The sequence below is a fragment of the Humulus lupulus genome, chromosome 8 (genome assembly GCF_963169125.1).
Source record: "Humulus lupulus chromosome 8, drHumLupu1.1, whole genome shotgun sequence".
NCBI classification, from domain to species: domain Eukaryota; kingdom Viridiplantae; phylum Streptophyta; class Magnoliopsida; order Rosales; family Cannabaceae; genus Humulus; species Humulus lupulus.
The window spans coordinates 69449936-69522024 of NC_084800.1; the positions used below are offsets into that span (position 1 = coordinate 69449936).

Here is a 72089-nt window from a genome sequence, read left to right on the forward strand (position 1 = left end):
CTAAGTCCTTGGATTGATCACTCCCACTAATCAAGGCATTTTCAAGAAATTTTGCATTCCTTGATTCCACAATCCTAGTGCTATGAGATGGACAATAAAACTTGTAACCTTTAGACCTTTCAGTGTAACCAATAAAGTATCCACTTATGGTCCTTGGGTCCAGTTTCTTTTCTTGTGGATTGTATACCCTAACTTCAGATGGGCATCCCCAAATGCGTACATGTTGCAAACTCGGTTTCCAACCTTTCCATAATTCAAAAGGAGTTTTGGAGACTGCCTTGGTTGGAACTCGATTTAATATGTACACGGATGTCTTTAGAGCTTCAGTCCACAAGGATTTAGGAAGTTTAGGGTTGCTGCTAAGCATACTTCGCACCATGTCCATCAATGTTCGGTTTCTCCTTTCTGCAACACCATTTTGCTCGGGTGTACCGGGCATGGTATATTGGGCAACAATCCCATTTTCTTGAAGAAACTTTGCAAAAGGACCAGGTGCTTGTCCATCTTCAGTGTATCTACCATAATATTCTCCACCTCTATCTGATCTCACTATCTTAATTTGCTTGTTGCATTGTTTCTCTACTTCAGCTTTAAATATCTTAAAGACATCTAACGCTTCGCTTTTGTTATGAAGTAAGTAGATATACATGTAGCGTGAGTAATCATCTATGAAAGAGATGAAGTATTTCTGACCATATGAGTCCACGTCTGGACTACATATATCAGTATGTATGATTTCTAATAGGTCAGAACTCCTATGGACACCACTTTTCTTAGACTTGGATGTATGCTTTCCCTTAATGCAATCCACACAAGTATCAAAATCAGTAAAATCTAAGGTATTGAGTACCCCATCATTTACTAACCTTCTAATTCTATCAATAGAGATATGTCCCAATCTCCGGTGCCATAATGTAGAGGAATTCTCATTCATAACACATCTTTTATTGCCAGCGTGAACGTGCATAGTATTATAAGCGGTATTGTTTTGTAAATTAAGGCAGTAAAGACCATCAGACAAAATACCATTTCCAACACATTCAGATTTATTATATAAATTAAAAGATTTGTCTGAAAATGTAAAGGAAAAACCAAAAGGTACAAGTCTTGAAACGGAAATCAAGTTTCTAGAGAAACTTGGTACATAAAATGTCTTTTCTAACTTTAAAACAAAACCGCTACTTAAAACTAAATGGCACGTTCCTATAGCCTCCACATGTGAGCCCATCTTGTTTCCAGATAAGATGCTTTGCTCACTTCCCACTGGCTTCCTTAGGTTTTGTAAACCCTGCAAGGAATTTGAAATGTGAATTGTCGATCCAGAATCAATCCACCATGTGTTAATATTAACATTAGCCATATTAGATTCATAACATACGAATGAAATTGGATTACCTTTGTCGTCCATCCATTTCTTGAACTTGGCGCATTCCTTTTTCGCATGTCCCTTCTTTTTGCAGAAAAAACATTTGATGGAATCCTTCTTTATATCGCCTTGGGGAGGCACTTTATTTTTCCCCTTGTCCTTCTTGGATGGTTTGCGTTTCTTGCCTTGGGTGGCCATGTGAGCACTTTCACCTTGTTCCTGCAGGAGCCTTGCTTCTTCTTGAGCACACATGGTTATCAGTTCATTGATACTCCATTTGTCCTTATGTGTGTTGTAGGAAATTTTGAAAGGCCCATATTGAGGTGGAAGATGGTTAAGGATGTAGTGGACCAGGAAGGTTTCAGGAATGACTACATCAAGTTTCTTCAGTTGAGCAGAAATGTCCCTCATCTTTGAAATATGTTCTCTAACTCCTTCGACACCGGTGAGTTTTGTGGATGAGAACTGGTGGATGAGGTTGTTGTAAAGTGGTTTGTCCGAAGTGTCGAACTGCTCATCGATCAGTTTGATCAAGTCTTTGACTTTCTCAGGTTGCTCCACCGATCCACGCATTCCCAGAGGGATCTTGGACATGATGAACATGATGCTGAGGCGATTGGACCGCTCCCATTTCTCATATAGTGCGATCTGAGCAGCAGTGCTAGTCGCAGTGATTGCAGCAGGTTCGTCCTTCCTTATTGCGTAGTCCATGTCGGCGCAGCCTAAATGAAGAAGAACTCGTTCCTTCCAGATTTTGAAATTATCACCCCTAAGCTCAGGAATTTCGGTAAGGATTTCAGCAAAACTAGAGGATGATGAAGAAGCTGCATGAATAGGATTACAAACTTAGATTTAGAAGATTGAGGCTTAATGAAGTCATGTTTTACCAATGTATAACATGCTGAAGATTGAAATTTTATTAAACAAAAGTTGCCTGTGGGCTAAATTTTTAATTTAATAAAATTGGATGTAAAGGATGATAGATTATTCAAACGAATTATTTGGGATAAAGTAAGGTTTGATACTTCTATCTTTATTAAACTTTATGATAAAACTATTAAATTAATTATCATAACTCCTGTGGGTAAATTAAGAAAATTAATTTAATATATTATCCTAATTGATTATATAAATATAATAAAATCCCTGTGGGGTAAAATTGTTATATTTATATAATCAATCACAATTTTGTCCATTATGTGATCCTTTCAAATTAATATATAATTTTATATAATTAAAGATGCTGTGGCTACTCCCTAATTATGTAAAATTATATGGTTCACTAGACATTACGTTTTAGGCTCTAGGAAGACCTAAGAACAATTTCGTTATAACATAATAGGCAATCACAGAGAGTAGTGCTCCTAGTGTGGTCGTCCGAAGATCATTAAAAACAGTTCTAGATTTGAGCATTTGTCTCAGTTTCATGCGTTCTTATGTCAACCACAAAATTGTTTATGAATTATTCATAATTTTATTCACCCTAAATGTTTTATGAATATTTTATGAATAAATTATGAAGATTAATGTGCTAAATATTATTCAACCTATCTTAATGTTTTGAATATAATCTAAATATATCTAGCACAATAATGGAATATATACATAATGTATTTAAAATTATAAAGGCATACATATAAAATTAAAGATAATTATACTAAAAATAAATTTTGCATGAATAAGAACAAAATAATCATGCAAATTAGTATAATTAATTATATGTACGAAAATACAATAATTCCATATATATATATATATATATACTTAATGGCAGAGAAATTCATGCTAAATAAAACAATAAAATCATTTATTAATCCGGTGAATTAATAAAACAATTGCACAAACTTAATTGTAAAAATTAATTACATTCTTAAAATAGCACAATTATTTAATATTTCATGAATAAAAGAAATATACCATACACCAAAATCAAGTAATTGCACATTTTAATTAATTTCCAAATATATAATTTACCAAAATTATATGTTTTAATTAAATTGGCAAAATAAAATTTATTGTCCAAATAAGCATTAAAATGAATAAAATAACAAAATTCCAAAATAAATCAAAAAATTAATTTTCTTCGTTTTTAAAAAAATAAAATAAAATAATAATCTTAAGATGTCCTAATACTCAAATAGATCGAAAATACATATTTGAATTAAAAATAAATAAATAAATAAAAAATTTCAACTTAAGGCCATGAACGTGTATGTATATGGTCATTGTTTTGTTTTTTAAACTAGTTTCTCAAATAACAAATTATTAGAAACACTTACCAAAGATTTCTAATGCAACTAAATTGAGAAACAAATTTGAATTAACAATTCCAATTTTCAACAATATATGAAACTATATACACGAATATATAATATATGTGAATAGATGAAGACATAGGCACATCTATAAATCATGAAAAAAAATATATGTGTATATATGCATACAAAAATAACAAGGCAGAGATTAACCTAGCGACTGATACCAAATGTTAGAATTAATATGAAAGTAGACATATGAACAATTCTATATACATGTAGGCGGAATTAATATATAGAATGAACATATACAAAAAAAGGATCGAATATTGTATACCTCCAGCCATTGCTATTGATAACCTCGATCTAGCTTTAGATCTACAAAAGAAAAAGAACAGAAGTTAGAACGAGTACACGGGCTTCCAAGCTCTCACTAACTCTTTTAGATGGAGTTACTGAAAGTCAGAATGAGCAGCGAACTTGGGGACCGGTACTCTATATTTATAGAGTGAGACCTACCATCAGAGTCTCTGCCACAGATTGAGATATTTCCTCAATCAGTTGGGATATGAAAATCGGGTAACAACAAAATCAGGTAACAAACAATATTGACCATTAATTAGAATATTTTGTCAATAAATTAAATATTGACTTTAATATATTAAATCAATTAGTTGATTTTATATACCAAATAAATAATATTCTAACAGTATGGATATGTTTATAATGTCTTTGATTTAAATTATATAAATATTTTTTTTTCATAGAACGACTTTTACTGAAACTATTTATGTTGTAGAGTTTAAATTTCACAACTTTGTTACACTTTCACTTGCATAGTTATACTTGAATCTGTTGCTCCTTATGCCTATTTCATTGAAATTTTATTAGCAAACAATTACAGTAGGAAACCTCTGCATCTGCATTTAGTATACTATTTTACTTTTATGTTCTACAACAGCTATTAAAGAGCATTTTTTCTGTTAATGAAATGATAGGAGTGCAAGACATTTAGACATAAAAAATGATAAATTTAATGCATGTTTCCTTAGAGATTTCTATCCCCAATTTTTCTAATAAGTATTACCAATCATCATGTACTTTGCTGTTGTGATACCTAATACGTTATTTTGTACAATTTTCTCTTGGGGAGGGGGTTCTCTAGGTAATAATAATAATGACTTCTATGAAACTTCCTGAGCAATATTCTTTGCAAGAGCTCCTGCTTTTTCAAAGTAACTGTTTTATAACTCTACCAAACATATTCCATGGCTCTAGCAGAACAATTGTTCACACAGAGGGCCTCCTAAAACCAGCAATCTTACCAAATAGAGTTGATAGGCTGAGGAAGTGGTAAAGTTCATGAAAAGTTAATACAAAATAATATGTACCTTTAATCTTAATTTATAGGAATGCTGATCTAGACTAAACCCAACTTTGGGTCTTTCTTTTTCTTTTTTTTTTAAGGGGAACCCAACTTTGGGTCTGCTTTACACTAAACACGTATAGAAAGCGTCCACTGAACAATTTAAACAGTAAGAAAAATAGTAAGAAAAATAGAAAGCCCAATATTTCAATGCAATATCACTCTTGTAAAGTTTAAACCCATCCACTGAACAGTTAATCCTTATTCTGATTGGTCATATTCCAACTTTTATTTTTGGTTGTTTGAGCTTGCTTGCCATGTTGTTTAGTTTGTTAGTTTATCATACATGCTTGTTTAATATCTATTGACAAATTTTAATTTTGTATTAATCTTTTAAGTATTGATTATATTCTTTAGGTTGGGGATCGAATTGGCAAGGAGCATTGCAAAGGTAATTTGCAAGAGGTACGGAATTTGTTCTTTTAACTCTTATTATTAATATATTTAAAATATTAGAGGAGTTTGAATATCTTAAATATTCATCCATAGAGAAGTAGGTTCTGAGATTAAAATTGTGTGCTGCGGTGATAACGGAAGGTTGAAAACTTGTGTGTATTAGAGAAGTAGGTTCTGGAAAATTTGTTTGTGTGCTGCGGTGATATAAGGAAGAAAACTTATTGTGTGTTGTTTGAATTTTTTGACTTTGTATTGATAGATGGTTAGGTAAGCTTTTATATGTATAGATTAGATTTTTCATTATATGTATAGATTAAATTTTTCATTTAGTCATATTGTTTTCATTATTTCCATATGTATAGATTAGATTTAATTGCCACAACCCAAGCTAAAATCTTGTCTTTGATCCAAACCCAATTAGTTAGTGGCTACCATTTTAGAATCTGATTATTAAATTAAAAACAACACTAGAATCTCTTGAAAGCTTAATGAAACTAAAGTACTAGAAATTAGTAATAGATTTAGACCAATAAATCTTTAGTGGGACTAAGAATCATGGTACTAGAAAATCAAGTAACTGCTATAACATACAATTAAAAATCTCAGCACTAGAACAATCAAAACCATTTGAGCAATAAGGAATACAGAGTTTATGGATCACAACAAAAGCTTTTGCAAGCGAAATTTGGTCGCTTATCTGCCTCGCCACTGAGTTAGGGTTCAACATTTCTTCAGTAACATTAAGACCTTCCACGATTCTGTCATGCCTGAAAGATCTCTGCATAAGAATACAAGCATACACTGTATTATATTCCAAAGAAAACAAATTTTAGAACAGCCAACTCCTGTTTATTTCCCAAAAAAAAATATAGAAAGAAAGAGAATATATGACGTCCTGCCAAAACAGCAGTGCCTTACCAACCATAACAAATATGCAAATAATTATGGTGTTCATTATCAAAAATCATATAAACTGTAATAACTAATAATCGCAGTACAGTCAATCAAACACACACCAGCCAATGTATTCTCAAACAAGTTTAAAGAGAATATTTAATTAAATAATTATTTTATCACTTTAGTTCATTAATTACAAATTTTGTAGTTGATTTAGCGTGGGGAGCTAGGGGGTGGAATAGAGCTTGTATTTTTTGTTAGGATTTTTGTATAAATCGCAATCAAAATTAAAATAAATCAGCACAAAAATATAATTAGGATAGGGGTATTACATCAATCCTTATTATGACTTTCCCTTTGTTTTTTAAAAAAAATGTTTTTAGCTATGTTTAATAATGTTATGTTAAATTAGGAATACAATAATAATAATAAAAAAAAAATTCTAAATATTGAAGGCTCCCCACAATTGACTGGTTGAAAGTTAAGAAATAGGAATAGCTAAAATTTAAGGGAATGTTTATTAATGGGTTTAAATTTGGTGGGAATGAAAATTTTAAAATTAAATGTAAGATAAATTTATTTTTAATAATTTGAGATTTGTGTTTCCAAATAAGTTTTATTTTTAATTTAACTTTATATAATCTTAATTCTTATAAATATTTGAGTTTAACATTCTCTTAATCTAAATTTTTGACTACCATAATACACAACTCCTATACCAAACACCTCTTTTAACTATTTTTGAACACTTGCACTTATGGCAAAGGAGTTGCCATCAGCTCGTTGGATTGGTTATTACGATAGCTCATATGGTCACAGCACAGGTCACTACTCTACTCAGTACAGTAGCATACAAATTAAGTTGCTTTATTCGAAAGATGTTATTTTAGGAGAGCTTGATGTGATGGGAACACATGCACTATGAATTGACTACATTCATAGCAGTAGCAGTTGCCCTCAGTGTCATCTCAAATTTTGAGACTTTATAAAATCTATTTGGTTTATTAATCTGGTCCAAAAATTTTTAGGACCATAATAGGCTGTGTAAAAAACACTCACACCAAAAATAAAATCATTTTAGGCATTTTTACTTGGTAAAACGGATACTCAAAGTTGGCTATCCAGAAACTATGGTAAATTCTCATAAATTTTTATCAAATTTTGAAAATTCATAACTCACAGCTCTTTTAAAATTCTCCTATTGTTTGATATCAATTTGAGCCTATCATACTTGTTGCTAAAATTAAAATCAGTCTCCAGAAAAATTGAACACATCTATTGAATATGAATCTAATAATTTGGATACAAGCTAGAGTAGAATGAAATGAAGCCTAGTCTAAAAATGCTTAGGACAGTACCAAACAATAGTTTTTTTCCTGTGTAATCATACACACATCAAAGATCTATTTCTTTTTCCAGTAGTAAAGCAAACCTAGTCAAGTGCATCAAATTTGAAGTTGTCCACTTCACATGCACCCTAGATAAGAATTAGATAACAAATATTCACTTGAAACCATCAAATTAATGGAAAAAAATTCAGTGTTTTTATCTGTACCCAAAAAGAAATAAATTATAAGTTAATCATTTTGGTTCCAATATCCTCCAACCTCCTAACAGAAACTTTGGAGAGCTAAGTAAACATTAGTGAAAAAAATATTTCTCATCACATTTTTGTTAAAAAAAAATTAGTAATTAGCAGAGCTTACCTGAGAAAAGTCAAAACGACTAGACCTGCTGGGCTTTGTTAAAATAGTATCCAGTCTTCTTGACATTGTTTTTGACACTAGTAAGAAATGAATGAATTGCTGAATTCTTCCTCTCTTGATTCTCTTTAAATGTTCACCTTCTCTGTTATTATTCTATTTCTCTCTAAAGTTCTATTTTATTTTTTGTCTTAATTCTCTCTCTAAATCTAAAATAACCCTATTCTTCTAGAAATGTTTACCACTTATTCTGAACACAACTCACCATACACGGTTATATAATCAAACTGAGAACTAATAATGATCTATAAACCACAAATCTGGAATCAATTATAATATGAAGCTCAAAATGACTGAAATGATGAATCTACTTAAAGAACACTTGGTGGTATTTCTATCTTGCACTTATAAATCTTAGTTTTCTTTTCTTCCAATAAAACTTATCTTGGTTTTATATTTAGGTTGGTGGTAAAGTGACACCAAGCGAAGGACAGTCTCGCAATGTACCACAGTCAAACAATGTTCAGTCCCCTAAGGTAAATTATAAAAGTTGTTATTGTTTTAAATTTTCATTTTAGAAGAACAATTACAGAAACTAATATATTGTCTTTAAAATAAATTTGGTAGAGTGTTGCACTAGAAAAAAGAAATAACTTTACAGAAGGGAAAAATGCTTGCTACTTGCTTGACTGGGCAGATGCAATTGTTGCTGAAGGTCGTTGGGATTCTAGTGATCCAAATATAACTGTACATGGAAAGCCTCTTGGACCAGACTTTATGCGAGTATGGGTTGATGTTGCTATTGTACCAGAGTCTTACTTATTTCGTCCTAATCATGCAATGCTTACAATATAAGAAGCAGTTGGTTCCACAGTTGCATGGCCTTCTAAAAAAGTTGTTCCAAGAGGTACATTTTTATACTCAAAAAATAACTAATGTCTTATAATTTAGTGTTTGGTTTCTTTGTTTGCTTTGGTGTAGTTTTGAATCTATTATTTTGTATGTGGTGTCCTTTCTTGGATATAATTTCCATAGCATTTTTCTAGAAGTAATTTGTGATGCTAGATAATAACAATAAAATATTTCTTTGTTTATTTTGCAGATATGACAAGCGAAGTATAAAAGGATACTTAAGACTCCTTGAAAGTAGTAACTTTTAGACTCTTTGAATACTTAAAGAATATTTTGTTGTTAATGACAGTGTTGTATGTTTTAAACTAAATTGTGGATTGTTAATTCAATGTAGAATGTTCTTACTTTTTGTTATTTGAAAGTCAAGTTCATTTGATGATGCTAGTATATATTAGAAAGTTAATTTTAATTATATAAAAAAATTAAAATATAATAGAATAAATTAGTGTAATATAAATAAAATATATAATGAGAATTTAAATATATCTAAATATAACAATAATACGAAAATTAAGTTATAATATATATTACAATAACACTTTTTATGCAAAGAATTATGTTATGGAAACTTCATTATATAACACAAATAATGTGTTATACTAAAGTGTAGTATAACACAAAAAAAGTGTTATAGTAAAGTGTAGTATAACACAAAAAAAGTGTTCTAGTAAAGTGTAGTATAACACAAAAAAAATGTTATACTAAAGTGTAGTATAACACAAAAAAAGTGTTATAGTATCGACTATAAATAACATAATTCAACACTTATCTATATATTAAAATAACACAGAAATTGTGTTATCGTTGACAGTACAATAACACCTGTATAACACTGATAAAGTGTTATGGTAAGTACCCTGACCTACGATAACACAGTCTGTCTTAACACATCAGAAAGTGTTATCGTAGGTTTTGATAACACATTTTTGGTGTTATTAAAAGCATTTTTTCTTGTAGTGACTCGAAACTGGTGTGGAACTCTCAGTATCAGTTGTCTGTGTCTGCTGTGTGTCGCGATATGCACGCAATTCCTCCTATGATACAATGTATAATGTAATTATGTTTTGTAAACAAACAATTAAAATTTTGAAAAATGTTTAAAAAAACTTAACGTACCCAAGTATTTTTGGCTGTCTCTGTCACCCACCCTGTGCCTGATTTATGGTGAGTATCCATCCAGCTATCCGAGATGGGCTCAAGTTGCCCAGTCTCTAAATTGACTGGAACTTGTGTAGAACTAATTTACTCTCAATGAAAGCACAAAACTATTGACGCGATTTTTCGCCAACGAGATTGTTGACGCGGTTCTTCGCCAACAGGTAATTAAGAGAAGAAGAGAAAGGGATTAGTGCTGAATATAGAACCGTCGCAGATATAGAATCTTAGAGAATGAACTAGGTGACTCAAGACACGTTTTTAAGTGGTTCAAAGGTTCAAATCTTTCTACTCCACTAGTCAATATTATTGATATATTGTGGGTATTTGGTTACAAAGCATATATCTATTCAGAGACTATTTTTTCCAACCCCTATCAACTCCCAGGTTCTCCATATTTATAGGAGAAGGCACCTGGAAGTTGGTAAGGAGGTCATCCCGTGACCTTATTATTTGTCATATCAACTCTGTGACATTCATGATTAATTCCTAAACCTGACACATAAGTATGGTCAAATCGATAGGTAAGGAGATAATGGGCCGCACGGCCCAACCCAGCCGTGGATATCTGAACACGCACGTTCCTGCTGCGTGTCCGAGAAGTCAGGGAGATATCGGACACGTGATGTCAGGTATATGCACGTTTATCTTGCGTGTGTTGACTTTACAGAGGGTCAGAGCTCCATACATAGCTCGTGCCACGAGCTGCTCCCCTGACCCGACCTGAGGCCTTCGGATTCCTTCCCCCAGTCCTAGGCAACCTTGGCGAGTCCTCAGGGATTACTCGAGCTAAGAAGGTACGACCTCGAAACGGGAGCTCTGGTCTTAGGGATGTTAATGGGCTAATCGTGATTAGTTCGTAGCTCGGCCTTCTAATCAGCCCGTGGGAAAACCAGGGCATACAGAGATATTAAGAAATAAAATGGGTAGATTAATGCTTCATAGTAAACCGAAATAACAAGAACTCACTCAAAAACACAGAAATTTTACGTGGTTCGGTGATTAAAATTCACCTAGTCCATGAGTCAATATTATTACTATTTCTCTCTATTTTGGCAAAGTTTCGGTAATACATAATAATGGTCCCCTTTCTTGTCCAATATTCCCAGTATTTATAGGGGAATTCCATGGACAGGTTTGGGTAACCGTGTAAACAAACCGTGTAATTACACATATGGTATATAATTAATACATATTATTCTCATTTATGTTGGAATATGATTTGATAACATAATAAATACGCTCCTGCTATCTCGCGTAATAAATTACATAAATACGATACAACCTGGTCATTAATGAGCGTATAAAGAATCCCCGACTCTTGAGATCTTTTAGTATGCGTTATGTCTAATTCATCACGAGCTGCATATCTCACCTGAGCTCGTGCTTTGACAGCTATCTAACTCCGAGCTCGTGTTTGACAACTATTTTACTCTTAGCTCAGAATGAACTCTGGACGCCTAATATTAGGTCTGGCCATTATGAATCTCGAGCTGCTCACATGGTTAATAATCAGCTATTCTACTTGGTTATCTTTCCACGTATTTACCTACCAGCTGTACCCGAGCTGAGTGAGTGAACTTGTGCTAAAATTAGGATACAACAGTAATAAAGTCGTAATTTTTTTACCCAAATATTTGTTTTTAATGATCTATACATGGTCAAAGGTAATTCAAAGTTCTACAATTTTGTGCTCAAGTCCTACAAAGGTATACAATTTACTCTCTCTATTTTATTTTATTTTCTATTTTTTATTTAATTTTAATAATAATAGTAATTAATTCTACTTTATTTTATTTTCTTTTATTTTCTATCTATAGATATATATATTCTATATATATATAAATCTACCTCCCAGGAGTTCATGTGGCATATCAAAATTTCTACAATTTACTCTCTATATGATCTTTTTTTTCCTATTTTTTTATTCATTTTTCTAATAATAGTAGTAATTAATTTAATTTAATTAAATTTTTTATAATAATAATAATAATAATAATAATAATAATAATAATAATAATAATAATAAGGTCAATAGATGGAGTAATTCAATTATATTTTAGTTTCTACATCAATAGTAATTAATTTTATTAAATTTTAGTTTTTATGTTAATAATAATTATTATTGACATTTATATTCTAACATCTTTATTTAATTTTTCTATCATATTTTAGAAGTTATCGAATGTTTGTGTGGTTGATATATAGATTGGTTGAGGTGGTTGGAAAAAAAGACATCAAAATCTAATAAATTAGTAAGTATAAGATAATCAATAAAAGTAATGCTATATATATACATAATGGAGGCACTCTTAATGATTACTACCCATGGATGGTTACTTAATATTAACTATTGGATTAAGATCAATGATCCATATTTATAATTGTTAAATAATATTTCTAAAAATAAATTTTGATTTTTTCAAACTTTTGGAAGGGATACCTAATGACATGACGGTCACATATTTATTAAATAAAGAATAAAAAAAATCTTATTTAATATGTGTTCTTCATTCCATCTTCATTCTTGATTCATTCATTTTATCCATTCCATAAGAAAAAAAAACATTTTGGAATTGATGGGAATAATTAATGTGACTTTTATCTTTCTAACTAATGTTTATTGCCTAATTAATCTAAAAAATTTGAAATTGTTGATTTTATATATTTTATTTATTTATTTTCATCATCATTATAATCATTCATCATCAAAAAATTGTTTAGTGATTTATGGTAACTATACATGAGTAATAACGATTGAGAAGTCTTCCATACATAAATATGTTTGTTATCGTAGCTAAGTTTTTGTGATTATATCATATTTTATTTTATTTTTATCTTTATTATTACATTATTAACTTTTTTTTTAAGTTTTATGTATAGTTGGTCACATCAACAATTACTTTGTTGAGAAAGTTGGAGGATGTTCGATCCAAATTTGTACAAGAAAGATTATGACCCCTTTATTGTGATGGTAACTTCTACAACTATTAAATAATTCTAAAATATTAATTTTATCTTAATCCCACCATTTAATATTTGAAAATGTAAATATGTGAATTTAACTTATTTGCCACAAGTACAAATAGGTGAATTTACATTTACTCTTTGGGAAATTTGCGGCATTAATCCCTATGTAGTTCATTTTGTTTCACTTAAATCCTTATGTAAATGTTTTGGCGGCAAAAACCCCTACCATTACACATTTGGTGCGGACGTTGGTCTCTCAGCCGTTAAATGTGTCAGGAGGTATACAACACCCGATTGGAGGTAAAATTCGCTTTTGAGAAATTTGTGGCATTAATATCTATGTAGCTCATTTTGTTGCACTTTAATGCCTAAGTAAATTTTTTGTTGCAAAAAATTAAATAAAATAATTTATTCACCTCAAAAAATTACTAAAATCTAATTAACAAATTATTTATCTTAAGAAACATTTAAATTCATCTTAAAAATTGATTAAATTCTTAGTTTTGAAGATGATATTTTTATTATTTTTTTTAACTAACATTTCAATAAGTTGTTAATTAAAATATAACAATTAAAAAATTACTAAAATCTAATTTTCAAATTATTGAAATGTTAATTAAAACAAAAACAATAAAAAATTCATCTTAAAAATGTATTAAATTCTTAGTTTTGTTTAGATCAATTGTTTATTGTTTTTGTTTTAATTAACATTTCAATAATCTGTTAACTATATTTAAATAATTGTTTGAGCAGAATAAATTTTTTTATTTAATTTTTGGCAACAAAAAATTTACATAAGCATTAAAGTGCAACAAAATGAGTTACATAGTATTTATGCAGCAAATTTCTCTAAAGCTAATTTTGTCGCCAATCGGGTGTTGCCACGTGTACTACTTGACATACTTAACGATTGAAGGACCAACTGTAATGCCCCAAATTCTCCGATGTGTTTAACGGCGTGAATAGTAGGCCGGGAGGGCCATACTTGCTTAATTATGTTATTAATTGATAAAATGCATGTATATGTTGATTATATTATAATATGATGTGAAATTGCATGCATGTGAGTCCATATTTTTAACTACAGGGGTGTGATGGTAATTTGGCCCGTTGAGGGTAAATTGTTTATTTGGATGCATGTTGGTGATATATTTTGAGACCACATTATAATGTGGGTTTGTTCGAGCCATTCGGCATGAGACGATCATGGTATGTTAATTATCGGTTTGGTCATAACAGGTTTAAGCTCAAGGCTCGGGGTGAGTCTCGGGGTGTTTTAATGATTGGAGTGTTACTGGGTTTTAAAGGGTAACGAGATGTGAATTATTGGTGTTTGAGAATAACAAGATTAGCGGGAATTGGGAAGCGTTAATTATAATTAACGGGATAGGTGGAAAGTACCAACTTTGCCCTTGGGAAGGCTTTAGAAACTTTTAAAGACCTGGGGTTATTTTAGTCATTTGAGTTTGGATTTATATGGCTTTGGATGGCTGTAGAAACAGAACAAAAACAGAGCAAGAACTTCCTTTCCCATACATCCATTTCTCTCTTTTCTTCTTTGGAGTTGTTGAGAACAAAGTGTGGAATCAAGCTAGGAAATCAAGGGGCTAAGGTTGTAGACTTGGTTCAGCCATTGAAGAGGGTTTGATTTTGAATTTGAGGTGAGTTTCAGCCATAACTTTCTGGTTTATCTCTGTTTTAGCTTTGAGTTTTCAGCTTGTAATCACTAGGTGGATAGTTGGAATCAAAGGGAGTTAGTTTGAAGTTTAGCTTGGGTTTTGATGAGGGAGAGTTATGGGTGATGTTTAGAGGTTAAATTGGGTGTTAGGTTGGTGTTTTGGGTTGGTTTGAAGGGCTGGTTCCAAGGGAAAACGTAGGAGGAGGTTTGCTGGTGCGTGCTGAATTCTGGGCTATTTTGCATATTGAGCCGCGGCATGGCATAGGTGAGTCGCGGCCCAAGGTACCTGTCAGGGTTAGGCCGCCTCTGTTTGGAGGCGCGCCGCGGCGCAGCAGGGGAGGGTCGCGACCCTTAGTGGCTTTTTGGCCAGAAAAGTGTTTTTAGCTTGGGGATTCACGCCTAAGGCCTCGGGGTTGAACCTACTACCTGGTTGAGTAGTGTTTGAGGTCCCGGAGGTTAGGTTTTGGTTTGGGAATGTTGTATTATTCATTTTATTGATGGAATCCCATAATTGGTTATGACCAGGTAACCGCTAAAAGACCAAAACGTTGATCGTTCTCAAGGGTCGTTCTTTATTCATTCTAGCTCGAACCAGAGGTAAGAAAACTGCACCCCAAGTGTGACATGCATGGATATTCATGAGGCATGCTGGTTGTGTAAATATGGACTTGGATTGAATATAGAATGTTTAGCATATGTTGCTCACTTGTGCATGGTACTGACTTATTAGTCAGATTTGGCAAAGGTGCTAATATCAACTGTGAAGCTGTGACTTATTAGTCAGGTTCGGCAGTGGTACTGGGCACTGGTCACATTGAGCTGACTCATTAGTCAGGATGGCCTTAGTGTGTTAACGCAAGCCAATAATGATTAGATCTAATCGACTATCAGCGTTGAATGACTCAAAGAGCATTAATGCCAGACCGACCTCGAGGGTCGATGAATGAAATAAACGCTTGGAGGCTAGTGGCTTACCTAGCAGCCACTCTCCCACTTAAAACAGTGACATGCTTGTCAGTCATTCAGTATGGTTTACCAGAACCTGTTGAAGGCTAGTGGCTTACCTAGCAGCCACTCTTCCTTTTGAATTAGTGACTTGCTTGTCAGTCACTCAGTATGGTTTATCAGGACCTCATGTGATGTTCACTCATTTGTTTGAAAGCTTTATGCTCAGTGTGATTATAATGATAATCATTTGATAATGTTTATGAATAGTGTTATGTTTTCTTGCCAGGCTTTGGCTCATGGGTGCTATGTGGTGCAGGTAAAGGAAAAGAAAAGCTCACCTAGCCTTGAGTGGAGAGCTTAGGTGGTGATGTGTACATATGCGGCCGCTTGACCACCACGGCCAAGGAGTTCTCAGAAAAACTAGGGGGTTTACCCTATTTTTGCCGCTTAGGTCGGCGGGATTGTAAATTTTAAACAGTAGTGACCATTTTGTACTGAGAACAACTTGTAAATGTTTTGATTAGCTCTGCAGAGCTGTTTGTAATGAAAACATCCATTTTCCTTTTTATTGGTTTTATACCTTAACCTGTTGATTACACTTAGAGCACGTTTTTGACCAAATGACTCGGGTAGCGAGTCAAATTTCCGATCCATCGTTCACCATAACTATTCTGGGGTAACCAGGGTGTTACACCAACGTCCTTACCAAGTGCGTAACGAGAAGAATTTTTCCCCAAAAAAAATTTACATTACGATTTAACTACATAATAATTAATACTGCAAATTTCTCAACCTCTAAATAGGCGAATTTAGCTTATTTGCCACAAGTACAAATAAATTTTACATAAAAATCTTTAAACAAATTAGGTAGCATCATTAGTTAAAAACTTTTCACCATCTCCAAGTGCGAAAGTTATTGAAAGTTCTAAGGTGCATGTTAGGAATAAATGCTAATTTGTATTACATAATTTTTTAGAATTTTTTAAAGTATATTTTAATAATAATTCAAGAAAAGTATACTTTCAATTATTATGAAAACCGCTAGTATATTTTCTAGAATAAAATATTCACAATTTTATAAACTACATTTTTTTTTGCGACAAAACAAAATTTCAAATCAAGATAAATAGCAAAATTAAATACACAGAAAAAAAAAATTAATTATATAAATAACTTTAGGAGTTCACAAAATGAAAACATTTTTTTTGAAAAGCTAGCCAATGAGTTTCCCTCTCCATTCTCGTTCGACAACAATGCAACCTCGACCTCTCCGTAGACAACGAACACTCATGTTTCAAAGTCACCAATCCCACTTGTAGAGTCGAGCATTAGCTGGGATGGGACTTAGTGGGTGATCGTTTTTCGATATTGGGGGTGTGGGTGTTGGAAGATGTATTGCTGGTGTGGGTGCGTACTCCGTCCGAGATGTTTTTATTCTTGATTTATTTTCCTTTTTTATTTTAATTTACGTTTGGGTGTGGGTGTGGGTCTGGGTATGGGTGTGGGTGTGGGAGTAGTGGGTTTGGGTGTGGGTTTGGGTATGGGTATGGTTGTGGGTGTGGGTGTAGTGGGTTTGGGTGTGGGTGTGGGTGTGGGTCTGGGTGTGGGTGTGGGTGTTGTGGGTGTGGTTGTGGGTGTGGGTCTGGGTATGGGTGTGGGTGTGGGTGTGGGTGTGGGTGTAGTGGGTGTGGGTGTGGGGGGTGTGGGTCTGAGTGTGGGTGTGGGTCTGGGTATGGGTGTGGGTGTAGTGGGTTTGGGTGTGGGTTTGGGTGTGGGTGTGGGTGTGGGTGTAGTGGGTTTGGGTGTGGGTGTGGGTATGGGTGTGGGTATGGTTGTGGGTGTGGGTGTAGTGGGTTTGGGTGTGGGTGTTGTGGGTATGGTTGTGGGTGTGGGTCTGGGTATGGGTGTGGGTGTGGGTGTAGTGGGTTTGGGTGTGGGTGTGGGTGTGGGTGTGGTGGGTTTGGGTGTGTGTGTTGTGGGTTTGGGTGTGGGTGTGGGTGTGGGTGTGGGTGTGGTGGGTTTGGATGTGGGTTTGGGTGATCCCTGAAGCAGTTGATCATCTTTCGGTTGCTGTTTCGTTGATGATGTAGATTTCGGGGCACTCTGAGTGTGAGTGTGGGGGTCGGAGTGGCTGACCTCTGAAGCTGCAGACAGTTGAACCTGAGATTTACATGGACGACATTTTATTTTATTTTATTTTTTAAAATGCAATGCATAAAAATTCAATTTAAAAAAATTAATTGATACACAAAATCATTTTAAATACTTTACGTGATATACCTTCAAATTCTGCCAGGAGCTTTTCATTTCACCAATCACCCTCTCCGCATGTTGTTTCTTGAGCACGGAAAGCTTCCCATAATCCTCTTCAGTACTGACCAATGCCTGTTTTAAGGCATTCACTCGAACAGCCATAACCTCAAGCCTCTTTGCAAGTCGTTCCTTATTCGCCTTCCTTTCGGCCAATTGTCTCTCCAGCTTGGCTATTTCATTATCATCAGCCTCAGCTCGTTTCCTCAACTGCAAGAAATCAGAACACCGTTGCCTCATAGAAGTTTTAAGATCTTCTATCGACTTTTCCTTCTCTTGGACCTCTCTCAACTCTTGTTTTGCAACTTCATACTCTTCACAACTTTGGTCAAAATTAGCCATAAACTCGGTTACCTCGTCTACCTTGTCCTCCTTGCCTAAGCTCTTGCTACTCAGCAAGATTGAAAACGATTTCTTGAGCTCGAAATCTCTCCCCATTCGGATGACATTATCAAGACCAAGATCAAGGCATTGTTTCCAGCTACTTTTTGCATTTGCAATCTCTTCAACGCTCCAAGAAGGAGGATGTAAGCTGCTTATGAAGTTGTCTGAATCAAAAGTCTCTCCTTCTAATAGATTTTGAATGCTAATAAACAAAGTGTCATATTCAGAAAATGAAGATGAAGTAGTTTTTTCTGTTTTTTTCGTGTGTTGGCTTCTGAAACAATTTAATAGAGAAATGAATTAGATGACTAAAATAATATAACTAATAATTAAGCATTAGGCATATATATAACCTGATCAGCCTCCTCATATTTCTTTTTGTCTTGTTCTTCAATATTGAACCTCACCTGCAATTTATGCGATATATCCAAAAGACCAGAATAAAAATACTTAATTTCTTGACAAAAAATGTACTTAATATAACCAACTTTTCAATAATCAATAAAATATACCTCTGCTTCGACCGTGCAAACGTCTCTCCCAAGATAACCATTGCAAGGATCATTTAGTTTAGTGAAAGGAATAAAGGTAGGGAAACCCCGAACCTTGTTATCAGCATAAAACACATTCTTTGCTTCTGCAAATAGTATATATATATAACAAAATTCAACACCTCCTTATCTAGTTTTCTTAGGCTATGAATTAATTAAAATGAAACTTCTACATCAGTAATACCTTTTTTAACTGTTAATTGAGGATTTTCATTGATAACTGATAAGCTATAATAAAAGTGGAGATTTTTACTCCATCCAGGACGAAATGTTTCGGAATCAGCCAATTACATAAATTCAACTTTGTCCCCTTTTGGGAAAATTAGTATCTTCCTGCATATTGTGATTGAATATAAGACCTTTTCATATCACGTAGCAAAATAACCAAAAGTAACCCACTTCAATGTTTTTCATTTTTTTCCTTTCTTAATTAATCAAATATTTAAAATAAAATAAAATTTTATTGTACATATAACATTATATATACTGAGAGATAATTCACACAGGATTATTGTAATAAGGAAACAATATACATTATAATAATAACAAGAAAGCAGTAAAGTCCAACGGATATCTTTCAACAACTTTAAAAATTAATCTATATATGAATCGGTATCCATAATTATAGTGTTACAGACACTCATCGACTTATTATTATTTTTGTAGTGTTCTTTAAGCACCAAACACTCAACTTTTTTCTCCAATAAAGACTCAAAGAATAACAAACTCATCAAATAAAATCCAATTTTACAAATCTTTAACAAGCAACTTAGAATCCTGTCTATCAAACGACTCACAAACAGATATATTTTAAAAAATGACGACACATAATTCATAAAACATAAGCAAATTATAGATAAAAATATAGAGGCAGTTAGTTACCTTCCATGAGGCAGTCAATCAAGAAAAAACCTCTGGCCAATATTAGTTTTGTTTCCAAAATCTTTTGTTTATGTGTGTGTGTATATATTTGTTTCTGGGACTTGTTGGGCGAGAACTGAGAAGGCACAGGTTTCCATTACCCATAATAAGCACCATTTTCGAAATCTGAATCGACAGATTTAAATTACCCATAATACTAAATTTCCATTATGTAATTAAAGAGTTCCGAGGCAAAATTAATCAAACGGATAGAGTTGAATCTTTGAATTCCAACTTAAAATGAATTATCTGCCTCACCTAGAAAATAATCCATCTTCATATCAACTTAATGGAAAATCGCAAGAGTAATTATTAGAGTGAATAATTTATTGTGGGAAATGGAAACGATTATAATATTGTACCATCATACAACGAATTCCATATATTTTAAGAGACTATTTATGACATTTTTTTATTAACAAGTACTTCATTCTCCTAAATGTTTGTGATATATTTGACACAAAATGTGAGTAGAAATAACATATTTGACACAACTTTTATAATATTGCCCTAATGCGCAATTATAAAATTTAATGCAAAAATTAATCAACCATTAGTATTCATTTAATATTTATTTAAAATATGAAGAAAAAAAATTTCTATTTTGTTTTATTATTATCTCACTAAAAAAATAAAAGTAAAAAGTCTACATTTATATTGTATGCTAACACTAAAAAAAATAATAAAAATAGTATAAATGTAAATAAAATAATAATTAATTAATGTTCATCCAAATATGCATCATTTGCCAAATTTAGTATAGCTTTTGGAACACTATTGGAGTAATTTATTTTAAACGTACTATATATTCATTGTATTACTTATTTGACACACCCACTATATATATAAATATATATTTTTTCTTTTTATTGATTTTATTTAAGGATGGTATCCTGTTATACCATATATATTTTAGTATTATATTATATACTATATTGTATATTATATTTTTATATAGTATTATATTTGATATTAACTTTCATAAAAATGTTGTATATTTATATGTAAATATAAGTCAATACTCTATTATACGAAGCATCAAAAAGGTATCCTAAGGGATTTTCAAAATGATTGATTTGAAAATTAAAAAAATATTATTTATCCACACTAAATTCTCGAACAAATCATAATTAAACATCCCAACAACATGTAACTTCTCAAACATAATATAAAAATTAATTAATTAATAATAATTAGAATTTCTCTAAAACTGAAGGAATGTATGTTATAATTATTATATACATCGTCATTTTAAAAAAAATGAGTTATAATTTTTCCACGTGCCAAAAGCAAATTTGCCCTAACCAATAGGGGAAAAAGTGATACTCCTATCTAAGAATTTTCATATATATGCATGTATATAAATTGAGTTTTTTAGGTAATGACATTATTTTTGCCCTTACCGTTAAGTATATTGTACTGATACTAAACATTTGTGTTTATTTTTTCGAAACATTTTAACAAACATGACTACTGTTTACATTTACTACAATATTTCATTTATTAAAAAGAAAAATATATATTAAAGGCATAGTTTTTGACAACCAAAATGGGTAACTAAAATTTTGTTAATTTTGCATATGTCTAACAAATATTTCTTATCTTGTAAATCAATCAATAAATTTTCATTAATGAAGATTTGCAATTTTATTTTATTAATTATATCAATTATATCAATTTAATTAATTATTAAATCAATTTAAATGTATATTAATTATTGATAAATGAGTTTTAGACTCATTTATCTATGTGTTTTTCAGGTAAAGTATCAGGTGTTGGTTTTGTTTTGTTCTATTTTACGCTGGTTTTTGTATGTTTTCAGGTGTCGAAGGGCTTAGGTGACTTAGGTGTGGAAACATGGTGGAAAAATCGACAAAATGACAAAAATTGGTGGAAAACAGTGTTTCGGAGCACTTCCTGCGATTGCAGGAAGTGTGTCTTGTGGCCGCAACTCCAGAGAAATTTTTGCATTTCTAGAGCATTCCTGCAACCACAGGAATGACATCCTGCACCGCAGGATATGTCTACAAATGAAAAAAAACGCAGATTTTTAATTAAGGGTGTTTTGGTCCTTTCATGTTTAAAAAATCGCTAATTAGGTTTAAATTACGATTAAGGAGAGAAAATGAGGCACTTTTTGCAGACTTAGACTGGGAGAGGAGGCTGAGGAGTGGATCTATCATTTAGAGTTTTTTTTCTTCTTCTCTTCTTATTTTTTAGTTTATGTTAATTTCAAGTTTATGGATTTCTTAGTGATGTTTATGAATTAAATTTTGTTTAGGTTTTCTAATTGACTTTCTTGAAACTCTGTTATGATTTAATGCATTTATCTATTTCTTCTTCATCTGAAATCTATTCGATTTGTGTTTATTGTGTATGTAATTGACTGCGCACCTTCACATCTGATTTATGAATTTGAATCAAAATCTGAAAAGTGATATTTGAATATGCTAAAATTGAATAGGCATAGAATTCAATTTAGAACGAGAGTATCAAATTGGTTTATGTGATTTAGGGTTGTATTCATTGCTTCCTATTGTTTGAATTGACCATAGAAATATAGGGAATTCACATTAGGTCGAGTTTTCTATCTCTTAACTCAAATAGTTAACACTTTTGCATGCTTATCATTTCAGTGAGAAGAGTTTCAGTAGTAATTGAATTAAAAAATAATAGAGTGGATAGTAGAGAAGATTAGGATTCCTAATTGTTTCATAGTGAATTTAATCCTTGTGTTCATTTTATTATTTGATTTCTGAAATTTTCATTTATTTCTGTTTTCTTATTTTCAAATTTCATAAATCTAGTTTTCATTAGCCAAATAAAAACTAGAAATTAATTATTTGGTAATTGATAAATCAATCTTCGTGGGACGATACTCGTTCTTATCGAAATTTATTACAAATTGCGATTACGTATACTTGCGTAGCTTTAATTTTCGCAACAAGTTTTTGGCGCCGTTACCGGGGACTGAAAAAAAATTATCAATATTAAGATAGTTAATTTTATTTCTAATTTGGCTGTCTTTTACAATAATTTCTAATTTGTTTGGCTGCAGTTGTTCTTTATTTCAAGTAGTTTCCTTATATGCGCAGTAGAAGGGGAGTTGACAGTCCAATTCTAATTAATCTTGAGATCGAGAAAGAGTGCAAGCGAAACAGAAAAAACAAGAGGGCTGAAAGTTCCACTGTTGTTACAACAGATATTAATAACAACAGTATGGAAAACATGAGCGGGGGAACACCACAAAATCATAATCCTGCCCGTCAAAGAGCTCTACGAGACTATGTACTCCCTACTGTCACATGGGTACACTCATGCATCCGTCCTCCAGCAGTAGAGGCAAATAATTTTGAGATCAAGCCTGCTATATTGCAGATGGTCCTAACTGCTGTTCAATTTAGTGGCCTCCCCACTGAAGACCCCAATATGCACATAGTCAATTTCCTGGAGTTGTGTGTTACTTTCAAGATGAATGGGGCGAGTGATGATGCCTTTAGATTGCGCTTGTTCCCATTCTCACTACGGGAGCGAGCGAAAAGTTGGCTGAATTCACTTGAGGCCAATACTATCACCACTTAGGATGCTCTAGCTCGGAAGTTTTTAGTGAAGTTCTTTCCACCTGCTAAGGCTGCTAAACTGAGAGGGGAGATCAATAACTTCTCTCAACTTGAGGGAGAATCCTTTTATGATGCTTAGGAGAGGTTCAAGGACTTGATCAGAAAATGTCCCCACCACGGTATTGAGAAGCGGATGTTGGTCCACAACTTTTACAATGCTTTGTGCGGTACCACTCGCACAATCATTGATGCAGTAGCGGGAGGAGCGTTTATGAGAAAAAGTGCTAATGAAGCTTATGAACTCTTAGAGGAAATGGCCACTAATAATTACCAATGGCCAAGTGAACGAGTGGGCAGTAATAAAAAGGTTGCAGGGGTTCAAGAATTAGATGCAATCACAGCCTTAACTGCTCAAGTTGCGTCTCTAACTAAGCAGTTGCAACAAAATACCATGTATGCCCAGGTTGTGCAAGCCCAAGTAATGTGTGAATTGTGTGGGGGGTCTCATTGTTGCGATAATTTATTACACGCAAGTGCACGTATCATACAAGTAGTAACTCACACAGGTGAGGTCGAACCCAAGGGAATTGCAGCTAAGTACTAACCAAATTGGATCTATATTTCTATTTGGCAACAATAAAATTTGGTGTTAAAATAATAATGCAGAAAACAAAACAAGCAAAACAACAATTAAAAAGGGGTTTAACAATTGATGTGAAATTAGGAATATGATTTCAATTGCTTTGATTTCCCAATTGTTAATACTAGTCAACTATTCTTCGTCCTCCTATGTGATGACAGATTATAAAATCACCTAAATTCTTTTCAGATCATAAAGGTACTAAATTGCATGTCAACTACTGCATCTATGAGATAGTACAACAAACAATTCGCATTAAGCAATAATCTAAAAGTCACACAAGCTATGCAAATACTTTCGTTTCACATCAAAACCTATGTTTATTCATTTAGAGCATTCCTAATATTCACTTTTCAGATTTCATATTAGGATCATGAATCATGCTTAAGGTGATCAATCTCAAACATGTATTAAGCACAAAGATGAACAAATCACATAAACAAGGAAGAAAGAACGATCAAATAGCATTAATCCATGGAATAATCTCAGTCAATATCCATCAAATCCCTAAATAGGAGTTTAGCTCATAATCTCAGTATTCATATCCATAATCAAACTAAACATAGACAATAACATAGAAAATTAAAGAAAAAGAGAATGAAACTAGACTGGGAATTGTCACAGATCGCCCACGCTCGTCCAAGCTTCTTCTTCTTCTTCTTCTTTTTTCAGTTGTTTCTGTCTCACCCCTCTAATTCACGTTTTTCTGCTCTTAAAATCGCATTAGAAATCGTAACCCTAAATTATCCCATGTGAATTGACCAAAATGCCCTTCATTTAAAAATCTGCCGAATTTCAATTTCCAACAACCTAGCGCGGTCGCGCTCTATAGTAGCGAGGTCGCTCTACTCTCTCAGAAAAGGCATTTTTGATAGCTTTACGAATTTTTGTGCTTTTTGGGCATCTTTTTCATTCTAAATCATCCCAATCCTTCAAAACCTGAAAATAAACAAAAAAAAACACAAACACAAGCGTAAAATAGAACAAAACAACCCTAAACCTCTAAAATACTTCCTAAGTAGACACACTAAAAAAAGTCTAAAACTCGCTAATCAAATTCCCCAAAACTTAACATTTACTCGCCCTCGAGTAAAGAACTCTAAACAATCCTAAAAACCTAAAACAACTAAACAAAGACAAATCAAATTGACAACGACAAATCAAGCCTCCAAATTATGTTTGTCATGCTCATATAGTTTTCAGAAAATCCAGCCATCATGATAATCTAGAATTTCGATCAAAACATTTCTTCAACTCACTCAATTCCAAACAAATATATGTTTGCCTAATCATGGTCAATAAATAACATGCATTTGAATCTATTTAAACTTACCAAATCACTCACCACAAACCATCAAATCTTATTATCTCATATGCTTGCATCACTTACTACTCTCCACTAATATAGACAACACATGCTCAAGAATCAATAGGGCTTTTATAGCGTATAACGATAGGCTTAGGCATGGGTAGACGAGAAGTCATTTAGGCTCAAGATTACCATATGCATACAAACCATACAAACCAAACTTGATATCCACATTACAGTTCACAGACAATCCCAGTATTTCCTTTTTTTTTTTTTTCAAGATTGAGATAATTCACACTTAGATTTTTTTTTTTAACAAGGAAGAAACTACACTCCCCCAAACTTGTTTTTTTTTTTTTTTAGGGACAAATCTCAATCTTTTTATTTATAACACTCCACAATACACCCTATTACAAAACCAATCCCCCAATCATCATTCACTTGTATGCTCACGGTAGTCATTCAAGGGAAGGAAATATAATAACATGGTTAAAGTAAGCTCAAAATAGATGTCAAAACAAAGAATGTAACATTAGGCTCAAAAAGGACAACTAGGGATTAAATTAATCAAGGTTGGCTTGAAAGGTTCAATCGTTCCAACAAAAATCGCCTAAATCACCTTCCTAAGTATGCATTATCTACGATTTCGCCTCAAGTAGCAAGCAAGGAAGTTCTAAGCATAATCATCCATCTTTCCTAAAACCATAATTAAGCAAGCATAAATATCATCAAATGCACGAGATTTATCTAAAAATCATGATCAAGCTCTCATATATTTAGATAGACCCAAGCAACTCAAAGAAACATTCAACCAAGTACACAGATTTTGTTCAATTTTATGGCTTTCATTTTGTTGACACCGTTTTTCGTCAACAGATAAAAGAAGAGAGCACGTAAACAATTAAAGACAATGGCCAAAAGAAATAAACGAATCAAACACACGATTTTTTACGTGGTTCAGCAGTTAAATCTGCCTAGTCCACAAGTCTCTGTTATTAATCTCAAGATTATCTCTGAACAATTCTTTAGCATGAATTCTACAGAGTTTTCTCCCAAGGATCAGAATTTCGGTCATTTACAATGGTGCATGACTTCTCTATTTATAGAGAAGGTTGCCGAATACTATCCCACATATTTTGGGTAGTTACTCTTTTGTGAATAAAAATAAATGGCTTTAAATGCCTTTAATCAGATAAAAAAGGAAACGTCCCTGATGACCAGGGAACGCATAACTGACTAAATAATATCCCACGATTCTTGGGGATTTACATCAATAAATGAGGATTACATCTCATGCTTACAATACTTATAGATATTCGAGGTGGTTATAGCGTATCTCCAAGGCTTTAGCATTTCAGGTTTCATGTCATTATGCAAGCCACTGACATCTCCCGAGCTAACGTTGCTTTCGAGATGGGATATCGAGCTCAAGACCCATGCTCCGAAGTTCCTGAAGATGAAGGTATTCTCGGAACTACCTTTCGAGATCGAGATCATTTCGAGATCACCGCATTCGAGACCATATATCATACTTTGCAGGCTCGACTTACAATCCTAGATCACTCTAATCCTCACGAGACCATTTGTTGCGAACTCAGCTTTCGAGGTCATATTTACTATGGCTCGAAATCTGGGTATAACACATTTCATCCAACTATACAAGCAATTCATTCAATCATTATCATCAGCTAATCATCATATACTTGATTTATCAGACACTCTAAACACCCTAAACAAGACACACATAAAAGACAAAACATAAAAGAAAAACACTCAAACAACAATAAATTCATTTCCCCCAAACTTAATCTAAACATTGTCCCCAATGTTTTAAAGAAAAGCTAAGGAAAAAGAAACTTACCTGACAACTCAAACATCTCATGACGAAGGACCCTCACCACCATCTCCCTCAGGTGGAGGATAACCAAAATGCGGTGGCTGAGGAAACTGGGTCAACTGACTAGTATCAATGCCAAAATGTGACGCAAAGGCCTGATGGTATCCATGTTGGTACTGAGCCATATTCACACTCCATAAATGATGTTCTTGGAAATTGAGCTCCAACCTACTCATCCTCTCTTCCAAAGAATAGGAAGAAAGAGGACGCCTAGGTCGGGCCTGAGACGAAGTACCACCTGCAGAAACAACACTAGAAGGACCAACTGTTTTGGTCTTGTTAATAGTAATTGTGTCATAAATCACAGGAGTCAAAAGTTCCTCAGTCTCATTAAATTCAACCCCAGCTTGCAAGCACAAACTCGTTATCAAACTAGGAAAATATAACCCCACATTTTGATTGAATAATGAATATTGTATTTAAGAAGTTATAATCCTACCAACATCAATAGTCATGCCAGATAAAACAGAATAAAGTAACACCGCCTTATCAGTATTTATAGTAGTCAAGTGACCACTAGGTGTCAGATTCGCACAAAGGAAATTTAACCAGACTCTTTTCTCTCTAGTTAACAAGTTAAAAGGGAATCCTATTCTAGTTTGCCCATGATAAGTCCATTGAGTCCCAGCTGGAGTCAAAGCAGTTAAAATTCTATCCCAAGTACTCTCCTCACACAATTCATTTCTCAAAGCTTGATACTCATCATTGTCATTTGTGGGCAACCTAAGGAAATCATTAATTGTTTTTCTGTCAAAATGGACAGTTTTCCCTCTAACTATGGCTTTCCAAGAATAATCATGGTCAAACGCATTGGCATAAAACTCTCTCACAATTGGTATCACAGCAGAAATAGGTGGGGAACAAAAATATTTCCAATGGTGGACGTTAATGACATTGACATACTCTCCAGGAACAGTAAACTCTCCATCAGCATTTGTTGCAAATCCCCTCTCCTGAATTAAACTCCTAGACTTTTCAATTTTATACCTAGACTGAGCAGGGGCAGAAGTAAATCTAGGATCAGTAAATTCAGTGTCAGGTTCCTGAGTTTCAGGCACTTGTTGTTGTTGTACTTTTTTACTTCTTTTCTTAGAAGGCGCCATATCACAAAACCAAAATAACAAAGCACTAGAACACAAAGGCTACACCCAACAATAACAAATAAACACTAAGAAATTGACAATTATGGATGCACCAACAACAATTTTCAATGTGAAAATGTATGCAAAAATAACCAAATTGAAACAATACCCAAGCAAGTATATTATGACCAATAATGCCCAAATAGAAACTCAATTTGATCTCTAATGCACCAATTATTCACATGGAACAAAACCTCTCAAATTCATGCCCTAGAATATTCAAATGCAAATTTCCCTCAAGTTTCAATGAAATTCAACTAATCAATTGATAGGAATTCACAAGCATCACAATAATTTCATCAAATTCAATCCAATTTCATGAAAACATCAAGAAATGCGAAACCCCCAATTGCTAGGTCAAAATTTACCCCAAAGTTTTTTTTTTCAATTTTTCATCAAATTACCAAGAGAAATCCTTAAACCCATGAACATTCAAGTACATGATCATCATTAAGCACTAAAAATCCGGAAAACAACCAACTATTACAGCCCAAACATAACAAATTCGGATTCTATTATGGAATTCAATGAAAACCAAGAAAAGAAACAAAATTCATATAAGTAAGGCTAACAATGGAGGATTACATTAATCTATGCTTGTAAACAAGAGATTAATTCAAGAAAACATACCTTAGTATGACCTTAGTGTGAAACTCAGATGAAGGGAGTGAAAAAGGAGAAGAAGAAAAAAAATGAAAGAGAAGAGAAGAAATTTGAAGAAAATGTAAAAAAAAATCGTGTTTCTTGATGTTTTAAACACCCTGGTAGCTCCAGCGCGGTCGCAGCACATACAGCGCGATCGCGCTACCGTCCTCCAAAGCCGTGTATGTTCGGCGTCGAGTGCAATCGCGGCGCTCCTAGCGCGGTCGCGCTACTGCACTCGCTTGGCCTGGCTCTTTGTGAGTGTGGTCGCACCCCTCGTGGTGCTGTCACACTGATGGCCTCGATTGGCCTGGCTCTCTGTGAGCGCGGTCACGCCCCTCATGGCGCGGTCGCGCTGATGGCCTAGATTGTGTTTTTTTTAACCCTTTTCACGGTTCTTCATTACATAAATATATATAAAACTAAATAAATAAATAAGAAAAATTAAAACTTAGAATGTCTCAAACTGAACAAAAATTACTGTAAAAACTTGGGGTGCCTCCCAATAGCGCTGTCGTTGACGTTATATAGCCGGACGCTGATTTCCTCTTTACTACGGCGCCAAGAGGATGGCGGACTTGGCTTGATCAAACTGACCACCCAAGTAGAGCTTCAACCGCTGACCATTTACTTTAAAGTTGCCAGTCTTTTCACTTTTTACTTCGACGGAGCCATAAGGAAACACTTGTAATACCGTGAAAGGACCAGACCATCTAGATTTTAGCTTGCCCGGAAAAAGTTTCAATCTTGAATTAAATAGTAATACCTGCTGACCTGGTTGAAATTCCTTCCTGACAAGGTTCTGGTCATGCCAATTCTTAGTCCTCTCCTTGTAAATCTTGGCGTTCTCATAGGCTTCATTTCTATACTCCTCCAGCTCGTTCAATTGCAAAAGCCTCTTCTCACCAGCTGCTACCAAGTCCATGTTCAAGGTCTTCATGGCCCAAAATGCTCTATGCTCAAGTTCCACTGGAAGATGACACGCTTTCTCAAAGACCAACCTATATGGTGACATACCAATAGGTGTTTTGAAAGCTGTTCTGTATGCCCACAAGGCGTCATCGAGCTTCTTAGACCAGTCTTTCCTCGAACGTTGTACTGTCTTCTCCAAGATTAACTTAATTTCCCGGTTGGAAATATCAGCTTGTCCATTACTCTACGGGTGATAAGGTAATGATGTTCTATGTCTAACTCCATATCTCGCAAGTAACACTTCAAATTGCTTGTTACAAAAATGACTCCCTTCATCACTAATAATAGCTCTAGGAGTACCAAACCGGGTAAAAATGTACTTTTGGAGAAAAGTAAGAACTATTTTACCATCATTAGCATGAGTTGCAGCTGCTTCTACCCACTGAGAAACGTAGTCCACAGCTAGCAAAATAAACAGATTGTTGTACGATGATGGAAAAGGACCCATGAAGTCAATACCCCACACATCAAACAGTTCCACTTCTAAAATACCAGTGAAAGGCATCTCGTTCCTCCTTGAAATATTACCAGTCCTCTGACAACGATCACATGCCTTGACAAACTCATGAGCATCCTTAAAGAGAGTTGGCCAAAAGAAACCACTTTGTAGAACCTTTGCAGCAGTCCTTGTCCCACCAAAGTGACCTCCACACTGCAAACTATGACAATGATTCAGGATAGAGTACATCTCCTCTTCAGGAACACATCTTCTGATTATCTGATCGGCACAGTGCTTGTAGAGGATTGGCTCTTCCCAATAATAGTGCTTTACCTCGGAAAATAATTTCTTCAATTGTTGTCTTGTCATGTCAGAAGGTGTGATGTTTGCAGCTAGAAAGTTGACATAATCAGCAAACCATAGGACCATCAAACTTTCCTTTAAAGCAAACAACTACTCATCAGGGAACTCATCATTTATCTGGACTTCCTTCATATTCTGACTCTCTTCTAACTCCAGTCTTGACAAATGATCTGCTACTAGGTTCTCGGTACCCTTCTTGTCTCTGATTTCTAGATCAAACTCCTGGAGGAGAAGGACCCATCGGATTAGTCTTGGTTTGGCATCCTTCTTGGTCATAAGGTATTTGATCGCCGAATGGTCTGTGTACACAATAACCTTATTCCCGATTAAATATGGCCTAAACTTGTCACAAGCGAAGACTATGGCCAACATCTCCTTTTCAGTAGTAGCATAGTTCAACTGAGCATCATTCAAGGTCCTAATAGCATAGTAGATGGTGTGAAAAACCTTGTCAACTCGTTGACCCAACACGGCTCCGACAGCATAGTTACTTGCATCACACATTAACTCGAACGGAAGCTCCCAATTTGGTGCAATGACTATAGGTGCCGAAATCAATTTTTCCTTAAGAGTTTGAAAAGCCTTCATACACTATTTTCCAAACTCTAAGGGCACTCCATTAGCAAGAAAATTAGACAATGACTTGGAGATCTTTGAGAAATCCTTTATAAACCGTCTGTAGAAACCAGCATGACACAAAAAGCTACGAATCCCCTTTATCGAAATTGGAGGGAGAAAATTCTCAATAGTAGAAACCTTGGCTTTGTCTACCTCAATGCCTTCCTGTGAGAACTTGTGTCCCAAAACAATCCCCTCTCTAACCATGAAATGGCACTTCTCCCAATTAAGCACCAAATTGGATTCTTCACATCGAATCAATACCAGCTCCAAATTCCTCAAATAATGGTCAAATGACGAGCCAAACACTGAGAAATCATCCATGAAAATTTCTATACAATTCTCAACAAAGTCAGAAAAAATAGCCATCATACACCGTTGGAAAGTTGTTGGTGCATTACATAGCCCAAATGGCATCCTTCGGAAAGCAAATGTGCCATAAGGACATGTAAATGTCTTTTTCTCTTGGTCCTCTGGTGCAATGACTATTTGATGATACCCGGAGTAACCATCCAAAAAACAATAATACTCCTAACCCGCCAATCTGTCTAACATCTGATCAAGGAATGGAAGGGGAAAATGGTCTTTCCTTGTTGCCTTGTTGAGCTTGCGGTAGTTAATGCATATTCTCCAACCAGTAACAGTTCTTGTTGGAATTAACTCGTTCTTTTCATTCTTCACTACCGTCATTCCCCCCTTTTTAGGTACTACCTGGACCGGACTCACCCACTTACTGTTAGAAATTGGGTAAGCCACCCCTGCATCTAACCACTTCACCACTTCCTTTCTCACAATTTCCTTCATTGGCGGATTGAGTCTTCTTTGGGCATCTATGGCTGGTTTGACTCCATCCTCCATTAAAATCCAGTGCATAACAGTAGAAGGGCTGATCCCCTTGATGTCTGCCAAAGTCCACCCAATGGCCTTCATGTGCACTCTCAAAGTTCACAACAATTTTTCAGTCTCCACATCAGAAAGTGAAGCCGAAACTATAACTGGAAGTGTCTTGTTTTCACCCAAAAACTCATACCTCAGATGGTCAGGAAGCACCTTCAATTCTAACTCCGGGGGCTTCTCAACTGAGGGCAATGACCTTTTTGGCACTGCCCCAAGCTCTTCAAAGTATTTCCTCTTCAATGGCCCATAAGAATTAAGCCATTTTGCATACTCCATAGCTTCCTTTCCATCTTGATCACTAATCTCATCTTCAACCAAACTCAACTCAAGAGGATCATTTATCAATTTTCTCTCTTCCACTAAGTTACCCATTACATCAACCGAAAAGCAATTGTCACTAGCTTCAGGATAAGTCATGGCCTTGAGCACATTGAATACAACTTCTTCCCCTTTCACTCTCAACTTCAACTCACCCTTTTGAACATCTATAAGTGCTTGGCCTGTTGCCAAGAAGGGCCTCCCAAGGATAATGGGAACATTGTTATCCTCTTCCATGTCAAGAACTTTGAAATCGACAGGAAAAATAAACTTCTCCACCTTGACAAGGACATCTTCAATTACCCCTCTTGGATGTGCCAACGAACGATCAACTAGTTGCAAAGTTACAATTGTGGGCTTGGCTTCTCCAAGTTGCAATCTCTTGAAAACTGACAATGGCATCAGGTTGATACTAGCCCCCAAATCACAAAGAGCATTTATTCCCTCAATTCTTCCAATAGTGCATGGTATTGTGAAACTCCCAAGATCTCTCAGTTTAGGAGGGAGCTTCTTTTGCAGTATAGCACTACACTCTTCCGTCAATGCCACAGTTTCAAAGTCCTCCATCTTCCTCTTCTTGGACAAGATGTCCTTCATGAACTTGACATAGCTCGGCATTTGCTCTAAGGCCTCTGCAAATGGAATGTTGATATGCAGTTTCTTGAATACTTCCAGAAATTTAGTAAACTACTTGTCCATGTTGTTCTTACGGAGCCTTTGGGGGTAAGGAATCTTTATGTGATGCTCAATACTAATTGGTGGCGAAGTTTCTTTTGTTGGTATACCTTCAGTAGCCTTTTTCTCACTGTGCTTCTTTTCCTCTTTTGCCGGTGCCTGTGCCTGTTGATCCTAACCCACTTCTTCAACTAGCTGCTTCTTACTTGGTCCCTCATAATTCTTCCCACTTCTTAACGTGATTTCCTTGCAATTCTCTTTCGGATCGACTTTCAGTGGTGCTAGGCAAGTTACCTTGGGCACGATTAGCCATGAGAGTATCCAATTGTCCCATTTGGGTCTCCAGATTTCTAATAGAAGACCGAGTTTCAGCCATGAATTGGTTTAACACATCTGACTGAGCATTAGAATTTCCACCAAAATTTTGTTGTTGTTGATGATGAGTGGGCGGTTGAGGTTGTTGCTGCGGCCTAAATCTCGGCTGAAAGAACCCCTGTGGCTGTTGTTGGTTTGAAGATTGGCCTTGCTGATCATTCTTCCAAGAAAAATTGGGATGATTCCTCCACCCTTGGTTGAAGGAATTGGAATAAGGGTTATTATTGCTCTGTCGAGGAAAATTCTCAATAGCTTGAGCTTGCTCCATAGGCATGTTGTTTACATCAGCATACTGACACTGTTCATAGGCATGAGGGCCCCCACATACTTCACACAGAGTCTAGGCCTGTTGTACTTGAGCTGTTATTATATTGCCTTGCAATTGCTTAGTCAAGGCCTCAACTTGAGCAGTCAACTTCGAAATTGCATCCACTTCATACATACCGGCCACTTTCCTTGAAGAGCTTCTTTCACTTGGCCACTGCTGATTATTCATGGCCATTTCCTCCAACAAGTCATATGCCTCATTGGCGCTCTTTCTCATAAACGCACCACCAGCTGCTGCATCAATGAGTGTGCGAGTAGTACCACCCAACCCATTATAAAAATTATGGACTAGCATCCATTTCTCTATTCCGTGATGCGGGCACTTTCTTATCAAATCTTTGAATCTCTCCCAAGCTTCATAAAGAGCCTCATTATCCAACTGATAAAAATTATTAATCTCTCCTCTCAACTTAGCTGCTTTAGCTGGAAGGAAAAACTTGGAGAGGAACTTCAGCGCTAGATCATCCCATGTATTGATTGAGTTAGGTGGCAAAGATACCAACCAACTCTTAGCTCGCTCCCTCAGAGAAAATGGGAATAATCTAAGTCTGATAGCATCATCACTGACTCCATTCATCTTAAATGTCTGACAGAGCTCCATGAAGTTAGAGAGATGCATGTTTGGGTCTTCAGTGGGTAGTCCCCCAAACTGGACTGTGGATTGAACCATCTGAAGTATGGCTGGCTTTATCTCAAAATTGTTTGCATCTACAACAGGTGGTCTTATACAAGACTAGACCCCTGTCATTGTTGGCAACACATAGTCCCTTAGGCTACGGTCGGGTGGATTCTGACCATTAGTCTGCTCTTCTACAGCACCCCCATTATTACCGTTGTTGGCCATAACTTCCTCTTGCTCAATCCTTTGTACAACTTTTTCCAACCTTTTGTTTCTTCTGTTTTGCCGACAAGTCTTCTCTATCTCAGGATCAACAGGCACTCTTGCAGCTGGTCCTTGACGTCGCATAAACCAATGGTACCTGAGATGAGATAAGAAGAATTGGACACAAACAAGTTAGCAAAAAGTGAAAAGAAGACCAAATTAGAATTTAATCCAATTAACGTAATATCAACTAAACAATTCCCCGGCAACGGCGCCAAAAACTTGGTGCGATAATTTATTACACGCAAGTGCACGTATCATACAAGTAGTAACTCACACAGGTGAGGTCGAACCCAAGGGAATTGCAGCTAAGTACTAACCAAATTGGATCTATATTTCTATTTGGCAACAATACAATTTGGTGTTAAAATAATAATGCAGAAAACAAAACAAGCAAAACAACAATTAAAAAGGGGTTTAACAATTGATGTGAAATTAGGAATATGATTTCAATTGCTTTGATTTCCCAATTGTTAATACTAGTCAACTATTCTTCGTCCTCCTATGTGATGACAGATTATAAAATCACCTAAATTCTTTTCAGATCATAAAGGTACTAAATTGCATGTCAACTACTGCATCTATGAGATAGTACAACAAACAATTCGCATTAAGCAATAATCTAAAAGTCACACAAGCTATGCAAATACTTTCGTTTCACATCAAAACCTATGTTTATTCATTTAGAGCATTCCTAATATTCACTTTTCAGATTTCATATTAGGATCATGAATCATGCTTAAGGTGATCAATCTCAAACATGTATTAAGCACAAAGATGAACAAATCACATAAACAAGGAAGAAAGAACGATCAAATAGCATTAATCCATGGAATAATCTCAGTCAATATCCATCAAATCCCTAAATAGGAGTTTAGCTCATAATCTCAGTATTCATATCCATAATCAAACTAAACATAGACAATAACATAGAAAATTAAAGAAAAAGAGAATGAAACTAGATTGGGAATTGTCACAGATCGCCCACGCTCGTCCAAGCTTCTTCTTCTTCTTCTTATTTTTTCAGTTGTTTCTGTCTCACCCCTCTAATTCACGTTTTTCTGCTCTTAAAATCGCATTAGAAATCGTAACCCTAAATTATCCCATGTGAATTGACCAAAATGCCCTTCATTTAAAAATCTGTCGAATTTCAATTTCCAGCAACCTAGCGCGGTCGCTCTCTATAGTAGCGAGGTCGCTCTACTCTCTCAGAAAAGGCATTTTTGACAGCTTTACAAATTTTTGTGCTTTTTGGGCATTTTTTTCATTCTAAATCATCCCAATCCTTCAAAACCTGAAAATAAACAAAAACAACACAAAACAAGCATAAAATAGAACAAAACAACCCTAAACCTTTAAAATACTTCCTAAGTAGACACACTAAAACAAGTCTAAAACTCGCTAATCACTCATCCTTTTGACTAGTGCCAAGCTGTTTTAGATCCCAACAATGTCCCATTAGATCAAGCTCAAGTTCAGGCAGTGAGTAATTTTCAGAGGCCCTACAACAATCCCTACTCTAACTCATATAATCCGGGGTGGAGAAATCATTCTAACTTTTCCTGGAGAAATAATCAAGGCCAACAACAACCGTTTCAACCACGGTATCATCGGCCTATGACTCAGCACCACCACAAGCATCAACCTCCCAGCAACCTAGGTCGCCAAATCCTACAGAACAGCCTAGTGAATTACAGGCTGCCCTATTGACTCTCACCAACACTCAAACTCAGTTTATGACTGAAACTAGATCCTCCATCAGAAATTTGGAGATGCAAGTGGGGCAGTTAGCCAATATGTTGAATACTAGGCCTCAAGGGAATTTTCCTAGCAATACTGTGGTAAATCCTAAGGAGCAATGTCAAGCTATCATCTTGAGGAGCGGGAAAGATATTGAGGGTCCTTCTCTTAAGGGGGCTCAAGAAAAAAATGTTGTAGAAGAGGAGAGTTGTGAAAAAGTTGAGCCCCAAGTGGAGGAAAAGGTTACTGAAGGCCTTGCAACCAAGGAGAAGTTTCAACTGGTAGTTGTTGATTCTAATGTCAAAATTCCATATCCACAACGACTACGGAAGAATTCCCTTGACAAACAATTCTCAAAGTTTCTCGATGTGTTTAAAAAGCTTCACATTAACATCCCATTTGCTGAGGCTTTGGAGCAAATGCCGAGTTATGTGAAATTCATGAAGGAGATTCTATCCAAGAAGAGGAAGATGGAGGATTATGAGACGGTGGCGCTCACTGAAGAGTGCAGCGCCATTCTACAAAGGAAGCTTCCTCAGAAATTGAGAGATCCTGGGAGTTTCACAATACCCTGCACTATTGGGAATTTTGAGAGCATGAATGCTCTATGTGATTTGGGGGCGAGCATTAATCTAATGCCGCTTTCTGTTTTCAGAAGATTGAAGCTTGGGGAAGCAAGACCTACAACAGTGACTCTTCAGTTGGCAGACAGATCAATAGCACATCCTCGGGGTATTATTGAAGATGTTCTATTAAAAGTGGACAAGTTCATCTTCCCAGCAAACTTTATTGTACTTGATATGGAGGAGGATGCCAACGTCTCAATCATTCTTGGAAGGCCATTCTTAGCCACAGGACGAGCTTTAATCGACGTACAAAAAGGGGAGTTGAAGCTGTGAGTGCAAAACGAAGAGGTAACATTTGATGTTTTTGCAGCAACTGATATTCCAACTTGTTGTAGGGTGGATGCGGTATGTAGTGGGGGCAGTAATTTGGAAACCACCAAGAGAAAAACCAATGCTAAAATTGGTAGTCGAGCAGTTCGTAATTGTTTGAAACAGTTCTATAGTGGAAAGGCTCGAAGGTTACACGAGCGGTGGAAGGCTCTGACAATTAGCAACGCCCAAAGATGAGTTTTTGCTTATGACACTATGGCTCTAAAGGATGTAAGGGGTGGACTTGACCCGAGTTGAAGTTCAATGAAGGAAGTGAGTGTCCAGCTGGAGACGTTAAATAAAGTGCCATTGGGAGGCATCCCAAGTTCATTTAAATTTATTTAAGTTCGTTAAGTTTTTAAGTTATTTCAGTTGAGACAATTTTTATGTTTTTTAGTAATTTTTTTGTCTAATTTTAATTTTCTTGTAAATATTGTTGATTCTGAAATCGTGAAATACGTGAAAAAAATCGAAAAAAAACGCGCAGAACCAATATGCCTACAACCAAGCCTTCACCACTCATTTTGGCATTGACACTAGTGGATTTCCACCATATCCACAACCACCCAATTTTGCGTATCCTCCACCTGAGAGGGATGACAAGGCAGGACCTTCATCATGAGTCGAGTGAGGTAAGTTTCCTTTCCTTAGCTTTCATTTAAACATTGGGGACAATGTTTTTGTTAAGTTTGGGGAAGAGGGATTTATGTTAGTTATTTGTGTCAGGTTAGTTGAGTCAAGTTTCTGTTTAGTTTGGTGTTTTGTTAAATTGTGTTTGGTTTTGTGTGTTAATTGTGTTGTGTGCTAGGGTATCTAGAGAGTGTGTTGAATCAAGATAACAATGATTAGCCGATGAGAATACGTGAATGGCTTGTAATATAATTCGAGAAAACTATATTTGATTGTAAAAAAAAATCCGTGTGCTTGGTTTGATCACTTCTTTGGATTACTTTAATTCATTGTAAAACTGAATATTTGATCATGATTGGTAAATTCTTGCATTTAAATAAATTTACACTTGCTGAATTTTGAATGTGGAAAGAATGTATGAACAATTCTAGAACTTGCTTGCTTACTATTTGAGGCGAAATCATAGACAATGCTTGTTTAAGAAAATGATTTAGGCGATTTTTTTGGAACATTTGAGCCTTTCAAGCTATCCTTGATTAATTTATCCTTAGTTACCCTTTTTCGAGCCTAAAAGTATAACTTTTTATTGTTAACCACTTATTTTGAGCCTAATTGAACACTTAATTATTTTTTTCATTCCCTTGATTTATACCATGAGCATATAAACGTATAAATGGGGATTGAATTGTATTGGGTGTTATTGTTTGATTTGGTTGTGACAATAGAAAAATAAAAGGAAAGATTGAGAGGAAAATTCGGAAAAAAAGAAAAAAGAGATTGAAAATAAATTACACCTTCTTATGTTTGTTCACATTGAAAAACATAAGTTTGGGGAAGTGTAGTTGAAGAAAAGAAAAAGAAAGAAATGAGAAAGAAAAAAAAGATACACTTAGTGTGAATTCTTCTCAATCTTGGGAAATAAAGGGAAATTTAGGGTTGTTTGGATTACAATGTGGATATCAAGTTTGGGTTGTTTGGATTATGTGCTTATGGTATATATGAGCCTAAATGACTATTTTATCTACCGTTACCTAAGCCTCTCAATACAAGCTTTAAAAGACCTTTTGATTCTTGAACATGCATTGATTTATATTAGTGGAGAAAAATAAGTTAGCAAGCATATGGAAATTTGGGATTTGATGGATTGATGGTGAGAGTTCAGCATGTGTAAATTATTTTAAATATGTGTTATTTACTGTTCATGATTGAGTAGACAAAAATGATCAATGGGTTAGGGTGAATTGAAGAAGTGGTTGGATTGAAAATCTGGATTACTTGTCAAAAAAAAAAAAAAAAAAATTATATATGCTTGTCCTTCATTAATTTTGAGGCTTAAAAATTGTGGTTATCTTGATTCATTTGTATGGTATCTGTATTTATTTGTTTATTTTATCTTGAGTCTTGTTTTCTTTGCTCGAGGGCCAACAAATGTTAAGTTTGGGGAAGTTTGATAAATGAGTTTTAGACTCATTTATCTATGTGTTTTTCTGGTAAAGTATTAGGTGTTTGTTTTGTTTTGTTCTATTTTACGCTGATTTTTGTATGTTTTCAGGTGTCGAAGGGCTTAGACTTAGGTGTGGAAACATGGTGGAAAAATCGACAAAATGACAAAAATTGGTGGAAAACAATGTTTCGGAGCACTTCTTGCGACTGCAGGAAGTGTGTCTTGCGGCCGCAACTCCAGAGAAGTTTTTGCATTTCTAGAGCATTCCTGCGACCACAATAATGACATCCTGCAACCACAGGATATGTCTACAAATGAGAAAAATGCAGATTTTTAATTAAGGGTGTTTTGGTCCTTTCATGTTTAAAAAATCGCTAATTAGGTTTAAATTACGATTAAGAGAAAATGAGGCACTTTTTGCAGACTTAGACTGGGAGAGGAGGCTGAGGAGTGGATCTATCATTTAGAGTTTTTTTTCTTCTTCTCTTCTTATTTTTTAGTTTATGTTAATTTCAGGTTTATGGATTTCTTAGTGATGTTTATGAATTAAATTCTGTTTAGGTTTTCTAATTGACTCTCTTGAAACTCTGTTATGATTTAATGCATTTATCTATTTCTTCTTCATCTAAAATCTATTCAATTTGTGTTTATTGTGTATGTACTTGACTGCGCATCTTTTACATATGATTTATAAATTTGAATCAAAATCTGAAAAGTGAGATTTGAATATGCTAAAATTGAATAGACATAGATTTCAATTTAGAACGAGAGTATCAAATTGGTTTATGTGATTTAGGGCTGTATTCATTGCTTCCTATTGTTTGAATTGACCATAGAAATATAGGGAATTCACATTAGGTCGAGTTTTCTATCTCTTAACTTGAATAGTTAACACTTTTGCATGCTTATCATTTCAGTGAGCAGAGTTTCAATAGTAATTGAATTAAAGAATAATAGAGTGGATAGTAGAGAAGATTAGGATTCCTAATTGTTTCATATTGAATTTAATCCTTGTGTTCTTTTTATTATTTGATTTCTGAAATTTTCATTTATTTATGTTTTCTTATTTTCAAATTTCACAAATTTAGTTTTCATTAGCCAAATAGAAACTAGAAATTAATTATTTGGTAATTGATAAATCAGTCTTCATGGGACGATACTTGTTCTTATCGAGATTTATTACAAATTGCGATTACGTATACTTGCGTAGCTTTAATTTTCGCAACAATTATTAAAGCAATTTTATTTTAATTAATTATTAAATCAAATTAATATAATATTAACTATAAATTAATTTATTTTTTTTAAATGGAGACTTCTCAATGTGAAAGCCTTCCATTAGGAGAGGGGAGCAATTTCCACGTCTCCTAATAAGAAAGGTTGAAAGTCTACGTTTTTTTACACTTTTTACCTCTTTCATTGACTCTCCCATTGGGAGACGTGACATATGCACTTACAATGTCTGTACATACGATGTCTTCCCCAGCGGAAGACATAATAGACTATTAATATGTCCAAAATAAAGTCATAAAAACCTTATATTATTTTAGTGAACAACAAAGGGTGAAAAATGATGAGCACCCAGAAGATAACAAACAATGAATGAAAACCAAATACTCAAATAGTGTGGGGGATGCACTGCACTGCGAAAATCCAAAAGGCAGATGTTTGTCCTACTTAGGGAACCTTAAGCACAGCACAGCTAGAGCTCAGGCTTCAAAATGTGTGCTCATACATTCTATAACGCATAAAAGCTAGTAAACAACTTCAAAAGGGCTATTCTTGTTTGAAAAGTAAATTTACAAAAGCATATTAGAATAATTAAGTTTCAAAGAGTCCCAAGACCTTTTCATGTCACCAATTACCTTCTCTGCCTGTTCTTTCTTAGGCACACAAGACTTCTCATGATCCTGTTCGGCATTGTCCAATGTCTGCTTTGAGGTTGCTGCTCGACCAGCCAAATCTTCAAGCATCTTACTGAGACGTGCCTTCTTTGCCTTCCTTTCGGTCAGCTGTCTTTCGAGCTCAGCTATTTCATGATCAACAACCTCCCCTTGAGTCCTTATTGGCAAAAAGTCAGAAGATAATAATTGCTTCATATCTGTTTTAAGATCTTCTATTGTCTTTTCCTTCTCTTGGACCTCTCTTAAGTCTTTTTTTGCTACTTCATATTGCTCACAACTTTGAACAAAGTTAGCAATAAACGTTGTCATCTCATCTACCGTGTTCTCGGGAAAGGCATTGCTATTTAGCAAGATCGAAAGTAATTTCTTGAGCTCGAAATCTCTACCCAATTGGATGACGTTATCAAGATCAATATCCAGGCATTGTTTTAAGATAGTTTTTGCATGGGTAATCTCCTCAGCGGTCCATGAATTAGGGCGGGCGCTGCCTATAAAGTTGTTCGACTTACAACTCTTTCCTTCCAATTGATTTTGAATGTCAAAAAACAAAGTGTCGTATTTAGAAAAAATAGTAGTTTTTTCTGGCTCTACCAAAGTTGACTTCTGAAGCAATGTAATAAAAATAATGATAGTCAGTGTAAACAGTAAAATATACGTACATATATAAAAAATGTGTATCTATACTCGACTAAGCAAAATCACCTGATCAGCTTTTTCATTTTTCTTTTGATATTCTTCTTCAATTTCTACTTCCTCGTCTTCTGCTTCATCGTTGTCTTCTTCTTCTTCTTCAGTATTGAACCTTACCTACAATTAATGTAATATTCCGAAAGCACAACAATACTTAATTATTTCTTTACAACAAAATGAATTCAAAAAGAAAAGTTTAAATTTTAGGTGATATAATTAAGTTCAATGTACAAGAACTAGTTTCAAAAAGGACACCTCTGCTTCGACTGTGCTAACGTCTTTCACAAGAAAACCTTTGCTACGATTATTGAACATAAACCATAATTAAGGATCTAGACTGAAATATATTATGCAGCAAATAGTACTAATTACTCAGAGATGTCTCATTAAATTTGCTAGCACACAAGATTGTACAGTAATAATTAAAATATAACTTTAACAATAACATGAAAATTTTGAAAATTTGAACTATTGGCAGTTTGGCACCCATATATAGTGTGACAGATACTCATCAGCTACCTTTTGTGTTCTTTAAAAACGAAAACAATCATTTCGAAAAGTCAAAATAAAGGAAATACCATATTCGAGAGATGGGTCTCCTTTGTCTTGCAGATCGTGAAAAATGCTCAAATCTGTGACTGTGAGGCACCAAAAATGACAGAACCTTTCCAAACAAGGTCAGTAGTGACAGTCGGAATGGTGATGGTGACAGTCGGATTGTTCAACTTGAACTGTGAACCCTAATTTCTTCCCTTCCCTTATTTCCTTTCTTTCCAGCTTTGAGAAGGAGAACGAAAGACTACTCCCACCAACTTAACGGAAGAATTAAAGGGAGAACGCTTTTTCGGACTCAAGTGTTACATATATTGAAAGATGAATGGGGATGTACTAATATACAACTTATAGGATCAAAGGTGACCTTTGGTTTGGTTGGGGTATAAAAGAATGTAATGTAACGGAAAAGAATCCATTTTTATTTTATTAATTTGTTTGATTATTGCATTTTAGAGAATTTGAATGTTATTCAATTGAGTTTTCACATTTTAGGTAGAATAATTATTTTATTTGAAAAATGAAGGAAATATAATTTCAATGTAAAATTGAAAAAAAATTAATAATTTTTTTATTTATATTAATTTTTATTCCATTCTATTTCTATTCTTTTTCTCATTCCCTCTCTTATTTCTCTATTTTCATTCTGTCTCATCTGTCTCGTCAAACGACACCTAAGTGTTACAAAACTTATAAAATGTGAGTATAGTTGAAAAAAAAACTATATTTGGTAATTTTATATTTTAGTTATATATAATTATTATTTTTTAATTAAGATTTATTTTTGTGTTAATACATTTAAAATTATTATTAGTCTATCATAATTTAAATTAATAGACTAAAAATAATTTTAATTTTAAAAAAATTAGTTGAAAGTATATAAAATATTAAAGATTAATTACATCATTCAACATGATTTAAATTTTATTTACAAAAATCACATATAAATAATTATTTACACATATATGGTAATCCATACCTTAAAACAAGTTTTTATTTTTTATTTTTTTCTCATTCTTCAAATTTATACATTTATCTTTTATCTCTCTACTCCAAAACTTAAAAATAGAATTTCAGCCACACCGCTAGTCGGTTGGGCTTAGAAGTGGTACCATCACGACCTATTATTCAAGGTGATCGTTTTGATATGTGGGAAGCATACGTTTTTTTGCCGTCGCCGAATAAGATGACCAGAACAAAAAACAATATTTTAATTTTTTTTATATTGTGTTGACCAAAAAGTAACTAAATTTTGAACTTGATCAAACTTTAACATAAAAAAAATTTGTATTCTTATTTTACATTTAAAAGATATTATATTGTATTCTAAACAACTAAAATTTATTTAAAAATATTCAAGTAACTTTTTAAAAATAGATTCTTTACGATATTGTTTGATAACTTTTAAATAAAATATAAAAAAAATTACGGTATAGTATACTAAAAGTAACTTATAATAATAAGTTATATAGTAATTTGTTATATTTTATTGTAATTCATTAGTTTTTAAAAAATGACTAATCGACAATGCAAAAATATCTTAAGTAATAAGACACCATAATATAACTTCAAAATGACAAATCAGTGTCTTAAGATAAAAAAATTTCAAAAAATAAATATTGGAGGTAACCAAAATGTATATAAAAAATAATATGCTATAAAAATAAAAAATTTCATGAAAAAAGTAATTAATTGGCAATTTATTAACATTTTAAGTAACCAAAATGTTACTTTTTTAAACCCAGAAAAACGAGATTTTAGGAAAGTTTCAAATTCAGGTATATTAATATGGGAAATTTACAAAAATGCACTAAAAGTTAAAAAAAATCTGAAAAATACGGTACCTTACAAAAATACGGAATTTTTGGATAAAAACACGGAATGACAAAATTGTAAATACGGAGTGGCAAAATCATAAATAAAAGCTGTAAAATACAATTTCTTGTGATCAACATTTACAAACTAGTAAATATATGTTACGAACTTGTAAATATTTGTTACGTGTTTGTAAATAATATTTACAAAATCAGTTATAGAATTGTAGATTTTTTTTTTTTTTTGTAGATTAAACTTACAAACAAATTCGTAACTAAATTTTTTATTTTTGTAACAATAATTTACAAATCTAGTTTTACAACTAAGAAAGATATTTTTGTAACTAATATTTACGAAAATATTTTATAGTTAAGAAATCATAAACAAAATATACATAAAATTATTATACTTTTTCATATTGTTACAATATTGTACCAAAAAATTACATGAAACATCATATTTATGCTATACAACTTAAAAATATAAATTTAAGATATTCATTATTTATAAAACACTTTATTGAATATAGTGGTGAAATACAATATTTTTCTTTAAACAAGTTTTACATTTTTGTAACAACAATTTACAAAACTAATTTCACAACTAAAAAGTTTATTTTTGTAACTCACATTTACATAAATATTTATAAATTAATTTAACATGATTATTACAAAGATTTACAAAACTAATTTTTTAACTTTAAATATATTTTTGTAACAAAACTTGAAACTTGAAACTTGGATTAGATTATGATTTTGGTTTAACATGGAGTGTTGAGACTTGACTAGCTATGATTTAAAAAATATATATAATATTTTTATAAAGAATAATAATATTGTGATTATCTTTAACTATATATTGTAACATATAGTTATTAATGTTAATTTTAATTAACAGTATATTTGTAATTTGTATAAATTTTTTTTTTGAGTAATTGTATAAATATTAATAAATATATTTATTTTAAATAAAATAAATTACTCTATTTTATTTTATTTGATTGAAGGTAGTAACTATAATTATTATTACTTTTATTATTATATTATTTGATATGCCTAATTCTTATTAAAAATTGAAATAAAAAAGTAAAACAAAGGGTTAATATATATATATATATACACGGGTGGACATGGGTGGTAGGTAGTGAATGTCGTATTTTTGTAATTTGTTAACATTACCGTATAAAACGAATTTTTTTTTAGATTACGGTAGAAAATGTAATTAACCCTATTAATATTAGAATCAGATATTTTTTGATGACGTGACAATGTATTTTTGTAAATAAAATTTTGTAGATAATTTTTGTAATTATTTTATAGTATAGGTATATAATTATAAAGATCCCAAATATTAATATTATTTTCTTATGTATTTAAATCATAAATACATTTTTAAAGTACTTATATGTTGTATATTATAAACAAATATAAAGCATGGACAATTTGGTCTATACATCATTTATATCATTCCATTCTAACAACAAACCAAACAAAAGAATTCTGAATCCAAAACTAAACTAAACAACATAATAACATTATCATTTTTATTCTATTTCATCACCATTCTCATTACCATTATAATTTAATTCTACTAAACCAAACGCGGCGACCTGAATATCTTGGTTGCTATGGAAAATGGAAAGCACTTTATTAATATTTAGTATTTATATATATAGGGTATTTCTTATGTGCGGGCGTACGGAACGCCCGCACCCCTACAGTTTTATTATATTTTTTAAATCAACATCACTTTACAGTTTCTTTAAGATTTATATATTTACTACTTAGTTGTTTTTGTCAGATTTATATGTATATCTAATGTGCGGCCATCGTTTTTAAATTTTTTTTAAAAAAAAAAGCTACAATACCTACTCTATCACTTACTTTTCTCAAAATCTCTTTTTTCACTCCACCTGCCCTATTCTACTCTACTTGACTTTACTCTCCCATATTACACTTAATAAATCCAAAAAATCAAAAAATCAAGTGTATTTATTTTATATATATTTCCCTAAAATTAATTATAAGGTGATTTGTCCAAATTTAAAAACACAAACATATATTATATTATCATGTACGTTTATGTGCTAATATATTTTTTTTAAATTATGAAAAATTTAATATTAATTGGGACAAAGAAATGATATACTTTTGCATGTAATATTGGAGATAAAAGAAATACTTTAAAAGTTATTCTTTGAGTGCAAATTTTTACTCTATGTTTTGAAGTTTTGAATTATGTATATGCTATAAAAATTAATTAAATTAAAATTTGGATTTAACTTTTACATATATATGCCGCTTAGCTAAGGCTTTGTTTTTTTAAAAAAAAAAAAGCTGTCGTAATAGCTATATCTAGGTAATAGGTATTTATAAAAGAAAAAAACAAAATCTGGACAAAATAAGTTGAAATAATGTGTCATCAAAATAAGTTATTTTTAAATTGCAAAACATATGAAGCTTTACACAATTGACTAATTAGTCAAGAGGTGTTGAAGATAAAATTTAATCATTTTAGCAATGGGTCTCATTTTAATATAAAATATCAAAATATATACATTTGAATACAATTTTAAATCCATTTAAAAAAATACAATTTTAAATATATATTCAATTATTAATGTAAATTTTGTTGAAATTTCATGATTTTGTTGTTCAGAGAATAAGGGTCTATTTGATATTATTTTCTATTTTTTGTTTTCAAAATTGTATTCTCATAAATGAGAACAAAAAACTGTTTTTGTATTTTTGAAAAAATAAGAGGTGTTTGGTTAATGTTTTCTAATAACAATTTTTTAGTTTTATTTTTTTAAAATCTTAAATAAAAAAATTAACAAATATATTTATAAAAAGAAAAATATTTTAAAAGTTTGTAATAAATAATAAGATAAAATAATTTAAAAGAAAAAATGATGAAAAATAAGAAGTGAGAAAATAAGGAAATAAAATTTGAGAACAACAGAAAACAACTTTTTGTTGTTCTCAAAATTTTCTGTTTTTTGTAACTTTGTTTTTAAAAATTGTTTTCTGAAAACAATGCCAAACACCCCCACTTATTTTCAAAAAACTGTTTTTAGCTTTTTTAAAAAAAAAAACAGTTTTTTAGTTAAGGTGTCAAACACCCTCTATATTTCCTTATTTGATATATTTTATAAAATGTTGGCAAAGATAATTAGCTAACTATGTTGATTTCTTTTGAGAATTTTATAGTCCTAAGTTAGTGTTGTATTCTTTTCATTCTAAGGAATAATAAAAAATGTAACCATTTATTTGCAACAAACTTAGGATATTTTAAAATACTAATGTAATATTTTAAATTTATGCTTTACAAACTAGTTTTTCTTTTCAAAATGTTCCCACATAAACATGAAAGGTTGAATATTAATATCAAGAATGTATTTTCGAAATATAAATATTTTTATTAATTATTCTCTATTATAGAAATAAAAAAAAAGGTATTTGAATAACAAAATAATATTAATCTTGATTAATAAAAAAAATGCAATATTGTCACAATCCCACTGAAAAGCAACAAATAACATTTTATAGAGATAAAATACGACAATGGCCAATAGCCCTGTAGTTGATGTCAACCACAATTAAAATGGATTGTAGGCCACGCATAAACCCAATGAGATTAGGGTTTGGTCATCTTTCTATTGTTATATTAATAGAACATAACATCAAGTGAGAAGACATTAGACATCAGATGCATTTCACTTTATTTTGCCAACAGAGAAAAATAGAGAACTTTGTTAGCTCTGAATTGTGAGAAGAAGACTCTCTCATATGTTGAGATTTAAAAGTGTGTTCTTGAGTATCCTACCAAATAGCATAGACATCTACTTGTCTCCTTCTCTTTGTGTGAGCCACAGTATGAAAGATGGTGGGTTAGGAGGCCAAGACGCATTGAAACTTCACAAGCGATTTTAGGACTGTTCCAGCCATATCTTGAAAATTCTTTGAGAAATAGAAATTGTAGATATTTTTCTAAGCTTTTCAAAACGTGTTGAATCATCCAAATAAGAGTTATATCGAGTGAGATATAGCCTTTTCTTTGTAATTCTCATAAGAGACCATTCATGTTGAATGAGCTAAATTAGTTGACATTCAGGCTATATTTGGTTGGAAGAATGGAAATTTAGACTATAGGGAGTTAATGGATTCAAAATTTAATTTCAAAATTATTATAAAATATTTATGTAATTTTTTTAATATTTCTTTTTTAGAATTGAGAGAAAAACCTTATCCTTTCATCTGTTTTCTCCCACCATACATTCTTTGATCTGTTAGATATTCATACAACATCTTATTAATAATTTTGCATACAATTTAGAACACTATAAAAATTTAAAGAATACAAAAAACATACATGATTCACCTATAGAGAAAACGTGAATTGTTAGTGCAATACTAACCAATTAAGCATTCCTCCCTAGGATCAGATTATCAGATTACAGAATAGCGATGAGACTATTCATATATATAGAGTTAGGGATGAGACTTAGTTTATATTAACCTAGTTGGACTGGACCTCCTCATCAAAGACTTCAGTTAACTAAAAAGTCCACACTCATGCGGTTTGAGGTCAATGCGGTGCGGGTTGCGATTTGGAAAATTATTCAAACTGCATATGCGGTACGATCCAAAAAATTAGAGAAAAACCACACCAATCGCACCACTAGTTACAATATACAGTTAAAGATAATCACAATATTATATTCTTTATAAAAATATTATATATATTTTTTAAATCATAGCTAGTCAAATCTCAACACTCAATGTTAAACCAAAACCATATTCTAGTCCAAGTTTCAAGTTTTGTTACAAAAATATATTTTAAAGTTAAAAAATTAGCTTTGTAAATCTTTGTAATAATCATGTTAAATAAATTTATAAATAGTTATGTAAATGTGAGTTACAAAAATAAATTTTTTAGTTGTGAAATTAGTTTTGTAAATTGTTGTTACAAAAATATAAAATTTGTTTAAAAAAAAATTATATTTCATTAATCTGTAACCGCATTTTTCATATAAATATACATACTTAATAAAGTATTTTATAAATAATAAATATCTTAAATTTATATTCTTAAGTTGTATCGCATAAATTTGATGTTTCCTGTAATTTTTTAGTACAATATTGTAACAATATGGAAAAGTATAATATATATATATATATATATAAAGGAGAGCTTCAAGGAAATTATGTGGCACTCTAAAATTACTCCAAACTATTTTTTCTATTTTCTCCTTAAATCTAATTTTTTTATTCATTTTTATTAATAAGGAGACGATGTATCATTCTAAAATTACTCCAAACTATTTTTTCTATTTTCTCATTTAATCTAATTTTTTATTTATTTTTATTAATAATTATTTAAGTTTTATTTTTTTAGATATTTAAATAAGATATTTTTTTTAATTAAATACATAATAAACTAACAAAAAATAAAATAAAACAAAAACTACATTAAACGTTATTTTTTTAGATATTTAAATAAGATATTTTTTGAATTAAATACCTAATGAACTAACAATCTATATCTATATCTATATCTATATATATATAAAGGAGAGCTTCAAAAAGATGATGTGGCACTCTAAAATTACTCCAAACTATTTTTTCTATTTTCTCCTTTAATCTAATTTTTTTATTCATTTTTATTAATAAGGAGGTGATGTGTTATTATAAAATTACTCCAAACTATTTTTTCTATTTTCTCCTTTAATCTAATTTTTTTATTTATTTTTATTAATAATTATTTAAACTTAATTTTTTTAGATATTTAAATAAGATATTTTTTTAATTAAATACCTAATAAACTAACAAAAAATAAAATAAAACAAAAGCTAGATTAAACGTTGTTTTTTTAGATATTTAAATAAGATATTTTTTGAATTAAATACCTAATGAACTAACAAAAAATAAAATAATAAAAAAATCTACAAATATATACTACATAATATACTAATAAAATAACATCTTTGACGCGGTATATAAAAGATTATCCAAACGAGTAATCAACATTTTCATAAAACACAAGGTCCACGAGTTAATTTTAAAAAATAAAGGGTCCAAACGGGTAATCGGCTACAATACAAAATTCAAAATGGTGTGCATATATAGTTTACTTTCTATAAAGAATTTTTAACACTTTGAATAAATACATAGTCCAAAGGTTAATTTTTAAAAATAAAGAGTCAAAACAAGTAATCGGGCAAAGTATAGTGTTCAGATAACCAATCTATCTATTCTTATTTTTAACATCTTGACAAAACTTGAGGTCCACAAGTTAATTTTTAAAAATAAAGACACCAATGAGTAATCGGCTAAAATACAATGTTCAAAATGATGTGAACCCTTACAAAAATACATAAATTATATATAATTTAATTTTTATAAAGAATTTTTAACCTTTTGAATAAATATATGGTCCAAATGTTAATTTATAAAAATAAAGGGTCAAAACGCAATGTTTAAATAATCGATCTATCCAATCCTATATTTAACGTTTTGACAAAACACGAGTTCTAAAAGTTAATTTTTAAAAATAAAAGGTTCAAACGGGTAATCGCCCAAAATAAGTCTTACACAAAAACATAAATTTCCATATACATAATTTAGACTTTTTATAAAAAAAAATCATGCAAAGCATATAATATTGATAATAATAATAAAAAATAAATGCACACGTACAACAAAATAAATGGTCCAAACGGGTAATCGGCTAAAATACAAAGTTCAAAATGGTGTGAACCCTTAAGTAAAACATAAGTTATATATATTTATATAATTTACTTTCTTTAAAGAATTTTTAACACATTGAATAAATACATAGTCCAAAGGTTAATTTTTAAAAATAAAGAGTCAAAATAAGTAATCGGACAAAGTATAGTGTTCAGATAACCAATCTATCTATTCCTATTTTTAACATTGTTATACCCAAAAATTGGAGAATGCATCCTAGGAGGCTAAGGGGAATGCATTCTAGGAGAGCTAAGGGGAGTGGTCCTAGGAGACCCCAAGGAGGATGTGGTCCTAGGAGACCCCAAGCGAGTGATCCTAGGAGAACCCAAGGATGAGGTCCGAGGAGAACTCAAGAAAGTAGTCTTAGGAGACCCCAAGGGGGATGTGGTCCTAAGAGACCCCAAGGGTGTGTAGGAGGCAAGCCTCCCAAGGTTTCCTAAGTGTTGGCTCGAACATGTCCAAGGTAAGTAGCTAAGGAGGAGTCTCATGCAAGAGAATGGAGACTTAGATTTTGATAGGGAGAGCCTATACAATGTTCGATCGGACATGTTTGGGAGATGCTAAAGGAGGTTGCCTCAATGTTGTCCAAGGTGAGGTGCCAAGGAGGTTGCTTCAATGTTGTCCAAGGTGAGGTGCCAAGGAGGTTGCCTCGGACCACCTTGGTCCGAGGAGAAGCCAAGGAGATTGGTTCAAGAAGGAACATGGCATGCTAGAGGAGAGTGCCATGTTAGAGGAGAGAAGTGCATGTCCTACCACCATGCACGTTCAACCCACGAAAACATGTCCTACCACCATGCACGTCCGACCAACACTTGCATGAGTGTTCAGTAGGAGGTGGATCAACTAGCTAGAGGAGACTAAGTCAAGATTCCCAGAGACAGCTTCAACAACATATGCGGGAATCTCTCATTCTTCCCACAAATGGGGGGTTTGTTACATTTCGAATTTTGAATGTTTAAATGCAATAAATATAATAAAATATCCCTATCATAAGGGGATATCAGTTGAGGATCCCAGACCTATAAATAGAGAGCTTATGGGATGAGAGAGGGGTTCTTCTGCTTCTTCTTTCTAGAGAGAGAAAATTGGGTCTGTCTATTCTAGAGAGAAAAAGTGCTGAAATTAGAGAGAATTCTTGTATTTTCACAATCTGTACTGAAGAAACTCAGTTGGCTCAGTCCATCTGATCTTGAGTATAGGTCTATAAATCACAACTCTAAGTGGATTAGGCTATTACCGACAATCGGGGCTGAACCACTATAAAAATCTCTTGTGTGTTATTTATTTTCTTTATTATACCGTCTGTGTCGTTTACATTCTCTTGAAGACTTGTCGTTTTTTACGTTCTCACGTCGTTGGCTAAAAACGCAGTCAACAAACATCTTGACAAAACTTGAGGTCCACAAATTAATTTTTAAAAATAAAGACCCCAACGAGTAATCGGCTAAAATACAATGTTCAAAATGATGTGAACCCTTACAAAAAAACATAAATTATATATAATTTAATTTTTATAAAGACTTTTTAACATTTTGAATAAATATATGGTCCAAATGTTAATTTATAAAAATAAAGGGTCAAAACGGGTAATCGGCCAAAATACAATGTTCAAATAATCGATCTATCCAATCCTATATTTAACCTTTTAACAAAACACGAGTTCTAAAAGTTAATTTTTAAAAATAAAAGGTTCAAACGGGTAATCGTCCAAAATAAATCTTACACAAAACATAAATTTCCATATACATAATTTAGACTTTTTATAAAAAAAAATCACACAAAGCGTATAATAATGATAATAATAATAAAAAATAAATAAATGCACACGTACAACAAATTTTTTGAACTTTGTTTTCGGTATTTTAATTATTCATAATTTTTAAAAAACTTGCAAGAGATTTGATATACAATGGACACCATTATGAAAAAAAAATTGTATTCAATACGCCCTCATGTGTCCATATAAGGAACATGTTGTACGAGTATGGTGAAAAAGAATCCATGTCGTAGCATTCTCCTAAAAGTATTTTAAAATATGTATATTTTTTAATAATTACAAAAGACTGCGCGAAGCGCGGTTATATTTTCTAGTTATTATATATTTTTTGTTTATGATTTTTTAACTTTAAAATATTTTCGTAAATGTTAGTTACAAAAATATATTTCTTAGTTGTAAAACTATATTGGTAAACTTTTGTTACAAAAATAAAAAATTTAGTTACGAATTTGTTTGGAAGTTTTATCTTAAAAAAAAAAATCTACAATTATATAACTAATTTTTGTAAATATTATTTACAAATATGTAACAGATATTTATAATTTTGTAATAGATATTTACAAGTTTGTAAACGTTGATCACAAAAAATTATATTTTACTACTTTTATTTGTGATTTTATTATTCTATATTTACACTTTTGCCACTCTATATTTTTATTGAAAAATTATGTATTTTTGTAATGCAATGTATTTTTCAATTTTTTTTAAACTTTTAGTTAGTTGTAGATTTCCAAATTGTAATTAGAAATAAAAAACAAAATAAAAATTATTCAAAAGAAAAACGTTGTCACTGACAGTTACAGAATTTTAAAATATATATGTATAATATTAAATGAAAAAGCTGCCGATTTGAAATATTTAAAAAAAAATTACTGACAAAAAGTTACTGAAAAACCTAATATATCTATAGTCTTAAATGAAAAAACTATTTGAAGGATTTAAAAAAAAAAAAAATTATAAAACTGTAGGGGTGCGAGCGTTTTGTACGCCCGCACCATTCAAATTATTTTATCTTATTATTTATTACAAACTTTTAAAATATTTTTCTTTTTATAAATATATTTGTTAATTTTTTTATTTAAGATTTTAAAAAAATAAAACTAAAAAATTGTTTTAGAAAACATTAACCAAACACCTCTTATTTTTTCAAAACTACAAAAACAGTTTTCTATTCTCAGTTCTAAGAACACAATTTTGAAAACAAAAAATAGAAAACAATGTCAAACAGACTCTTATTCTCTTAACAACAAAATCATGAAATTTCAACAAAATTTACATTAATAATTGAATATATATTTAAAATTGTATTTTTTTAAATGGATTTAAAATTGTATTCAAATGTATATATTTTGATATTTTATATTAAAATGAGACCCATCGCTAAAATGATTAAATTTTATCTTCAGCACCTCTTGCCTAATTAGTCAATTGTGTAAAGCTTCATATGTTTTGCAATTTAAAAATAACTTATTTTGATGACACATTATTTCAACTTATTTTGTCCAGATTTTGTTTTTTTCTTTTATAAATACCTATTACCTAGATATAGTTATTACGGCAGGTTTTTTTTAAAAAAAAAAATCAAAGCCTTAACTAAGCGGCATATATATATGTAAAAGTTAAATCTAAATTTTAATTTAATTAATTTTTATGGCATATATATAATTCAAAACTTCAAAACATAGAGTAAAAATTTGCACTCAAAGAATAACTTTTGAAGTATTTCTTTTATCTCCAATATTACATGCAAAAGTATATACTCTCTTTGTCCCAATTATTATTAAATTTTTCATAATTTAAAAAAAAAAAATTAGCACATAAACATACATGATAATATAATATATGTTTGTGTTTTTAAATTTGGACAAATCACCTTATAATTAATTTTGGGGAAATATATATAAAATAAAGACACTTGATTTTTTGGATTTATTAAGTGTAATATGAGAGAGTAAAGTAGAGTAGAGTAGAGTAGAGTAGGGATATGTGGAGTGAAAAAAGAGATTTTGAGAAAAGTAAGTGATAAAGAGGGTATTGTAACTGTTTTTAAAAAAAAATTAAAAAGGACGGCTCCACAGTAAATATACATATAAATCTGAGAAAAAAAAAACTAAGTAATGTATATATAAATCTTAAAAATACTATGAAGTTATGAAGTGATGTTGATTTAAAAAAAATAAATAAAATCGTAGGGGTGCGGGCGTTCCGTACGCCCGCACCAAAGAAATACCTTTTATATATATATATATATAAATACTGCAACCTCATAATAAAGAGAGTAGGGCTACCCAAGATTATTTTTTTGACATTGATCTTTGAACGGATGACTTATATTTAATAGACTGATAGTAGTTATATCATAGCCTATTATATTTTTCATCTTTTAAATTATATTTACTTTATTACTAAAAACAGCCAATATATATATATATATATATTTATATATACTTTCTCTTTCATTTATAGTCTAAACTTGAGATTTTGGTGAAGAAATTTGATGAAAAGATTGTAGAAGGCATACAATCACGGTTAAGGTTTTTGTCTTTTATTTATTTAATTATTGACTATTAGGGATTGTAATGGATTGATGCGATAATCAATCGCTTACAAGAAAAAAAAAACTAAAAATGTAGAAAATAGAAAAAAACAAAATATTAAATTTGAAATCAATTAATCATGTTTTACAAGTGGTATAAAGATATCGAATTGTATTAAATAAATAGAACACTAAGTTTAGAATGAATTTTGAATTGTATTAATTATTACAATCACAAATTTTAAAATAATAACAATTGTATTATTCAATATATAAGAAATGATATGTGTTAGCTTATATTGTAATTTTTTTTAAATTAGGTTGTATTGTGATAAGGTCTGGAATCGATGTCGGAGGTTAGGGGCGAGTTCAAGGATTAAGACTGAGGTTAGGGTTTGGGGTCGAGGTCAGTGTTAGGGTCGCAGGTTGGGGTCGAGGCTGGGGTTCAGGGTCAAGGTCATGGTCATGGGTCGAGGTTCATAGTTAGGGTCGAGGAAAGGGGTCGGAGTTCGGGATTCAGGGTCGACACTACAATTGCGTACTAAACATAATATAATTTAATACAACATTTTAATATAAGTAAATTCCAAACATAGTGTTGTATTCAACTAATACTATACAATATAATACTATACATACAATCTTATACAATACAACATACCAAACGTGTTCTAAAAAGTAGAAAAAAGAAAGAGAAACTACTTACACTTTTGTAGTTGGGCCACTTTATCTTGTCAAATTTTGCTGGTTTATGCTTTGGTCTTTTTTAGATTAAATGTTTATTTTTTATGATTTGTAAAGAAAATTTAAAAAGAACTGAGATTTTTCAACGATCCCTTGAACAATAGCCAGAATTACAAATCCTATAAAGATCACTTAACGTCCTTATCAACTACAAAATAAAGGAGTTGTAAGATTATAAGAATCCAAGTGGAGAGAGCTCAAACACTAATATGAGAAAGAAAGAAAAAAATGAATTACGAGTTTTAGAGGGAATAACTGCTCAGAACAATTGCTTGTTGAGTATACATAGCTTAGCAAATTATAGTTATCATTATGGCACTAGCAACTCTTAGGGACCGTTTGGTATGAGGAGTTCACAATTTTCATATTACTGGGAAGTTGAAGATGGTAATCTGATAGACTGGAAACTTACATCATTGTGGTTGTGCACTGTAATCTTATCTGTGATTCCTGGGAATATCACTTTCTGTGTTTGGTTGTGCATAGGAATATGTTAAGTTTTCATATTTTCATAAAATTAATATAATAATATATTTCATCAAAATAATTTATAAACAATTTTACTCATGAAATATTTTATAACAGAATTAAAAAAATACATCCACTACAAAAAAATGTAACTTTTAGTGACAATTTTTTAGTCACAACATATATTTTGTGTGACTAAATGTCAATTTTAGTAACAACAAAAAATTACTTGTGCCTAAAAAATCATACTTAATCTCAAGTTGTCACTAATATAGTTTTAGTCACAACCTATTATTTTTAGTGATAAAGTTTGTAGAAACAATGAAGTCGAGAGAATGACTTGGGGAAATTGGAATTAGTGGTGCGGAAATTCATATTCCGGACTGACCAGATAAATTTCGAGGTCGAAATTTCTGTAAGGAAGAGATAGTTGTAATGCCCAAAATTTCCTAATAAGGTTTAGGACTTTGATTAGGAGGCCGGGAGGGCCATAATTGATTTATTATGATATTTAATGATTATATGCATGCTTATGTGAATTATATTATTATATGATGGTAAATGCATGCATATGGGCTTATATTTTAAATGCAAGGGCATTTTGGTAATTTGGCCGTTGGGGGGCGTGATTGTGTAATCTTATGCATATGGGTGAATTATAATTTTACCACATTATATGTGGATTGGCTCGAGCCATTCGGCATGAGACGATCATGGGAATGCAAGTTTTCGGTATAGTCATAACGGGATTAAGTTCGAGGCTCGGGGTGAGCCTCGGGGTCATTTGATGATTAGAACATTACCGGGAATTAAAGGGTAATGGGGCATGATTTATTGGCATTTGAGAATGTTGATATTAGTGGGAATTGGAGAGCGTTAATTATAATTAACGGTATAGGTTGGAAATGACGAATTTACCCTTGGGAGTGTTTAGAAGCTTTTAAATTGGCCTAGGGGCATTATGGTCTTTTGACCTTAAGGATTGGTTTAAGCTTTTGAGTTTTAGAAGGCTGTAGAATCGTTTAAAAACAGAGCATCTTTATCCTCATCTCTCTCCCTCACCGTGCACCATTTATCTTCCTTCTCCCTTTGGAATTTTGAGAGCCAACTTGAGGGAACAAGCTAGGAAATCAAGGTTTGGTCTTATGGACTTGATTCAGCTATTGAAGGGGATTGAAAACCAAGCTTGAGGTAAGGAAACTCAGCCATGAAAGTCTAGTTATACTCTGTTTTGGTGTTAAATTTCAGCTTGTGATTTCTTGGTGGTTAGTTGGAATTAATGGAAGTTTTGATTAGGGTTTATCTTGGGTTTTGCTAAGGGAGTGTTATAGATCAAGTTTAGGGGTTGTATTGGAGGTTTGAGTGGTGTTTAAACTTGGTTTGAAGGGTTGGTTCCAAGAGAAAACACGAGGGAAGAAAACAGGGGTTTTGGCTGAACTGGGGGTTGCGCCGCGGTATGGCCAGGGAGGGCCGCGACCCTTGGAGGATGCAGAGTATTGAGCGCCTCTGTTTGAGGGGCGGGCCACGACCCTTAGTGGCTTTTTGGCCAGAAATGGTTTTTTGGCTTAGGGATTCAAGCCTTAGGCCTCGGGGTCGATCCTACTACCCGATTGAGTGGTGTTTGATGTCTCGGAGGCTAGGTTTTGGTTTGGGAACCTTTTATTATTCATTTTATTGATGGAATCCCATAATTGGTTATGACCAGGTGACTGTTAAAGGACCAAAGGACTGATCGTTCTCAAAGGTCGTTTCTTTTATTAATTCTCGCTCGAACCCAAGGTAAGAAAACTGCACCCCATATGTGACATGCATGGCTATGATTGATGCATGTTGGATGTTTAAATGTAAACATAGATAGCATAATTAATGCTTGGCAATCTTGCCCATTTTCTTATGATTATTATTGAGGCATGCTGGATGATTAAGTGTGATGCATGTGATGCACGAGAAACATGTGATTATGGCATGCCATGAATGATGAATATGAGATTGGTCAGAGCTTGAGTCTCTGTGTTTGTGCATGATCATAATTATGCTAGCAACTGTTTAGTAAGCATGCTGAATGTCCTGTTCTTGGATAATTGGCATATGATACACATTGATAGCATTGCTTACTTGTGCATGGTACTGACTAATTAGTCAGGATTGGCAAAGGTGCTAGTATCAACTGTGAGGCTGTGACTCATTAGTCAGGTTCGGCAGTGGTACTGGGCACTGGTCACACAGAGCTGACACATCAGTCAGAATTGGCAAAGGTGTTAGTATCAACTGTGAAGCTATGACTCACTAGTCAGGTTCGGCAGTGGTACTGGGCACTGGTCACTTTGTGCTAACTCACTAGTCATGACAACTCTAGTGTGTTTAGTGTAAGCTTTTTCGATTGGATCTAATCGACCCTCTGCATTGAATGACTCAAAGAGCATTAATGCAGGAACGACCTCAAGTTCGATGAATATAAATAAGCATTTATCTAGCCAAGGGCTAGTCAATTAGAGCCATTGCAGGAAAGCCTAGGTAACGGTGTTGTTACATGACTTGGGCACTGGGCCCCTAGTGACTTGGCTGTCAGTCACTCAGTATGGTTTACCAGGACCTCAAAGTGATATTCACTCATCTGATCAGAGCTATGAGCTCTGTATGATCATTTTGATCATCATATGCATGGCTTTGGGCACTGAGGCCCCAGTGACTTGTTGGTCACTCAGCATGGTTTACCAGAACCTGTTGAAGGTTAGAGGCTTACCCAATAGCCAGCCTTCCATCTGAATTGGTGACTTGCTTGTCAGTCACTCAGTATGGTTTACCAGAACCTGTTGAAGGTTAGAGGCTTACCCAACAGCCACCCTTCCACTTGAATTAGTGACTCGCTTGTCGGTCACTCAGCATGGTTAATCGGAACCTCAAGTGTTGCGACACTCATCTGATTAGGATTGACTTGATAGTCCTCCAGTCAAAAGGCCATGATTCCTTATCCTGGATACCCCAGCATCTATTTGAATTCATTTGCATGCTGAATAGAGCTATGAATGCTAGGCATGCCAGATATGATTTGATATCATGATATGACTGTTTATGAGCATATGAGTTTTCTTGCTGGGCTTCGGCTCACGGGTGCTTTGTGGTGCAGGCAAAGGCAAAAGAAAGTTGGGCCATCCTTGAGTTGGAGAGCTTAGGTGATGACGTGTACATATGCAGCTGCTCGACCAATACTTGGGCGAGGTTTGAAAGTGGAACTAGGGCTGAACCCTGTTTTGCCGCTTAGAACGGCCTGTTGTAATCACTTTCTTGTAATAAACTCTGAAATTATATTTTTGGGATCCCAATGTATACAGTAAACGTTCTAGTGAAACGTTATACCTTAACCAAAGTTTTTAACCCCTAAACCGCTAATCACACTTAGTTACACGTTTATGGCCAAACGACTCGATTAGCGAGTTTAGAACTGTTTGCAATGTGCACTGTAGCGGTCCCTGGAGTTTGGGGCGTTACAATGCGATGGCTGAGGCAGAGAAAATGGGGGTCGACCAAATTCTGAACAGAGCCCTAAATGAAATGACCAGCGTAAGTATTTCTTATCTCTTTGGCTTCCGTCTTTTATTCTTTGCAACAGATTCTGTAATGCCCCAAATTTCCTAATAAGGTTTAGGACCTTGATTAGGAGGCCGGGAGGGCCATAGTTGATTTATTATAGTATTTAATGATTATATGCATGTTTACGTGAATTATACTATTATATGATGGTGAATGCATGCATATGGGCTCATATGTTAATTATGAGGGTAATTTGGTAATTTGGCCAGTGTGGGCGTAATTGTATATTTTGGGTGCATGATTGTGATTAATTAATATAGCCACATTATAAGGTGGATTGGTTCGAGCTAATCGACATGAGACGATCATGAGATGTAAGTGTTCGGTCTAGTCATAACGGGTTTAAGTTCGGGGCTCGGGGTGAGTCTCGGGGTGAATTTAATGATTAGACCGTTACCGGGGATTTTAGGGTAACGGGATATGAATTATTGAAACTTGAAGATGTTGAGAATAGCGGGAATTAGAGAGCGTTAATTATAATTAACAAGATAAACGGGGAAGGACGGTTTTACCCTCGGAAGCTTTTAGAGGAGTTTATTTGGCTTAGGGGCATTATGGTCTTTTGACCCTAAGGATATATATGACTTAGGAGGGCTGTAGAAGGACAGAGCAAAACAGAGGCTATCCTCTTCCCTTCCCGTACACTACCTTCCCTTCATTCTTCTTTGGTGTTCTTGAGGCCATCTTGTGGTTTTGAGCTAGGAAATCAAAGGTGGCAGCTAGGGGTCTTGCTTCAACCATTAAAGGGGATTCAAAACCGGTTCCAAGGTGAGTTCTAGTCACTTACTTCAGGTGATGCTCTGTTTTCAAGCTTTGGTTTTCATCTTTTGATTCTTGTTAGAAGTTTGGATTCAAAGGGGTTTTGATGGATGATAAGATTGGGTTTTGATGAGGGGAGGTTATGGGTGTTGTCAAGGGGTTTAATTGTATGTTAGAAAGAGGTTTTATGAAGGTTTGAAGGACTGGTTTGAGAGGAAAAACACAGGGGAAGAATTGAGGTCGCGTGCTGGTTTTTGCCTTGTCTGGGCTGAGCACCGCGGCGCAGCTGTGGTGCGCTGCGGCCCTTGGCGTCTGGCAGGGGGGAGCCTTTCTGTTTGAAGGCGCGCCGCGGCGCAGCAGGGGAGGGTCGCGGCCCTTAAGGCTATTTTGACCAAAAACATGTTTTTAAGCTTGGGGATTCAAGCCATAGGTCTCGGGGTTGTACCTAGTACCCGGTTAAGTGGGGATCGATGCCCCGGAGGCTAGATATTGGTTTGGGAACGTATGTCGATCATTTTTATTGATGATACCTTATATTTGGTTATGACTAGGTGACCGTTAAAGGACTAAAGGTTGATCGTTCTCAAGGGTCGTTCTTTTAATCGTTCTAGCTCGACTTTGAGGTAAGAAAACTGCACCCTATGTACATGAGACATGCGTGGTTATTATTGGTGCATGTCGGTTGATTATTATGTGTGACATGTATGGTTATTGTGATGCATGTTGGTTGATTAATGAGTATGACACGCGTGGTTATCATTGATGCATGACAGTTGATTATTATGTATGACATGCATGAGAAACATGTGTTTGGGACATGCTTTATATACTGAGTATGATACTGTTCAGAGCTTGAGCCTCTGTGTTTATGCATGGCCCTAAAAGCACTACTACCTGTTTAGTAAGCATGCTAAATGCCTCGTTTATGGATAATGAGCATTTGATATATGATTGGTGGCATGTCTTACTTGTGAAAGACACTGACTAGTCAGGGACCGACTCTAGAGTCGAGAATTATGCATTGAATGGCTCTATGGCATTAATGCCAGACCGACCCTAAGGTCGAAGAACTTATAAGCGCTTGCCTGGTCTACGACCAGATGACTATAGCCAAGGTATATGACCCCGGTGACCGTTTGTCACATGGCTAAGGGACGTTGTCCATAGCTTTGACTCTAGAGTCGTGAGGAAGGTTATGTTGGTGACTAATCACCATGCATCTGTCCTAATCAAACTTATGAAAGGATCACTTATCAGTTAAGCCCTGGTGACCCTATCGTCACATGGCTAGAGGGAGCGATGCTCATTATTGTGACTTTTGGCTACTGTCACCTATCTGTATGGACCGTTGGTCCTGAATGGCTGTTACAATTACTGTTGATATTATATCATGTTATCTGTTGGTATTACACCATGTTATATGTTGATATTATATCATGTTATCTGATGATATTACGTCATATTATCCGTTGATATTATATCATGTTGGATTGTGTTTTCTTGCTGGGCTTCGGCTCACGGGTGCTACGTGGTGCAGGTAAAGGCAAGAGGAAGCTGGACCATCCTTGAGTTGAAGAGCTTAGGTGGTGATGTGTACATATGCAGCTGCTCGTCCGCCACGGCCGAGGTTTAAAGTGGAACTAGGGTTGAACCCTGTTTTGTCGCTTAGAATGGCCTGTTGTAAATATTTTCTGTAATAGACTCTGAAATTATATTTTCGGGATCCCAAAGTATATGTTAAACGTTCTAGTGAAACGTTACATCTTAACCAAAGTTTTTAATCCCTAAACCGCTAATCATACTTAGTTCACGATTTTGGCCAAATGACTCGATTAACGAGTTTAGCACTGTTTACAAGGCACACCGTAACGGTCCCTGGAGCTGGGGCGTTACAGATTCTAACTTTATCCTTTGTCCACAGGCTTTGCTGACTGCAACTGCTACTCGTACCCGTGCCCAAGCTACCATCGACCAGGCTCGGGCAAAGGCCATCGAGAGGTACCAGGCGAAAGCTGCTGAGGAGCTTCAGGCTGCAGAAGCCAGGCACGTGGGGGAGTTGGAGGCGGTCACGCAGCAGAAGGATGCTGCGGTGGCAAAGCTGGCGAAGGTCGAAGCTTCCAAGGCAGCCTTGAGGAAGCAGAGGGAGGAGTACTAGGAGGCCAGCCGAGTCCAATATCGCGAATGCAAGAGACTCAATGAGGAGCTTATTGCCAAGGACAAGGCCATGGGTGCTCTTGAGAGCCAAATAGAGCAGCTGAATCTTACCAATGCTAAAGATCTGGAAAGGTACAAGAATGCGACTCTTTGGTGTTTCTTATGACTTCTGGAAACACAACCAGGGCGCCAACTTTGACTACCTTTCAGAAGATGTCAGGAATGCTGAGCTGGCCCGCTGCACTGCTCGATTGGCCGAAGAAGAGGAAAGAGCAAGGATCCTTGCTTCCCCAAGCATCCAGCCGGCCGTTGGCGCAAAGGAAGGAGGAGTTGTTGAGGATGCGGCCAACCAGACTGCTGAGCAAGACCCTCCTGCTCCTACTGCTCCTTAAACTTATTCTCTTTTTATTTTTCTTCAATTACACGACCCACGAGTCGTGATGTAAAGACTATATATCTTTTTTGAATTTGCTGCATGGGCAGCAAACTTTCCTTTTATTTGAACAGTTACATCCAAGCAGTGATGCTTACGGTGTAAAAGACTGCATTATAATGTTATAATATTTTCATTTACTATAACATCTGTCCATATGACCGAACTTAGCATAGTACTTTGGTTTGATTTAACAAAATATGAATTTTGAAAAATACTCTAAGTACCTTAGCATGCTTTCACTTATTTTGTTCATGTGTTTACATATCTCATGGTACGCTTTGCTATCGATGTGCCTTATATGCCCCCTAAGTGATCGAGGAGCTTTAGGTCCTTGGTCACTTGCCTTGACCACGACCTGTTTGAACATTTCTGCTCGGTTGGAAACGTAATACTTGTACTACAGCAAAACAACACACGTAATGAACAAATACTTGTAAAAATAAATTTACAAAAGTTGGCAAGAATGACTGGGTGCGCACAGTCCCTTATAATCTCGTATTTAAAATGGACTAAACATGTGTTTACGAGTGATCCTAAAAAAGGATCTTACATATATAAGCGATTAGCCATACAACGTGGCTAACCCTTTTTGCAAAACTTGTAAAAAGTAAAATTTAATACAAGCCAGTCCTTTAAAAAGGACTATTCATTGATAATACTTGCACAAGTGTTCTCCATTCCAATAACGTGGAACGAGATCTCCGTTTAGGCGTGCAAGTTTGTAGGTGCCCGGGTGAAGGACTTCTTCAATCTGGTAAGGTCCTTCCCAATTAGGTCCGAGTACTCCAGTAGTGGGGTCGCGGGTATTCAAGAAAACTCGTTGTAGCACCAAGTCACCGACGTTGAATTTCCTTTCTTTTACTTTTGAGTTAAAGTACCGGGCGACCTTTTGCTGGTACGCAGCAACTCGGAGTTGGGCTTTCTCCCGTATCTCGTCAATTGAGTCTAGTGACTCCATCATCAGTTGGCTGTTCTGGTCCTGGTCGTATGTTATGCGTCGATGTGAGGGGGGATCTAACTCGGCAGGTAACATAGCCTCATATCCGTAGGCTAAGGAAAATGGGGTATGACCTGTCACTGTTCGATGAGACGTTCTATACGACCAAAGGACTTCAGGCAGCTGCTCTAGCCATGCTCCTTTAGCGTCTTCAAGCTTCTTCTTCAGGGTGTCCTTAAGATTTTTATTCACGGCCTCTACTTGCCCGTTTGCTTGTGGATGCGCAACTAAAGAAAAGCTTTTAATAACCCCGTGCCTTTCGCAGAAGTGGGTGAATAAGTCGCTGTCAAATTGGGTTCCGTTGTCTGAAACGATCTTTCGGGGAAAACCATACCGGCAAACAATGTTCTTGATGACGAAGTCAAGAACTTTCTTGGTCGTTATGGCAGCGAGTGGTTCAGCTTCGACCCATTTGGTGAAGTAGCCGACTCCCACAACTGCGTACTTCACTCCGCCTTTTCTCGTTGGCAGGGATCCAATCAAATCTATCCCCCATATTGCAAAAGGCCACAAACTCTGCATCTGTTTCAACTCGTTTGGAGCTGCTCGTGGAATTTTGGAGAACCTTTGACATTTATCGCATCTTCGTGCAAACTCCATTGAATCTTCGTTCATAGTCGGCCAGAAGTAGCCTTGCCTTTGAATCTTTTTTGCCAAACTCTGCCCCCCAGCGTGATCCCCGCAGAAGCCTTCATGCACCTCTTTCATTAGTTCCTTAGCTTTTTCTGGTGTAACGCATCTGAGTAGTGGCATTGAATACCCTCTCCTGTACATAACACCATCGACCAGTATGTACCTAGCAGCCTGCCATTGTAGAGTTCTGGCTTTGTTTCTATCTGTTGGTAGCACACCATTAGTCAGATACTCCAAGTAAGGTGCCATCCATGTATCCTCCATTCGAATTTCCATACTGGCTTCAATTGCTTGTATGCTTGGCCCACTCAATCTTTCTACTGGCACAATGTTCAAAGTGTCAGCATCTTTCGCGCTCGCGAGTTTGGCTAAGGCGTCTGCATTTGAATTCTGATCCCGCAGTATTTGCTGGAGGGTATACTTCACGAACTGGGCTAGCAGGTCTTTGGTTTTGTTTAAGTAGGCCACCATTTTTAGGCCTCGTGCTTGATATTCCCCTAGAACTTGATTCACTACCAACTGTGAATCACTGTAAATATAAAGCGTCTTTATGCTCATGTCTTTCGCCATTCTCAATCCAGCGAGGAGTGCTTCGTATTCGGCTTCATTATTTGATGCGGTGAAGTCGAATCTAATGGCGCAGTGAAATCGATGCCCTTCTGGCGTTATCAATATCACACCCGCTCTTGCGTGAGATTCATTAGACGATCCATCCGTGAATAACTTCCACGAAGGAGTTTCATCTTGAGGTTCAGGCTCACTAGGCTTTTCACACTGCTCGCTGTCTGGGAGTTCGGTGAACTCTGCAATAAGATCAGCCAAGACTTGTCCTTTTATTGCTGCTCGCGGTGAATATGTGATATCGAACTGCCCTAGTTCGACTGTGCATTTTAATAATCACCCAGCCGCCTCTGGTTTTTGGAGGACTTGCCGAAGGGGCTGGTCGGTTAATACTGTGATAGGATGGGCTTGGAAGTAAGGGCGCAGCTTCCTTGAGGCCAGGATTAAGCAATTCGCTAACCTTTCGATGGGTGGATATCTCAGTTCTGCCCCGATCAGCCTCTTTCTAACATAGTAGACCACTTTTTGTACACCTTCCTCCTCTCGCACTAGTACCGCACTCGCAGCAACTTCCGTGATCGCCAGGTAAATGAACAAAGTTTCTCCTTTGATCGGCTTGGATAAAATGGGAGGCTGTGCCATATGTTCTTTCAAGGCCTGAAAAGCTTGCTCACAGTCTCCTGTCCATTCAAACTTCTTATTGCCCCTAAGTAGATTGAAAAAAGGGACACACTTGTCTGTTGACTTCGAAATAAATCTACTTAGGGCTGCAATTCTCCCGGTTAAACTTTGTACATCTTTGATCTTTTCTTGCGATTTCATGTCGATCAGGGCTTTTATCTTGTCGGGGTTGGCCTCGATTCCTCTTGAATTTACAATGAACCCCAGAAACTTCTCTGATCCAACTTCGAAGGAACATTTGAGAGGATTTAGTTTCATCTGGTACTTCTTCAATACATCAAAAAATTCTTATAAATCCTTCACATGTCCTTCTGCCTTCTTAGACTTTACCAGCATGTCGTCCACGTACACCTCCATGTTTATCCCGATCAACTCTTTAAACATGTGGTTAACTAACCGCTAGTAAGTCGCACCTGCGTTTTTCAGTCCGAAGGGATTTACTTTATAGCAGTATAAGCCTGTATCAATCCGAAAGCTGGTGTGATCCTCGTCAGGGGGGTGCATGCTAATCTGGTTGTAACCTGAATATGCATCCATGAAGGAGAGATATCTCGTGTCCTGCAGTGGCATCGACCAACTGGTCGATTCTTGGGAGTGGGAAACAATCTTTTGGGCATGCTTTATTGAGGTCTGTAAAATCTACGCAGGTTCGCCATTTGCCGTTAGGCTTGGGAACCAGCACTGGATTGGAGACCCACGATGGATAAAACGCTACCCTGATGAACCCATTCTCCTTTAACCTTTCAACTTCTTCTTTTAAGGCTCTTGATCGATCTTTGTCGAGCAGCCTTCTTTTTTGTTGCATGGGTGGAAGAGTTGTCTATATTCAGAACATGGATGATAACTGCAGGGTCTATCCCAGCCATGTCTTTGTGCGACCAGGAAAAAACCTCCTGGTTCTTTCGCAAAAATTCCACCAGTGCATGCTTTGTGGTTGGTTCTAGGTTTTTCCCGACCTTCACGACTCTGGTCGGGTCTTTTTCATCGAGTTGGACCTCTTCCAGGTCCTCGACGGGTCCAACGTTCTCTTCAAAATCCCCAAAGCGAGGATCTAGATCTCTATCCTCACTTTGGGCAACACCTTATTTGGTGACTTCATCACCAGATTGGGCTTGCGTTCAATTGCCATCTGCAACCTATCTGAGGTAGTGCTCTTTGACGTTCCCTTTTTCGCCTTCGTGACTGAGGCGTTATAGCACTCTCTGGCCTCCCTCTGGTTTCCCAACACGCGTCCTACCCCTGCGTCTGTCGGGAATTTTATGGCCAAGTGCCACATAGAGGTGACGGCCCCTAGATCAACCAGTATAGGTCTTCCAATGACGGCATTGTACGCCGAAGGACAATCAACTACTATAAAAGTATCGAGTAATGTCCTGGTAGCAGGCGTTGTACCTGTCGTCACTGGCAGTCTGATTGATTATGCGGGGGCGAGTCCCTCACCAGAGAAGCCGTATATTGTCTGGTTGCAGGGCTCTAGGTCCTTAACGGACAACTTCATGCGTTCCAGTGAAGACTTATACAGGATATTCACCGAACTTCCTGTATCGACCAGCACTCTCTTCACCATCATGTTGGTCATTTGGATATCCACGACCAGCGGATCGGAATGTGGGAACCGGACATGTTGGGCATCGTTATCAGAGAAGGTTATTTCGCCCTCTTCTGAACGAGCCTTTTTTGGCGCGCGATCCTCCACAGTCATCATCTCGATGTCCTGGTCGTGGCGCAGAGTCCGAGTGTATCGTTCCCTGGCCTTTCCGCTATTTCCCGCGAGGTGCGGGCCTCCACAAATGGTTAACGGTGTGCCAGTCACGGGGGCAGGCTGCAAAGGTGGCGAGTGTTGGCGTGTGGGCGCTTGCTCATTGCCACTTGGAGCTTCTCGTTGGGAATTTCCCAAGGCCCGTACATATCTTCTCAAGTGTCCTTGTCTGATAAGGAACTCGATCTCATCTTTCAACTGATTGCATTCATTTGTATCATGTCCGTAGTCGTTATGATAACGACAGAACTTGGAAGTGTCTCTTTTTGAAATATCCTTTCGAATGGGGGCAGGCTTCTTATAAGGCACACTAGAACTCGTGGCCTGATAAACCTCTCCCCGAGACTCAACCAGGGCAGTGTAGTTAGTGAACTGAGGTTCATAACGATTACCCTTGGCTCGTTTGTTGTCGGAGGTGGAAGGCTCGTTGTGTGGCCGTTTTCCACCATTCTTGCCATTGTCGTTACCGTTCCCGTTGCCCTTGCCGTTGCCATTAGGCTTAGACCCATTGGCGGCTTTGGCGGGCTCGGCGGCCTTCTTATCCTTGCCTGGAGGCTTTCCATCGTCGACAATGGCATCTTCGAGCTTGATGTAACGATCAGTCCGGTCCAAGAATTCCTGGGTAGTTCTGACTCCATCTTTTCGGAGGCTCTTCCAGAGAGGGGTGCGACGCCTAACCCCTGCGGTTATGGCCATCATTTTTCCTTCGTCCCCCACCGTTTTTGCTCCAGCTGCTGCTCGCATAAAGCGCTCGATGTAGTCCTTCAGCGATTCTCCATCCTGCTGGCGAATTTCAACCAGCTGGTTTGCCTCGGTCGGATGCACACGACCTGCGTAGAACTGTCCGTAAAACTCCTTTACGAACATCTCCCAGGAAACTATGCTCGCAGGAGGGAACTTGAAAAACCACTCCTGCGCGGCATCAGAACGTGTTGCAGGAAAGATTCTGCCTTGAGCATCTTTGGACACTTTCTGAATGTCCATTTGTATCTCAAATTTATTGACGTGAGATACCGGGTCACCGTACCCATCAAAGTTCGGAAGCGTAGGCATTTTAAACTTGCTAGGAGTTTCTGCCATAGCCATCCTCTGGACGAAAGGAGTGCCTTTCCTCCTGTCGTGGTCGATATGAGATGTTCTTCCCCCGACCAGTTGTTGCACCACCTGGTTGAGGGCATCTATCTGGATCTGCACAGCGACGGGAATCGCTGTGGCTTCTGTTGCTGGGGGGATGTTCTCGCCATGCCGCTCGCGGCGATCTTTGAGTACATCTATCAAGTCCTCGTCTCTTCTCCGTTGCTCGCTGGCTCCGAGCCGATTGAAGACATTATTTTGCCTGGGTTGCCCCTCAGCGTCCCGTCTGCCAGGTTGGTCATCTTGAGGTGGCTGGCTCCTGTTTCCACCTCTTTCGTCATTCCTTCGACCGGCATTTCCTCTGCCGGAATCGGCTTCATCATAACCATTGTCAACTCTGAACCGTGATTGGCTGTGACGAGATCGACTGTTCCCTCGATTTCCTTCGCGGGCTGAAACGTCCCGAGCGTTAGAGGGTGGCCTGCGTTGGTCGTTAGGTCCCCGTGCATTATCATGCCGTGGGGGACCTCAGACCGCAGAGCCTAACTCTGAGTTCCTCCTGTTACCAGGAGGATGCTGTCCTCTGTTCGGAAGGTTCGGCCGTCGCCCCTATGGGGTCTAGGACTACGAGGTTGCTGCCCGGTCCTATTCTGCCTCTACTGCGGGGGATTGCCACGACCAGCTTGGGAAGGAGGCTGTGCCTCAGGGTCTCCTAGAGGGACATCGTCCTGAGGTGCTGGTGGTTGCTCGGGCCTTTGTGGGCTCGAGGGTTGGATAGGCGGACTAGGATTGGGACCCCTGTGGGGTGGCCCATTCGCGGGTTGATCAGGCTGCGAGGCAGGTGTAGTCTGATTCCTAGCCAGTTGCAAGGCTGCCTCGAGGGCTTCCATGGCTTCGCTCTGGCGGCGGTCCATCTCCGCCTGCCTCTCGCTTAACTCCGCGCGCTGCCGTTCAATCTCTCGCTGCTGCCGTGCCATGATTTCGGCAGCACTTTCCTGACTGGCCCTCAGATTGGCCAACTCTTCATGCAACGCCCCTAGAGTACTCTTCAGCGTCGCGTCATCCATTTCTTCCTCCTCAAAGTCCAAATGTGGCTCATCCTCAGCCACACTTGTAGGAGGAGGAGGAGGAGGAGGGTTTGATGGTGCAGCGGCGGCCGCCTGTCCAGTTTTCCTGGCAGTTTTCGCCATTGGTTTTCTCAACAGTGATATACCAAGCTCTCAATGAAAGCACCAGAATGTTGACCCTGATTTTGGTCAACTGACACGGAGTCAGAATACGCTTGACGTGGATGAATGCGTTGAAAAGAACGTGATGACGAAAATAATAAGAACACGATATTTTATAGTGGTTCGGCCCCATGATCTGGTAATAACCTACGTCCACTTAGATTGTTATTGATGTGAGAATCAAATGAGTGATCAAAGAACTAGGGTTCAATGAGTTTCACTAACCTCTGAAGAACAATACAATATCTCAAATAGAATTACTCTAGTCTCAAATAATTCGAAAGCCAAAAGTCTCTTCCTTGAGCTATCTTTCTCTATTTATAGGCTCAAGGGGATTACATGAATGTGTTACAGATATTCTCTCCTAAATAATCGGATACTCAGGAGATTGTGGGAGTTAATTTCGGGATTTACAAAGATCTTTATAGAAACATCATGAAGTATGCGGAGGCTGCTTACTGCTTATAATTTGTCTTCTGGTCAATACCCTAGCAGAGTTCCTCCAAGTGTCAGCCACGTGTTCAGGAATCACTTGCCACGTCATCTACGCCAGTTTTTTGGATAACAAGTATAATATTTAAAATTACAAAAATACATTTATTTTATTTTTAATAATATTTCATTTGTTATTTTAAACTAAAGTGATGATATAAATGATTTGCAAATCAATTTCTTTAAATAAACAAATATTATTTATCATTTTATAATTTGATATATGTATATTTGTTTTTATATTATAAGCTTTAAAAATAAAATAAGTCATTAACTAAAAAATTATTGGTTTAAGATTTTTTTTTAAATAATAATAATTTTGAAGTGTTTCACATTTCTGGGTATCTGAAAACAACTTGTCAGATGAGTTTCACTTGAACCTAGAATCAGGAAAAGTTAAAACTCCTGAAGTATTGATTCCCGGTTAGAAAAACTCAAACTCAGTACCAAATATGAGAAAGTGTTCAGATTTTCATTCTCGTGTCCAGATTCTTGCATACCAAACGACCCATTAGTTTAATGCATTGAATAAAGCTGATGGAATTTAAAAAAAAAAAAATAACACAAAAACAAACAAATAGTTTGGGGTGCACTAGAAGTCGTGTACGAAACAAAACTTAAAAAAAAAATTAAAAAAACTAAAAGAAAAATATTGTTTGACCTCTTTGGAAACCTTAAGCACAACCACAGTCCAATTTTCAAATTGTGTGAACGTAGATTCTTACGAAAAAATAAAACTAGTAAACGACTTCAAAAGAGATAATATTCTTAGGATAGTTTACCAAAGCATATTAGAATAACCAAGCTTCA

At 34.9% G+C, this 72089-nt stretch overlaps 4 protein-coding genes and 2 non-coding genes across 6 annotated transcripts in view; 2 read left to right on the forward strand and 4 right to left on the reverse strand.

The window, feature by feature from the left end:
* Positions 1-17201: 17201 nt before the first annotated feature.
* On the forward strand, positions 17202-17753 carry LOC133795568 (glycine-rich cell wall structural protein 1-like). Its single transcript, XM_062233021.1, has one exon. It carries the CDS (start codon positions 17202-17204, stop codon positions 17751-17753), a length of 552 nt encoding a protein of 183 aa, XP_062089005.1.
* A 5755-nt stretch (positions 17754-23508) lies between these two features.
* Positions 23509-23615, reverse strand: LOC133798852 (small nucleolar RNA R71). Its single transcript, XR_009876069.1, has one exon. It is a non-coding gene; the product is annotated as a small nucleolar RNA R71 (small nucleolar RNA).
* Positions 23616-32399: 8784 nt separating this feature from the next.
* On the reverse strand, positions 32400-35013 carry LOC133795570 (uncharacterized). The gene is made up of 5 exons (XM_062233022.1): positions 34842-35013; positions 34075-34502; positions 33583-34017; positions 33455-33509; positions 32400-33301 (listed from the first exon to the last, which is right to left on the reverse strand). The coding sequence occupies exons 1-5, from the start codon at positions 35011-35013 to the stop codon at positions 32400-32402; spliced, it is 1992 nt and encodes a 663-aa protein (XP_062089006.1).
* On the forward strand, positions 34352-34458 carry LOC133798890 (small nucleolar RNA R71). Its single transcript, XR_009876106.1, has one exon. It is a non-coding gene; the product is annotated as a small nucleolar RNA R71 (small nucleolar RNA).
* A 6264-nt stretch (positions 35014-41277) lies between the features above and the next one.
* Positions 41278-43138, reverse strand: LOC133793861 (uncharacterized). The gene is made up of 3 exons (XM_062231112.1): positions 42851-43138; positions 42285-42389; positions 41278-42185 (listed from the first exon to the last, which is right to left on the reverse strand). The coding sequence occupies exons 1-3, from the start codon at positions 42851-42853 to the stop codon at positions 41478-41480; spliced, it is 816 nt and encodes a 271-aa protein (XP_062087096.1). The 5' UTR covers positions 42854-43138; the 3' UTR covers positions 41278-41477.
* A 28919-nt stretch (positions 43139-72057) lies between these two features.
* Positions 72058-72089, reverse strand: part of LOC133795571 (MATH domain and coiled-coil domain-containing protein At3g58210-like) — a 1429-nt gene continuing 1397 nt past the window's right edge. The window contains exon 4 of the mRNA XM_062233024.1: positions 72058-72089. This exon is cut by the window's right edge and continues 667 nt beyond it. Within this exon, the coding sequence (XP_062089008.1) occupies positions 72058-72089 (32 nt within the window).

Coding starts and splice junctions, on each gene's coding strand:
- LOC133795570 (XM_062233022.1), bottom strand. CDS start 35,013: ATGCGACGTCAAGGACCAGCTGCAAGAGTGCCTGTTGATCCTGAGATA. Junction 34,018..34,074: donor GCAATATAATAACAGCTCAA/GTACAACAGGCC, acceptor GCCTATGAACAG/TGTCAGTATGCTGATGTAAA. Junction 33,302..33,454: donor TGAGAAAAAGGCTACTGAAG/GTATACCAACAA, acceptor TTCCATTTGCAG/AGGCCTTAGAGCAAATGCCG.
- LOC133793861 (XM_062231112.1), bottom strand. Junction 42,186..42,284: donor AAAATGAAAAAGCTGATCAG/GTGATTTTGCTT, acceptor ACATTGCTTCAG/AAGTCAACTTTGGTAGAGCC.
- LOC133795568 (XM_062233021.1), top strand. CDS start 17,202: ATGGGTGTGGGTGTGGGAGTAGTGGGTTTGGGTGTGGGTTTGGGTATG.